At 37.4% G+C, this 72089-nt stretch overlaps 2 protein-coding genes across 3 annotated transcripts; one reads left to right on the top strand and one right to left on the bottom strand.

Annotated features, from left to right (window-relative positions):
- Nucleotides 1–28432: 28432 nt before the first annotated feature.
- Nucleotides 28433–40052, top strand: LOC102224393 (transmembrane 9 superfamily member 2-like). 2 transcript variants are annotated; one of them, XM_023328616.1, is made up of 18 exons: nt 28433–28739; nt 29130–29197; nt 29284–29377; nt 29508–29632; nt 29773–29902; nt 30527–30654; nt 31277–31391; nt 31501–31580; nt 31688–31793; nt 33679–33729; nt 34055–34187; nt 34679–34798; nt 35021–35078; nt 35212–35371; nt 35467–35618; nt 35720–35831; nt 35919–36090; nt 39271–40052. In XM_023328616.1, exons 1-18 carry the CDS (start codon nt 28614–28616, stop codon nt 39336–39338), a joined length of 1998 nt encoding a protein of 665 aa, XP_023184384.1. In that variant the 5' UTR covers nt 28433–28613; the 3' UTR covers nt 39339–40052. The 2 variants fall into 2 exon arrangements, with proteins under 2 accessions (XP_023184384.1, XP_023184385.1); XM_023328617.1 differs by lacking the exon at nt 33679–33729 and having other exon boundaries at nt 28434–28739.
- Nucleotides 40053–40342: 290 nt separating this feature from the next.
- Nucleotides 40343–45373, bottom strand: gpr101 (G protein-coupled receptor 101). The gene has a single exon (XM_023328618.1). It carries the CDS (start codon nt 44473–44475, stop codon nt 43132–43134), a length of 1344 nt encoding a protein of 447 aa, XP_023184386.1. The 5' UTR covers nt 44476–45373; the 3' UTR covers nt 40343–43131.
- Between the last annotated feature and the right edge of the window lie 26716 nt (nt 45374–72089).

Here is a 72089-nt window from a genome sequence, read left to right as displayed (position 1 = left end):
TGTAATCAAGTTCAGATTTCTTTAGCCGAAATCTCTTTGCTTCCTTGTCTTTCGTTAGGCGATGAAATACGTTCATGTTTGGTTCGGTTCAGTTCTACTCTAGTGGGCAGACTGTACCGCAGCTGCTGCGCTACAGATATTTCTCCGCTGATTTTCAGTAAAACTCTACAACGGAGAACCTGGAGGTTCTGGTTCGGATGAACAAAATAAACCCAGATATTTTATGTTTTATTATTTGAAATTATTGATAGGCCAAGCATAATGAAAAAAAACTGAGATCATGAAGTTATTTTATGTAATTCAAACAAAAATTATAATTTACATCATACCAAGCTAATATTATGTAGTTCTGCTGTTTTTCACTGTCGGCACAAGACGGCAGCTGAGAGTATCTGTATCCGAAGCAACTGATTCAGTGAAGTAGCTTAATATGCTAGTTCCGGTTATTTGTGGCAATTTCTGCAAGTCACAATAGCTCTAGGTTGAGGTAAAACAAAATTGCCTTATTTCAGCTGATCAGATTGATGTTAACAGAGATTTTGTAGCCTAACAGGTTTCACGAAAGCCAGTTAGCAAAGTGCTAACATGTGAACAAATTGTGGTTCCATCAAGCTAGCAGCTACGCTATCAGAGCCACAACAAAATATCCCACAGCAGTCAAACTTTTAAAATCGATCACATTTCTTAAAGAACACATTACATTTAACAACTGTAAGCAGTTCTAATAATATAGTAATGAAATTAAATAGTATATTTTATGGACATAACACAAACACTTCTTACCTTAACCAAGCAGTCGGAAGCAGAAAGCTCTTCTTCTTCTTTTTGTTTTTAATGGCGGTTGGCAAGCAACTTAATGGTGTGCATTACCGCCACCTACTGGTATGGAGTGTGGATCAGGGCGCAACTTAAAAAAAAAAAAACACTAAATCCTTTCTATCAGTTTAGTTTTCTTAAGAAATTTTATGAAATAACATAAATATTCATGGGGCGTGCTGTGGTGGCGCAGGGGGTTAGCACGCCCCACGTTTCAGTTAACCGCTCCCCAATCTAAAGTCTTACATATAATCCTGTTACCTTCAAAAATGTAATAACCGCTTTATTTATTTTGTGTTTAATTAATATCTTATTAAGTTTAAATGTCTCTATATCATATTTCCTAATTTATTGTACTTGCTTTATATTTTCCACAATTAATTATTACATGTTCTACTGTTTCCATATCCATACCACACTCACATCTACCTGTTGGATGTTTACCAATCAAATTTAAAGTTTTGTTTAATCCAGTATATCCAAGGCACAATCTTTTTTTTTCATACTTGCTCTTTTCGCTTTTCAGACTTACAATACTTCATTTGAGCCAGCTGGGGGAGACAATTCTCTGTTTTAGCCAGTAGGGTATTAGGGTTTTCAATGGATTTTCCCCATTGACTTATAATGGGGTTTTTTTCGTAGTTTTTTGCGAATTATGTCGCCATGTTCATCCCGAATCCCACCAAAAGTAATAGCTGGAATGGCGTGAATTTTCTGCAGGTTTTGATACCTCTTTTGTAGGTGTGCACGCAGCGGTATGAGCCGCATTAACGGTTACGGATGAAAAATAAAGAACTAGAAAAACAAAATTTCTGAAGAAATTTAGCCGGGGCCTGCCAAGGCGCGCCCGTCGGGCTTGGGCCCGGCGTCGTCACGCCACAAATCGGCGTCGACGCCAAAGAACGCCGCAACGTAACCAGTGGCACGCGGAGAACCACAAGAACGTTAAGCGAGGCGGACGTGCACCATTCAGTACGATTTAAAATGTTGTCAAGGCTTTTATTTTGGAAGTTTTGTTAAACTTCATTTCAAAGGGCCAAACTAATCCCATGCGTAATAGTCCTTGGGTTAAAATAGTTATATAATGCTCAAAACACAAGTAGCTGATGTAAAAATATTCAAGGCTTTTATTTTGAAATTTTCAGTATGCTCCATTTTAAAGTTCCGAACTAATCCCATGTGTAACAGTGCTTTGGATGAAAAAGTCACATAAAGCCACAAACAGCAATTACGTCATGTAAAAATATTCAAGGCTTTTATTTTAAAATTTTCAGTATGCTTCATTTCAAAGGGCCAAACTAATCCCATGTGTAACAGTGCTTTGGATGAAAAAGTCAAATAAAGCCAAAAAGAGCAATTACATGATGTAAAAATATTCAAGGCTTTTATTTTGAAATTTTCAGTATGTTTCATTTTAAAGTTCCGAACTAATCCCATGTGTAACAGTGCTTTGGATGAAAAAGTCATACAAAGCCAAAAACAGCAATTACATGATGTAAAAATATTCAAGGCTTTTATTTTGAAATTATTATTATGCTCCATTTTAAAGTTCCAAACTAATACCATGTGTAACAGTGCTTTGGATGAAAAAGTCAAATAAAGCCAAAAAGAGCAATTATGTCATGTAAAAATATTCAAGGCTTTTATTTTGAAATTTTTGTTAAGCCTCATTTTAAAGGGCCAAACTAATACCATGTGTAACAGTGCTTTGGATGAAAAAGTCAAATAAAGCCAAAAAAGAGCAATTACGTCATGTAAAAATATTCAGGGCTTTTATTGTGAAATTTTCAATATGCTTAATTTTAAAGTGTAAAACTAATCCCATGTGTAACAGTTACTGAGTTAAATCAGTTATATACAGCCCAAAGCAGCAAGTAGTTGTAAAGGCCAGTTCTCAGTCCTGATCTGTTTCAACTGAGGATAGATAGAACTACAGCGATGCGTATTCGTAGTCCAAATCAGCAGCCAATAGCCTCTTGAGTTCCGTTGCTATGGCAAATAATGGTCTCAGCAGGTGTGAGCTCTGAGCTGTGAGCTCTCAAACACACAAGTGTGTTTGAGCAAACACACTTTACTGAAAAAAAGCATTGGAAACAAATCCTTCTTGTTCGGGAACCGTAATACATATTCGAAAAGCGTTTTAAGCGTATGACAGTTCAATGTGTCTTCTGCGATAGTCCCGAGATTCATATCTGTACCTCACTCAGAGCATTTACAGTGATGAGAGAAAGAAATGTTGTGCCCAGATATGAACCGAGATGGGCTGTCACTCTAATTTGAAGAAAAATGAGAAACTTTGGGTCGCTTAGAGGCAAATTGTGGACAAACCGTAACTGGTATCGACGAGCCGTCTTCACTTTCGAAGAGATCACAGACGTATCTACAAAATGAAATTTGAATGGCATTTCTAGGTGAATTTGTGACGACACAGAAAATCCTCAAAAATAGGGTATTTCTAGGATTTTTCCCATTGACTTATAATGGGGTTTTTTTCGTAGTTTTTTGCGAATTATGTCGCCACGTTAAGCCCAAATCCCACCAAAAGTAATAGCTGGAATGGCGTGAATTTTCTGCACGTTTTGATACCTCATTTGTAGGTGTGCACCCAGCAGTATGAGCTGCATTAACGGTTACGGAAGAAAAATAAAGAAGAACTAGAAAAACAAAATTTCTGAAGAAATTTAGCCGGGGCCTGCCAAGGCGCGCCCGTCGGGCTTGGGCCCGGCGTCGTCACGCCACAAATCGGCGTCGACGCTAAAGAACGCCGCAACGTAATCAGTGGCACGCGGAGAACCACAAGAACGTTAAGCGAGGCGGACGTGCACCATTCAGTACGATTTAAAATGTTGTCAAGGCTTTTATTTTGGAAGTTTTGTTAAACTTCATTTCAAAGGGCCAAACTAATCCCATGCGTAATAGTCCTTGGGTTAAAATAGTTATATAATGCTCAAAACACAAGTAGCTGATGTAAAAATATTCAAGGCTTTTATTTTGAAATTTTCAGTATGCTCCATTTTAAAGTTCCGAACTAATCCCATGTGTAACAGTGCTTTGGATGAAAAAGTCATATACGGCCAAAAAAAAAGCAATTACGTCATGTAAAATATTCAAGGCTTTTATTTTGAAATTTTCAGTATGCTCCATTTTAAAGTTCTGAACTAATCCCATGTGTAACAGTGCTTTGGATGAAAAAGTCACATAAAGCCACAAACAGCAATTACGTCATGTAAAAATATTCAAGGCTTTTATTTTGAAATTTTGAGTATGCTTCATTTCAAAGGGCCAAACTAATCCCATGTGTAACAGTGCTTTGGATGAAAAAGTCAAATAAAGCCAAAAAGAGCAATTACATGATGTAAAAATATTCAAGGCTTTTATTTTGAAATTTTCAGTATGTTTCATTTTAAAGTTCCGAACTAATCCCATGTGTAACAGTGCTTTGGATGAAAAAGTCATACAAAGCCAAAAACAGCAATTACATGATGTAAAAATATTCAAGGCTTTTATTTTGAAATTATTATTATGCTTCATTTTAAAGTTCCAAACTAATACCATGTGTAACAGTGCTTTGGATGAAAAAGTCAAATAAAGCCAAAAAGAGCAATTACATGATGTAAAAATATTCAAGGCTTTTATTTTGAAATTTTCAGTATGCTTCATTTTAAAGTTCCAAACTAATCCCATGTGTAACAGTGCTTTGGATGAAAAAGTCAAATAAAGCCAAAAAGAGCAATTACCTGATGTAAAAATATTCAAGGCTTTTATTTTGAAATTATTATTATGCTCCATTTTAAAGTTCCAAACTAATCCCATGTGTAACAGTGCTTTGGATGAAAAAGTCATACAAAGCCAAAAACAGCAATTGCATGATGTAAAAATATTCAAGGCTTTTATTTTGAAATTATTATTATGCTTCATTTTAAAGTTCCAAACTAATACCATGTGTAACAGTGCTTTGGATGAAAAAGTCAAATAAAGCCAAAAACAGCAATTGCATGATGTAAAAATATTCAAGGCTTTTATTTTGAAATTATTATTATGCTCCATTTTAAAGTTCCGAACTAATCCCATGTGTAACAGTGCTTTGGATGAAAAAGTCAAATAAAGCCAAAAACAGCAATTACCTGATGTAAAAATATTCAAGGCTTTTATTTTGAAATTATTATTCTCCATTTTAAAGTTCCAAACTAATCCCATGTGTAACATTGCTTTGGATGAAAAAGTCATATACGGCCAAAAAAAGCAATTACCTGATGTAAAAATATTCAAGGCTTTTATTTTGAAATTATTATTATTCTCCATTTTAAAGTTCCAAAGTAATCCCATGTGTAACAGTGCTTTGGATGAAAACGTCAAATAAAGCCAAAAAAGAGCAATTACGTCATGTAAAAATATTCAGGGCTTTTATTGTGAAATTTTCAATATGCTTAATTTTAAAGTTCCAAACTAATCCCATGTGTAACAGTTACTGAGTTAAATCAGTTATATACAGCCCAAAGCAGCAAGTAGTTGTAAAGGCCAGTTCTCAGTCCTGATCTGTTTCAACTGAGGATAGATAGAACTACAGTGATGCGTTTTTGTAGTCCAAATCACCAGCCGATAGTCCCGAGATTCATATCTGTACCTCACTCAGAGCATTTACAGCGATGAGAGAAAGAAATGTTGTGCCCAGATATGAACCGAGATGGGCTGTCACTGTAATTTCAGCAAAAATGAGAAAGTTTGGGTCGCTTAGAGGCAAATTGTGGACAAACCGTAACTGGTATCGATGAGCCGTCTTCACTTTCGAAGAGATCACAGACGTATCTACAAAATGAAATTTGAATGGCATTTCTAGGTGAATTTGTGACGACACAGCAAATCCTCAAAAATAGGGTATTTCTAGGATTTTTCCCATTGAGTTATAATGGGGTTTTTTTCGTAGTTTTTTGCGAATTATGTCGCCACGTTAAGCCCAAATCCCACCAGAAGTAATAGCTCCAATGGCGTGAATTTTCTGCACGTTTTGATACCTCATTTGTAGGTGTGCACCCAGCGGTATGAGCCGCATTAACGGTTACGGAAGAAAAATAAAGTTCTATAATAATAATAATAATAATAATACTAGAAAATTTCGGAAGAAATTTAGCCGGGGCCTGCCAAGGCGCGCCCGTGGGGTTCGGGCCCGGCGTCGTCACGCCACAAATCGGCATCGACGCTAAAGAACGCCGCAACGTAATCAATGGCACGCGGAGAACCGCAAGAACGTTAAGCGAGGCGGACGTGCACCATTCAGTACGATTTAAAATTTTTGTCAAGGCTTTTATTTTGGAAGTTTTGTTAAACTTCATTTTAAAGTTCCGAACTAATCCCATGTGTAACAGTGCTTTGGATGAAAAAGTCATACAAAGCCAAAAACAGCAATTGCATGATGTAAAAACTATTCAAGGCTTTTATTTTGAAATTTTCAGTATGCTCCATTTTAAAGTTCTGAACGAATCCCATGTGTAACAGTGCTTTGGATAAAAAAGTCACATAAAGCCAAAAAGCGCAATTACCTGATGTAAAAATATGCAAGGCTTTTATTTTGAAATTATTATTATGCTCCATTTTAAAGTTCCGAACTAATCCCATGTGTAACAGTGCTTTGGATGAAAAAGTCACATAAAGCCAAAAAGCGCAATTACCTGATGTAAAAATATTCAAGGCTTTTATTTTGAAATTATTATTATGCTCCATTTTAAAGTTCCGAACAAATCCCATGTGTAACAGTGCTTTGGATGAAAAAGTCATATACGGCCAAAAAGAGCAATTACATGACATAAAAATATTCAAGGCTTTTATTTTGAAATTTTCAGTATGCTTCATTTCAGAGGGCCAAACTATTCCATTGTGTAACAGTGCTTTGGATAAAAAAGTCACATAAAGCCAAAAAGCGCAATTACCTGATGTAAAAATATTCAAGGCTTTTATTTTGAAATTATTATTATGCTCCATTTTAAAGTTCCGAACTAATCCCATGTGTAACATTGCTTTGGATGAAAAAGTCATATACGGCCAATAAGAGCAATTACGTCATGTAAAATATTCAAGGCTTTTATTTTGAAATTATTATTATGCTCCATTTTAAAGTTCCAAACTAATCCCATGTGTAACATTGCTTTGGATGAAAAAGTCATATACGGCCAAAAAGAGCAATTACGTCATGTAAAATATTCAAGGCTTTTATTTTGAAATTTTCAGTATGCTTAATTTTAAAGTTCCAAACTAATCCCATGTGTAACAGTTACTGAGTTCAATCAGTTATATACAGCCCATAGCAGCAGGTAGTTCTAAAGGCCAGTTCTCAGTCCTGATCTGTTTCAACTGAGGATAGATAGAACTACAGCGATGCGTATCTGTAGTCCAAATCAGCAGCCAATAGCCTCTTGAGTTCCGTTGCTATGGTAAATAATGGTCTCAGCAGGTGTGAGCTCTGAGCGCTGAGCTCTCAAACACACAATTGTGTGTTTGAGCAAACACATTTTACTGACAAAAAAGCATTGGAAACAAATCCTTCTTGTTCGGGAACCGTAATACATATTCGAAAAGCGTTTGCAGCGTATGACAGTTCAATGTGTCTTCTGCGATAGTCCCGAGATTCATATCTGTACCTCACTCAGAACATTTACAGCGATGAGAGAAAGAAATGTTGTGCCCAGATCTGAAATTCTATTCAAATACATGGGAGAGAGCCTCAGACAGCCTCAGAAAATCCTGTCGCATGACTTTGCTCTGAAGCACCGTGACAGAAAACCGTACGGTCTAGATAAATTTCGAAAACATTTTACCGGAGCAGACAGGCGTATCAATGTCAGGACCGATTTTGATACTAATCGTGCGATATTTGTGGGCGTGATGGCGATTTCAAAAATGATTTGGGTTGAAAAAGTTGTCTTCATCTCTCACTCTAAGCAGCCAGAAACGCACTCTAACTTGAGCAAAAATGAGAAACTTTGGGTCGCTTAGAGGCAAATTGTGGACAAACCGTAACTGGTATCGACGAGCCGTCTTCACTTTCGAAGAGATCACAGACGTATCTACAAAATGAAATTTGAATGGCATTTCTAGGTGAATTTGTGACGACACAGCAAATCCTCAAAAATAGGGTATTTCTAGGATTTTTCCCATTGAGTTATAATGGGGTTTTTTTCGCAGTTTTTTGCGAATTATGTCGCCACGTTAAGCCCAAATCCCACCAAAAATAATAGCTCCAATGGCGTGAATTTTCTGCACGTTTTGATACCTCATTTGTAGGTGTGCACCCAGCGGTACGAGCCGCATTAACGGTTACGGAAGAAAAATAAAGAATTATAATAATATTAAAGAGACGCTTGTTGGGTGTAGAGTAATAGGTTCCTGCCATTGCTTTGCATGGCAGGCCCCAACTAGAAAATTTCGGAAGAAATTTAGCCGGGGCCTGCCAAGGCGCGCCCGTGGGGTTTTGGGCCCGGCGTCGTCACGCCACAAATCGGCGTCGACGCTAAAGAACGCCGCGACGTGATCAGTGGCACGCGGAGAACCGCAAGAACGTTAAGCGAGGCGGACGTGCACAGTGCGGTACGATTTAAAATTTTCTCAAGGCTTTTATTTTGGAAGTTTTGTTAAACTTCATTTCAAAGGGCCAAACTAATCCCATGCGTAATAGTCCTTGGGTTAAAATAGTTATATAATGCTGAAAACAGCAATTACATGATGTAAAAATATTCAAGGCTTTTATTTTGAAATTATTATTATGCTCCATTTCAAAGTTCCAAACTAATCCCATGTGTAACAGTGCTTTGGATGAAAAAGTCATATACGGCCAAAAAGAGCAATTACATGATGTAAAAATATTCAAGGCTTTTATTTTGAAATTTTCAGTATGCTTCATTTCAGAGGGCCAAACTATTCCATTGTGTAACAGTGCTTTGGATAAAAATGTCACATAAAGCCAAAAACCGCAATTACATGATGTAAAAATATTCAAGGCTTTTATTTTGAAATTATTATTATGCTCCATTTTAAAGTTCCGAACGAATCCCATGTGTAACAGTGCTTTGGATGAAAAAGTCATACAAAGCCAAAAAGAGCAATGACCTGATGTAAAAATATTCAAGGCTTTTATTTTGAAATTATTATTATGCTTAATTTTAAAGTTCCGAACTAATCACATGTGTAACAGTGCTTTGGATGAAAAAGTCATACAAAGACAAAAACAGCAATTGCATGATGTAAAAATATTCAAGGCTTTTATTTTGAAATTATTATTATGCTCCATTTTAAAGTTCCGAACTAATACCACGTATAACATTGCTTTGGATGAAAAAGTCACATAAAGCCAAAAACAGCAATTACCTGATGTAACAACATTCAAGGCTTTTATTTTGAAATTATTATTATGCTCCATTTTAAAGATCCGAACTAATCCCATGTGTAACATTGCTTTGGATGAAAAAGTCATATACGGCCAAAAAGAGCAATTACTTCATATAAAATATTCAAGGCTTTTATTTTGAAATTTTCAGTATGCTTCATTTTAAAGTTCTGAACTAATACCACGTGTAAGAGTGCTTTGGATGAAAAAGTCAAATAAAGCCAAAAAGAGCAATTACGTCATGTAAAAATATTCAAGGCTTTTATTTTGAAATTTTTGTTAAGCTTCATTTTAAAGGGCCAAACTAATACCACGTGTAACAGTGCTTTGGATGAAAAAGTCACATAAAGCCAAAAACAGCAATTACCTGATGTAAAAATATTCAAGGCTTTTATTTTGAAATTATTATTATGCTCCATTTTAAAGTTCCGAACTAATCCCATGTGTAACATTGCTTTGGATGAAAAAGTCATATACGGCCAAAAAGAGCAATGACGTCATGTAAAATATTCAAAGCTTTTATTTTGAAATTATTATTAAGCTCCATTTTAAAGTTCCGAACTAATCCCATGTGTAACATTGCTTCGGATGAAAAAGTCATATACGGCCAAAAAGAGCAATTACGTCATGTAAAATATTCAAGGCTTTTATTTTGAAATTTTCAGTATGCTTAATTTTAAAGTTCCAAACTAATCCCATGTGTAACAGTTACTGAGTTAAATCAGTTATATACAGCCCAAAGCAGCAGGTAGTTCTAAAGGCCAGTTCTCAGTCCTGATCTGTTTCAACTGAGGATAGATAGAACTACAGCGATGCGTATTCGTAGTCCTAACCAGCAGCCAATAGCCTCTTGAGATCCGTTGCTATGGCAAATAATGGTCTCAGCAGGTGTGAGCTGTGAGCTCTGAGCTCTCAAACACACAAGTGTGTTTGAGCAAACACACTTTACTGAAAAAAAGCATTGGAAACAAATCCTTCTTGTTCGGGAACCGTAATACATATTCGAAAAGCGTTTTAAGCGTATGACAGTTCAATGTGTCTTCTGCGATAGTCCCGAGATTCATATCTGTACCTCACTCAGAGCATTTACAGTGATGAGAGAAAGAAATGTTGTGCCCATATCTGATCCGAGGTCGGCTGTCACTCTAATTTGAGCAAAAATGAGAAACTTTGGGTCGCTTAGAGGCAAATTGTGGACAAACCATAACTGGTATCGACGAGCCGTCTTCACTTTCGAAGAGATCATAGACGTATCTACAAAATGAAATTTGAATGGCATTTCTAGGTGAATTTGTGACGACACAGCAAATCCTCAAAAATAGGGTATTTCTAGGATTTTTCCCATTGAGTTATAATGGGTTTTTTTTCGTAGTTTTTTGCGAATTATGTCGCCACGTTAAGCCCAAATCCCACCAGAAGTAATAGCTCCAATGGCGTGAATTTTCTGCACGTTTTGATACCTCATTTGTAGGTGTGCACCCAGCGGTATGAGCCGCATTAACGGTTACGGAAGAAAAATAAAGTTCTATAATAATAATAATAATAACTAGAAAAACAAAATTTCTGAAGAAATTTAGCCGGGGCCTGCCAAGGCGCGCCCGTCGGGCTTGGGCCCGGCGTCGTCACGCCACAAATTGGCGTCGACGCTAAAGAACGCCGCAACGTAATCAGTGGCACGCGGAGAACCACAAGAACGTTAAGCGAGGCGGACGTGCACCATTCAGTACGATTTAAAATGTTGTCAAGGCTTTTATTTTGGAAGTTTTGTTAAACTTCATTTCAAAGGGCCAAACTAATCCCATGCGTAATAGTCCTTGGGTTAAAATAGTTATATAATGCTCAAAACACAAGTAGCTGATGTAAAAATATTCAAGGCTTTTATTTTGAAATTTTCAGTATGCTCCATTTTAAAGTTCCGAACTAATCCCATGTGTAACAGTGCTTTGGATGAAAAAGTCATATACGGCCAAAAAAAGCAATTACGTCATGTAAAATATTCAAGGCTTTTATTTTGAAATTTTCAGTATGCTTAATTTTAAAGTTCCAAACTAATCCCATGTGTAACAGTGCTTTGGATGAAAAAGTCACATAAAGCCAAAAACAGCAATTACCTGATGTAAAAATATTCAAGGCTTTTATTTTGAAATTATTATTATGCTCCATTTTAAAGTTCCGAACTAATCCCATGTGTAACATTGCTTTGGATGAAAAAGTCATATACGGCCAAAAAGAGCAATTACGTCATGTAAAATAGTCAAGGCTTTTATTTTGAAATTTTCAGTATGCTTAATTTTAAAGTTCCAAAATAATCCCATGTGTAACAGTTACTGAGTTAAATCAGTTATATACAGCCCATAGCAGCGGGTAGTTCTAAAGGCCAGTTCTCAGTCCTGATCTGTTTCAACTGAGGATAGATAGAACTACAGCGATGCGTATTTGTAGTCCAAATCAGCAGCCAACAGCCTCTTGAGTTCCGTTGCCATGGTAAATAATGGTCTCAGCAGGTGTGAGCTGTGAGTCATACATGCTCAAACACACAATTGTGTGTTTGAGCCAACACGGTTTACTGAAAAAAAGCATTGGAAACAAATCCTTCTTGTTCGGGAACTGTAATACATATTCGAAAAGCGTTTCGAGCGTATGAGAGGCCTATGTGTCTTCTGCGATAGTCCCGAGATTCATATCTGTACCTCAGTCAGAGCATTTACAGTGATGAGAGAAAGAAATGTTGTGCCCAGATCTGAAATTCTATTCAAATACATGGGAGAGAGCCTCAGACAGCCTCAGAAAATCCTGTCGCATGACTTTGCTCTGAAGCACCGTGACAGAAAACCGTACGGTCTAGATAAATTTCGAAAACATTTTACCGGAGCAGACAGGCGTATCAATGTCAGGACCGATTGTGATACTAATCGTGCGATATTTGTGGGCGTGATGGCGATTTCAAAAATGATTTGGGCTGAAAAAGTTGTCTTCATCTCTCACTCTAAGCAGCCAGAGACGCACTCTAACTTTAGGAAAAATGAGAAACTTTGGGTCGCTTAGAGGCAAATTGTGGACAAACCGTAACTGGTATCGACGAGCCGTCTTCACTTTCGAAGAGATCACAGACGTATCTACAAAATGAAATTTGAATGGCATTTCTAGGTGAATTTGTGACGACACAGAAAATCCTCAAAAATAGGGTATTTCTAGGATTTTTCCCATTGACTTATAATGGGGTTTTTTTCGTAGTTTTTTGCGAATTATGTCGCGACGTTAAGCCCAAATCCCACCAGAAGTAATAGCTGGAATGGCGTGAATTTTCTGCAGGTTTTGATACCTCATTTGTAGGTGTGCACCCAGCGGTATGAGCCGCATTAACGGTTACGGAAGAAAAATAAAGAATAAAGAAACACTTTCTCCGACAATAGCAATAGGTTCCTGCCATTGCTTTGCATGGCAGGCCCCAACTAGAAAATTCCTGAAGAAATTTAACCGGGGCCTGCCAAAGTGTGCCCGTCGGTTTGGACCCAGCGTTCTGATGCTAGAAATTAGCATCAATGCTAAAAAAAGCCGCAATCATATGAGGACAATGACAAGAATGTTGACTAACATGTACTTGCACCGTTCAGTATGATAAAGTAAGTTTAGCAGCTAAAATTAGCAAAAATGCTAATGTTAGCATCATTGCTGTCACTAGCATGTGGGACATCACTAGGATGTTCTCTATAATGGACTTACTCCATTCAGTATACTAAACATGGCTAATAAGTCAAATAAATAGCTAATAGCTTATTGAAGCTAAAATGCTAATGCTAATGAACTGCCTTGCTGCGCAAGGCAGTTCCCTAACCTGAGAGAAAAAGATAATGCAGAATAATATTATCGCACCGCCTGCGGCGGTGCACTAACCTCAGGGGCATGTTGAGGCTTTTATTTTGAAATTTTTGTTAAGCTTAATTTCAAAGGTCCAAACTAATCCCATGTGTAATAGTCATTGGGTTAAATCAGTTATATAATGCTCAAAACACAAGCAGTTGATGTAAAAATATTCAAGGCTTTTATTTTGAAATTTTCTTTATGCTTCATTTCAAAAGGCCAATCTAATCCCATGTGTATCAGTGCTTTGGATAAAAAAGTCACATAAAGCCAAAAAGAGCAATTACATGATGTAAAAATATTCAAGGCTTTTATTTTGAAATTTTCAGTTTGCTTCACTTTAATGTTCCAAACTAATCCCATGTGTAACGGTGACTGAGTTAAATCAGTTAAATACAGCCCATAGCAGCAAGTAGTTGTAAAGGCCAGTTCAGTCCTCCTCTGTTTCAACTGAGTCTTCCACTATAGTTAGAACTACAGTGATGCGTATTTGTAGTCCTAACCAGCAGCCAATAGCCTCCTGAGTTCCGTTGCTATGGTAAATAATTCTCTCTGCCAACTGTCAGCTGTGAGTGAGACATGCAGGGGGAGACAATTCTCTGTTTGAGCCAGCCAGTTTGAACTAAAAAAAGCATTGGAAACAACACCTTCCAGTTCGGGAACCGTAATACATATTCGAAAAGCGTTTGAAGCGTATGAGAGGGCTATTTGTCGTCTCCGATAGTCCCGCGATTCATATCTCTACGTCACTCACAGTATTAACAGCGATAAGAGAAAGAAATGGTGTGCCCAGATCTGAAATTTTTGAGAAATATATGAAAATACATGGGAGAGAGCCTGAGAGAGCGACAGAAAATCCTGTCGCATGACTTTGCTCTGAAGCACCGTGACAGAAAACCGTAAGCCCTAGAGAAATTTCGAAAACATTTTACCGGAGCAGGCATGCGTATCAATGTCAGGACCGAGTTTGATACCAATCGTGCGATATTTGTGGGCGTGATGGCGATTTCAAAATTATTTTGGGGTCAAAAATTCTCTTCATTTCTCACTCTAAAAAAGCGGCAGTTGGTGTCAGTTATGCTCTGCGTTTTGGCAGTTGGAAAATTGGCTCGTTTTTCGCTTTTTACGTCGCCATCGTAAGTCCAATTCCTTATAAAAATAATAGCTCCCTTCTCGGCATCGAGCCGCACGTTTTGATACCACTTTTGTGGGGGTGCACGCAGCGGTACGAGCCGCATTAACGGTGATGGAAGAAAAATAAATAAAGATATAAAGAGACATTCTATTGGGTGTAGAATAATAGGTGCCTGCCATGCAATGCATGGAGGCAGTACTGACTTGCTTCGCAAGTCAGTACTGCTCTCCTTATGCATTGCTATGGGCAGGCCCCAATAATATTAAAGAGACGCTTCTCTCCGACAATAGTAATAGGTTCCTGCCATTGCTTTGCATGGCAGGCCCCAACTAGAAAATTTCGGAAGAAATTTAGCCGGGGCCTGCCAAGGCGCGCCCGTCGGGCATGGGCCCGGCGTCGTCGCGCCACAAATCGGCGTCGACGCCAAAGGACGCCGCGACGTGATCAGTGGCACGCGGAGAACCGCAAGAACGTTAAGCGAGGCGGACGTGCACCGTTCGGTACGATTTAAAATGTTGTCAAGGCTTTTATTTTGGAAGTTTTGTTAACCTTCATTTCAAAGGGCCAAACTAATCCCATGCGTAATAGTCCTTGGGTTAAAATAGTTATATAATGCTCAAAACACAAGTAGCTGATGTAAAAATATTCAAGGCTTTTATTTTGAAATTTTCAGTATGCTTCATTTCAAAGGGCCAAACTAATACCACGTGTAACAGTGCTTTGGATGAAAAAGTCAAATAAAGCCAAAAAGAGCAATTACGTCATGTAAAATTATTCAAGGCTTTTATTTTGAAATTTTCAGAATGCTTCATTTCAAAGGGCCAAACTAATACCACGTGTAACAGTGCTTTGGATGAAAAAGTCAAATAAAGCCAAAAAGAGCAATTACCTGATGTAAAAATATTCAAGGCTTTTATTTTGAAATTATTATTATGCTCCATTTTAAAGTTCCAAACTAATCCCATGTGTAACAGTGCTTTGGATGAAAAAGTCATATAAAGCCAAAAACAGCAATTACCTGATGTAAAAATATTCAAGGCTTTTATTTTGAAATTTTCAGTATGCTTCATTTCAAAGTTCCAAAGTAATCCCATGTGTAACAGTGCTTTGGATGAAAACGTCAAATAAAGCCAAAAACAGCAATTACCTGATGTAAAAATATTCAAGGCTTTTATTTTGAAATTATTATTATGCTCCATTTTAAAGTTCCGAACTAATCCCATGTGTAACATTGCTTTGGATGAAAAAGTCATATACGGCCAAAAAGAGCAATTACTTCATGTAAAATATTCAAGGCTTTTATTTTGAAATTTTCAGTATGCTTCATTTTAAAGTTCTGAACTAATACCACGTGTAAGAGTGCTTTGGATGAAAAAGTCAAATAAAGCCAAAAAGAGCAATTACGTCATGTAAAAATATTCAAGGCTTTTATTTTGAAACTTTTGTTAAGCTTCATTTCAAAGGGCCAAACTAATACCACGTGTAACAGTGCTTTGGATGAAAAAGTCAAATAAAGCCAAAAAGAGCAATTACATGATGTAAAAATATTCAAGGCTTTAATTTTGAAATTTTTGTTAATATTCATTTCAAAGGGCCAAACTAATACCATGTGTAACAGTGCTTTGGATGAAAAAGTCAAATAAAGCCAAAAAGAGCAATTACGTCATGTAAAAATATTCAAGGCTTTTATTTTGAAATTTGCAGGATGCTTCATTTCAAAGGGCCAAACTAATCCCATGCGTAATAGTCCTTCGGTTAAAATAGTTATATAATGCTCAAAACACAAGTAGCTGATGTAAAAATATTCAAGGCTTTTATTTTGAAATTTTTGTTAAGCTTCATTTTAAAGGGCCAAACTAATACCATGTGTAACAGTGCTTTGGATGAAAAAGTCAAATAAAGCCAAAAAAGAGCAATTACGTCATGTAAAAATATTCAGGGCTTTTATTGTGAAATTTTCAATATGCTTAATTTTAAAGTGTAAAACTAATCCCATGTGTAACAGTTACTGAGTTAAATCAGTTATATACAGCCCAAAGCAGCAAGTAGTTGTAAAGGCCAGTTCTCAGTCCTGATCTGTTTCAACTGAGGATAGATAGAACTACAACGATGCGTATTCGTAGTCCTAACCAGCAGCCAATAGCCTCTTGAGTTCCGTTGCTATGGCAAATAATGGTCTCAGCAGGTGTGAGCTCTGAGCTGTGAGCTCTCAAACACACAAGTGTGTTTGAGCAAACACACTTTACTGAAAAAAAGCATTGGAAACAAATCCTTCTTGTTCGGGAACCGTAATACATATTCGAAAAGCGTTTTAAGCGTATGACAGTTCAATGTGTCTTCTGCGATAGTCCCGAGATTCATATCTGTACCTCACTCAGAGCATTTACAGTGATGAGAGAAAGAAATGTTGTGCCCAGATATGAACCGAGGTCGGCTGTCACTCTAATATGAGCAAAAATGAGAAACTTTGGGTCGCTTAGAGGCAAATTGTGGACAAACCATAACTGGTATCGACGAGCCGTCTTCACTTTCGAAGAGATCACAGACGTATCTACAAAATGAAATTTGAATGGCATTTCTAGGTGAATTTGTGACGACACAGCAAATCCTCAAAAATAGGGTATTTCTAGGATTTTTCCCATTGAGTTATAATGGGGTTTTTTTCGTAGTTTTTTGCGAATTATGTCGCCATGTTAATCCCGAATCCCACCAAAAGTAATAGCTGGAATGGCGTGAATTTTCTGCACGTTTTGATACCTCTTTTGTAGGTGTGCACGCAGCGGTATGAGCCGCATTAACGGTTACGGATGAAAAATAAAGAATAACTAGAAAATTTCGGAAGAAATTTAGCCGGGGCCTGCCAAGGCGCGCCCGTGGGGTTTTGGGCCCGGCGTCGTCACGCCACAAGTCGGCGTCGACGCTAAAGAACGCCGCGACGTGACCAGTGGCACGCGGAGAACCGCAAGAACGTTAAGCGAGGCGGACATGCACCATTCGGTACGATTTAAAATTTTCTCAAGGCTTTTATTTTGGAAGTTTTGTTAAACTTCATTTCAAAGGGCCAAACTAATCCCATGCGTAATAGTCCTTGGGTTAAAATAGTTATATAATGCTGAAAACAGCAATTACATGATGTAAAAATATTCAAGGTTTTTATTTTGAAATTATTATTATGCTTAATTTTAAAGTTACGAACTAATCACATGTGTAACAGTGCTTTGGATGAAAAAGTCATACAAAGACAAAAACAGCAATTGCATGATGTAAAAATATTCAAGGCTTTTATTTTGAAATTATTATTATGCTCCATTTTAAAGTTCCGAACTAATACCACGTGTAACATTGCTTTGGATGAAAAAGTCACATAAAGCCAAAAACAGCAATTACCTGATGTAACAACATTCAAGGCTTTTATTTTGAAATTATTATTATGCTCCATTTTAAAGTTCCGAACTAATCCCATGTGTAACATTGCTTTGGATGAAAAAGTCATATACGGCCAAAAAGAGCAATTACTTCATGTAAAATATTCAAGGCTTTTATTTTGAAATTTTCAGTATGCTTCATTTTAAAGTTCTGAACTAATACCACGTGTAAGAGTGCTGTGGATGAAAAAGTCAAATAAAGCCAAAAAGAGCAATTACGTCATGTAAAAATATTCAAGGCTTTTATTTTGAAATTTTTGTTAAGCTTCATTTTAAAGGGCCAAACTAATACCACGTGTAACAGTGCTTTGGATGAAAAAGTCACATAAAGCCAAAAACAGCAATTACCTGATGTAAAAATATTCAAGGCTTTTATTTTGAAATTATTATTATTCTCCATTTTAAAGTTCCAAAGTAATCCAATGTGTAACAGTGCTTTGGATGAAAACGTCAAATAAAGCCAAAAACAGCAATTACCTGATGTAAAACTATTCAAGGCTTTTATTTTGAAATTATTATTATTCTCCATTTTAAAGTTCCAAAGTAATCCCATGTGTAACAGTGCTTTGGATGAAAACGTCAAATAAAGCCAAAAACAGCAATTACCTGATGTAAAACTATTCAAGGCTTTTATTTTGAAATTATTATTATTCTCCATTTTAAAGTTCCAAAGTAATCCCATGTGTAACAGTGCTTTGGATGAAAACGTCAAATAAAGCCAAAAACAGCAATTACCTGATGTAAAAATATTCAAGGCTTTTATTTTGAAATTATTATTCTCCATTTTAAAGTTCCAAACTAATCCCATGTGTAACATTGCTTTGGATGAAAAAGTCATATACGGCCAAAAAAAGCAATTACCTGATGTAAAAATATTCAAGGCTTTTATTTTGAAATTATTATTATTCTCCATTTTAAAGTTCCAAAGTAATCCCATGTGTAACAGTGCTTTGGATGAAAACGTCAAATAAAGCCAAAAACAGCAATTACCTGATGTAAAAATATTCAAGGCTTTTATTTTGAAATTATTATTCTCCATTTTAAAGTTCCAAACTAATCCCATGTGTAACATTGCTTTGGATGAAAAAGTCATATACGGCCAAAAAAAGCAATTACCTGATGTAAAAATATTCAAGGCTTTTATTTTGAAATTATTATTATTCTCCATTTTAAAGTTCCAAAGTAATCCCATGTGTAACAGTGCTTTGGATGAAAACGTCAAATAAAGCCAAAAACAGCAATTACCTGATGTAAAACTATTCAAGGCTTTTATTTTGAAATTATTATTATGCTCCATTTTAAAGTTCCAAACTAATCCCATGTGTAACAGTTACTGAGTTAAATCAGTTATATACAGCCCATAGCAGCAGTAGTTCTAAAGGCCAGTTCTCAGTCCTGATCTGTTTCAACTGAGGATAGATAGAACTACAGCGATGCGTATTCGTAGTCCAAATCAGCAGCCAATAGCCTCTTGAGTTCCGTTGCTATGGCAAATAATGGTCTCAGCAGGTGTGAGCTCTGAGCTGTGAGCTCTCAAACACACAAGTGTGTTTGAGCAAACACACTTTACTGAAAAAAAGCATTGGAAACAAATCCTTCTTGTTCGGGAACCGTAATACATATTCGAAAAGCGTTTCGAGCGTATGACAGTTCAATGTGTCTTCTGCGATAGTCCCGAGATTCATATCTGTACCTCACTCAGAGCATTTACAGTGATGAGAGAAAGAAATGTTGTGCCCAGATATGAACCGAGATGGGCTGTCACTCTAATTTGAAGAAAAATGAGAAACTTTGGGTCGCTTAGAGGCAAATTGTGGACAAACCGTAACTGGTATCGACGAGCCGTCTTCACTTTCGAAGAGATCACAGACGTATCTACAAAATGAAATTTGAATGGCATTTCTAGGTGAATTTGTGACGACACAGCAAATCCTCAAAAATAGGGTATTTGTAGGGTTTTTCCCATTGAGTTATAATGGGGTTTTTTTCGCAGTTTTTTGCGAATTATGTCGCCACGTTAAGCCCAAATCCCACCAAAAATAATAGCTCCAATGGCGTGAATTTTCTGCACGTTTTGATACCTCATTTGTAGGTGTGCACCCAGCGGTATGAGCCGCATTAACGGTTACGGAAGAAAAATAAAGAATTATAATAAAGAGACGCTTCTCTCCGACAATAGTAATAGGTTCCTGCCATTGCTTTGCATGGCAGGCCCCAATAATATTAAAGAGACGCTTCTCTCCGACAATAGTAATAGGTTCCTGCCATTGCTTTGCATGGCAGGCCCCAATAATAATAACTAGAAAATTTCGGAAGAAATTTAGCCGGGGCCTGCCGAGGCACGCCCGTCGGGCATGGGCCCGGCGTCGTCGCGCCACAAATCGGCGTCGACGCCAAAGAACGCCGCGACGTGATCAGTGGCACGCGGAGAACCGCAAGAACGTTAAGCGAGGCGGACGTGCACCGTTCGGTACGATTTAAAATGTTGTTGAGGCTTTTATTTTGGAAGTTTTGTTAAACTTCATTTCAAAGGGCCAAACTAATCCCAAGCGTAATAGTCCTTGGGTTAAAATAGTTATATAATGCTCAAAACACAAGTAGCTGATGTAAAAATATTCAAGGCTTTTATTTTGAAATTTTCAGTATGCTTCATTTCAAAGGGCCAAAGTAATACCATGTGTAACAGTGCGTTGGATGAAAAAGTCAAATAAAGCCAAAAAGAGCAATTACGTCATGTAAAAATATTCAAGGCTTTTATTTTGAAATTATTATTATGCTCCATTTTAAAGTTCCAAACTAATACCATGTGTAACAGTGCTTTGGATGAAAAAGTCAAATAAAGCCAAAAAGAGCAATTACATGATGTAAAAATATTCAAGGCTTTTATTTTGAAATTTTCAGTATGCTTCATTTTAAAGTTCCAAACTAATCCTATGTGTAACAGTGCTTTGGATGAAAAAGTCAAATAAAGCCAAAAAGAGCAATTATGTCATGTAAAAATATTCAAGGCTTTTATTTTGAAATTTTTGTTAAGCTTCATTTTAAAGGGCCAAACTAATACCATGTGTAACAGTGCTTTGGATGAAAAAGTCATATACGGCCAAAAAAAGCAATTACCTGATGTAAAAATATTCAAGGCTTTTATTTTGAAATTATTATTATTCTCCATTTTAAAGTTCCAAAGTAATCCCATGTGTAACAGTGCTTTGGATGAAAACGTCAAATAAAGCCAAAAACAGCAATTACCTGATGTAAAAATATTCAAGGCTTTTATTTTGAAAATATTATTCTCCATTTTAAAGTTCCAAACTAATCCCATGTGTAACATTGCTTTGGATGAAAAAGTCATATACGGCCAAAAAAAGCAATTACCTGATGTGAAAATATTCAAGGCTTTTATTTTGAAATTATTATTCTCCATTTTAAAGTTCCAAAGTAATCCCATGTGTAACAGTGCTTTGGATGAAGACGTCAAATAAAGCCAAAAACAGCAATTACCTGATGTAAAAATATTCAAGGCTTTTATTTTGAAATTATTATTATGCTCCATTTTAAAGTTCCAAACTAATCCCATGTGTAACAGTTACTGAGTTAAATCAGTTATATACAGCCCATAGCAGCAGTAGTTCTAAAGGCCAGTTCTCAGTCCTGATCTGTTTCAACTGAGTATTCCACTATGGATAGAACTACAGTGATGCGTATTCGTAGTCCTAACCAGCAGCCAATAGCCTCTTGAGTTCCGTTGCTATGGCAAATAATGGTCTCAGCAGGTGTGAGCTCTGAGCTGTGAGCTCTCAAACACACAAGTGTGTTTGAGCAAACACACTTTACTGAAAAAAAGCATTGGAAACAAATCCTTCTTGTTCGGGAACCGTAATACATATTCGAAAAGCGTTTTAAGCGTATGACAGTTCAATGTGTCTTCTGCGATAGTCCCGAGATTCATATCTGTACCTCACTCAGAGCATTTACAGTGATGAGAGAAAGAAATGTTGTGCCCAGATATGAATCGAGATGGGCTGTCACTCTAATTTGAAGAAAAATGAGAAACTTTGGGTCGCTTAGAGGCAAATTGTGGACAAACCGTAACTGTTATCGACGAGCCGTCTTCACTTTCGAAGAGATCACAGACGTATCTACAAAATGAAATTTGAATGGCATTTCTACGTGAATTAGTGACGACACAGAAAATCCTCAAAAATAGGGTATTTCCAGGATTTTTCCCATTGACTTATAATGGGGTTTTTTTCGTAGTTTTTTGCGAATTATGTCGCCACGTTAAGCCCAAATCCCACCAAAAGTAATAGCAACAATGGCGTGAATTTTCTGCACGTTTTGATACCTCATTTGTAGGTGTGCACCCAGCGGTATGAGCCGCATTAACGGTTACGGAAGAAATATAAAGAACTATAATAATAAAGAGACGCTTGTTGGGTGTAGAGTAATAGGTTCCTGCCATTGCTTTGCATGGCAGGCCCCAATAATAATATTAAAGAGACGCTTCTCTCCGACAATAGTAATAGGTTCCTGCCATTGCTTTGCATGGCAGGCCCCAATAATAATACTAGAAAATTTCGGAAGAAATTTAGCCGGGGCCTGCCGAGGCGCGGCCGTGGGGCTTGGGCCCGGCGTCGTCACGCCACAAATCGGCGTCGACGACAAAGAACGCCGCGACGTAATCAGTGGCACGCGGAGAACCGCAAGAACGTTAAGCGAGGCGGACGTGCACCGTTCGGTACGATTTAAAATGTTGTCAAGGCTTTTATTTTGGAAGTTTTGTTAAACTTCATTTCAAAGGGCCAAACTAATCCCATGCGTAATAGTCCTTGGGTTAAAATAGTTATATAATGCTCAAAACACAAGTAGCTGATGTAAAAAAATGCAAGGCTTTTATTTTGAAATTTTCAGTATGCTTCATTTTTAAGTTCCGAACTAATACCACGTGTAAGAGTGCTTTGGATGAAAAAGTCAAAAAAAGCCAAAAAGAGCTATTACCTCATGTAAAAATATTCAAGGCTTTTATTTTGAAATTATTATTATGCTCCATTTTAAAGTTCCAAACTAATCCCATGTGTAACAGTGCTTTGGATGAAAAAGTCATATACGGCCAAAAAAAGCAATTACATGATGTAAAAATATTCAAGGCTTTTATTTTGAAATTTTCAGTATGCTTCATTTCAGAGGGCCAAACTAATACCACTTGTAACAGTGCTTTGGATGAAAAAGTCATATACGGCCAAAAAGAGCAATTACGTCATGTAAAATATTCAAGGCTTTTATTTTGAAATTTTCAGTATGCTTAATTTTAAAGTTCCAAACTAATCCCATGTGTAACAGTGCTTTGGATGGAAAAGTCAGATAAAGCCAAAAAGAGCAATTACATGATGTAAAAATATTCAGGGCTTTTATTTTGAAATTATTATTATGCTCCATTTTAAAGTTCCAAACTAATCCCATGTGTAACAGTGCTTTGGATGAAAAAGTCATATACGGCCAAAAAGAGCAATTACGTCATGTAAAAATATTGAGGGCTTTTATTTTGAAATTATTATTATGCTTAATTTTAAAGTTCCGAACTAATCCCATGTGTAACAGTGCTTTGGATGAAAAAGTCATACAAAGCCAAAAACAGCAATTGCATGATGTAAAAATATTCAAGGCTTTTATTTTGAAATTATTATTATGCTCCATTTTAAAGTTCCGAACTAATACCATGTGTAACAGTGCTTTGGATGAAAAAGTCATATACGGCCAAAAAGAGCAATTACATGATGTAAAAATATTCAAGGCTTTTATTTTGAAATTATTATTATGCTCCATTTTAAAGTTCCAAAGTAATCCCATGTGTAACAGTGCTTTGGATGGAAAAGTCAAATAAAGCCAAAAAGAGCAATTACGTCATGTAAAAATATTCAGGGCTTTTATTTTGAAATTTTCAATATGCTTAATTTTAAAGTTCCAAACTAATCCCATGTGTAACAGTTACTGAGTTAAATCAGTTATATACAGCCCATAGCAGCAGGTAGTTCTAAAGGCCAGTTCTCAGTCCTGATCTGTTTCAACTGAGGATAGATAGAACTACAGTGATGCGTATTCGTAGTCCTAACCAGCAGCCAATAGCCTCTTGAGTTCCGTTGCTATGGCAAATAATGGTCTCAGCAGGTGTGAGCTGTGAGCTCTGAGCTCTCAAACACACAAGTGTGTTTGAGCAAACACACTTTACTGAAAAAAAGCATTGGAAACAAATCCTTCTTGTTCGGGAACCGTAATACATATTCGAAAAGCGTTTTAAGCGTATGACAGTTCAATGTGTCTTCTGCGATAGTCCCGAGATTCATATCTGTACCTCACTCAGAGCATTTACAGTGATGAGAGAAAGAAATGTTGTGCCCAGATATGAACCGAGATGGGCTGTCACTGTAATTTGAAGAAAAATGAGAAACTTTGGGTCGCTTAGAGGCAAATTGTGGACAAACCGTAACTGGTATCGACGAGCCGTCTTCACTTTCGAAGAGATCACAGACGTATCTACAAAATGAAATTTGAATGGCATTTCTAGGTGAATTTGTGACGACACAGCAAATCCTCAAAAATAGGGTATTTCTAGGATTTTTCCCATTGAGTTATAATGGGGTTTTTTTCGTAGTTTTTTGCGAATTATGTCGCCACGTTAAGCCCAAATCCCACCAGAAGTAATAGCTCCAATGGCGTGAATTTTCTGCACGTTTTGATACCTCATTTGTAGGTGTGCACCCAGCGGTACGAGCCGCATTAACGGTTACGGAAGAAAAATAAAGTTCTATAATAATAATATTAAAGAGACGCTTCTCTCCGACAATAGTAATAGGTTCCTGCCATTGCTTTGCATGGCAGGCCCCAACTAGAAAATTTCGGAAGAAATTTAGCCGGGGCCTGCCAAGGCGCGGCCGTGGGGTTCGGACCCGGCGTCGTCACGCCACAAATCGGCGTCGACGCCAAAGAACGCCGCGACGTAATCAGTGGCACGCGGAGAACCGCAAGAACGTTAAGCGAGGCGGACGTGCACCGTTCGGTACAATTTAAAATGTTGTCGAGGCTTTTATTTTGGAAGTTTCAGTATGCTTCATTTCAAAGGGCCAAACTAATCCCATGCGTAATAGTCCTTGGGTTAAAATAGTTATATAAGGCTCAAAACACAAGTAGCTGATGTAAAAATATTCAAGGCTTTTATTTTGGAATTTTCAGTATGCTTCATTTCAAAAGGGCCAAACTAATACCACGTGTAACAGTGCTTTGGATGAAAAAGTCAAATAAAGCCAAAAAGAGCAATTACCTGATGTAAAAATATTCAAGGCTTTTATTTTGAAATTATTATTATGCTCCATTTCAAAGTTCCGAACTAATCCCATGTGTAACAGTGCTTTGGATGAAAAAGTCATATACGGCCAAAAAGAGCAATTACATGATGTAAAAATATTCAAGGCTTTTATTTTGAAATTTTCAGTATGCTTCATTTCAGAGGGCCAAACTATTCCATTGTGTAACAGTGCTTTGGATAAAAAAGTCACATAAAGCCAAAAACCGCAATTACATGATGTAAAAATATTCAAGGCTTTTATTTTGAAACTTTTGTTAAGCTTCATTTCAAAGGGCCAAACTAATACCACGTGTAACAGTGCTTTGGATGAAAAAGTCAAATAAAGCCAAAAAGAGCAATTACATGATGTAAAAATATTCAAGGCTTTTATTTAGAAATTTTTGTTAATATTCATTTCAAAGGGCCAAACTAATACCATGTGTAACAGTGCTTTGGATGAAAAAGTCAAATAAAGCCAAAAAGAGCAATTACGTCATGTAAAAATATTCAAGGCTTTTATTTTGAAATTTGCAGGATGCTTCATTTCAAAGGGCCAAACTAATCCCAAGCGTAATAGTCCTTCGGTTAAAATAGTTATATAATGCTCAAAACACATGTAGCTGATGTAAAAATATTCAAGGCTTTTATTTTGAAATTTTTGTTAAGCTTCATTTTAAAGGGCCAAAGTAATCCCATGTGTAACAGTGCTTTGGATGAAAAAGTCAAATAAAGCCAAAAAAGAGCAATTACGTCATGTAAAAATATTCAGGCTTTTATTTTGAAATTTGCAGGATGCTTCATTTCAAAGGGCCAAACTAATCCCATGCGTAATAGTCCTTCGGTTAAAATAGTTATATAATGCTCAAAACACAAGTAGCTGATGTAAAAATATTCAAGGCTTTTATTTTGAAATTTTTGTTAAGCTTCATTTTAAAGGGCCAAAGTAATCCCATGTGTAACAGTGCTTTGGATGAAAAAGTCAAATAAAGCCAAAAACAGCAATTACCTGATGTAAAAATATTCAAGGCTTTTATTTTGAAATTATTATTATGCTCCATTTTAAAGTTCCAAACTAATCCCATGTGTAACAGTTACTGAGTTAAATCAGTTATATACAGCCCATAGCAGCAGTAGTTCTAAAGGCCAGTTCTCAGTCCTGATCTGTTTCAACTGAGGATAGATAGAACTACAGCGATGCGTATTCGTAGTCCAAATCAGCAGCCAATAGCCTCTTGAGTTCCGTTGCTATGGCAAATAATGGTCTCAGCAGGTGTGAGCTCTGAGCTGTGAGCTCTCAAACACACAAGTGTGTTTGAGCAAACACACTTTACTGAAAAAAAGCATTGGAAACAAATCCTTCTTGTTCGGGAACCGTAATACATATTCGAAAAGCGTTTCGAGCGTATGACAGTTCAATGTGTCTTCTGCGATAGTCCCGAGATTCATATCTGTACCTCACTCAGAGCATTTACAGTGATGAGAGAAAGAAATGTTGTGCCCATATCTGATCCGAGGTCGGCTGTCACTGTAATTTCAGCAAAAATGAGAAAGTTTGGGTCGCTTAGAGGCAAATTGTGGACAAACCGTAACTGGTATCGACGAGCCGTCTTCACTTTCGAAGAGATCACAGACGTATCTACAAAATGAAATTTGAATGGCATTTCTAGGTGAATTTGTGACGACACAGCAAATCCTCAAAAATAGGGTATTTCTAGGATTTTTCCCATTGAGTTATAATGGGGTTTTTTTCGTAGTTTTTTGCGAATTATGTCGCCACGTTAACCCCAAATCCCACCAAAAATAATAGCTCCAATGGCGTGAATTTTCTGCACGTCTTGATACCTCATTTGTAGGTGTGCACCCAGCGGTATGAGCCGCATTAACGGTTACGGAAGAAAAATAAAGTTCTATAATAATAATATTAAAGAGACGCTTCTCTCCGACAATAGTAATAGGTTCCTGCCATTGCTTTGCATGGCAGGCCCCAATAATAATAAAGAAACTTTTCTTGGGAGAATAGCAATAGGTTCCTGCCATTGCTTTGCATGGCAGGCCCCAATTATAATAATAATAATAAAGAAACTTTTCTTGGGAGAATAGCAATAGGTTCCTGCCATTGCTTTGCATGGCAGGCCCCAATAAAACTTTCCCCTGAAAGGGACTGAACATTGCATTGAAAATAGGTGATGGGTAAATTTAGTTGGACTCTGGCTGGGAAGCTCAAAACTTAATTTAATTTCAGGTAAAGCCTTTCTTTTGTTGATTTAAATGTACTATTACACTGAAATTGTTTCTATAGTTGGGATGTGTCTTCATAATCTGCTTTTTGAGCAAAAATCTGAAGGTTCGGGGATAAAAACAAGTATTTCTAAATTAGGAACTTTCTACATTTTACCCACTTTCATTATTAGTTTTCAACAAATAAGAAAGACTTAATTATATGTCCAGTTTTTGAAATGTTGCTGTTATTTCATAGTTGGAACTGTGTTTCCGTGAAGGTGGAGAGCAACATTGGGGTTTCACAGAACAGTTCTGGTTTCGTTCCTGTTTATGCTGGACACCAAAGACAGGTCTGAGTTATGTCACATTCAGAAGTACTCTGCTAATACTTATATTGCAGCATATATCAGGAATGAAATGGAATGGAGTACAAGGACTTGGCGATCAAGGGCCTTCAGTAATTGGAGGATGGAAAACTGCCTCGTGCTGAACACCTACAAAAGCATCGATCTATCTGTCTGTCGGTCTGTGTTATGAATGACTCCTTAGAAATTAGGCTAAATGACAAAGTTCTCAAGATCAATATTTGCAATATCCCAGGATCAGATTGTGAGTACATTTTGTTTACATAAATTCTGAGTTACAGTTGATGGTACAGAACTAAAGCTCAACTAAATAATGTGAAAAAATGTATATCATTTGAAGTTATAGGCTGATTATTTAAGCAAATAAATTAGAGTTATTTTAGAAAAAACCATCACCACAGTCTATGCAAAGTTGTGAACTTCCGTTTCCTTCTACAAGCGCTACGTATCATTCCGGTTTTCTAGGCATCTTTTATTTACATTATTTCCCAAATTTACGAGTGATTTTTCCTCTTCATTTATTTAAAATGCCGTCTGTTCTCTTATACAAAAATTCAGATTTCTCTCACACATTTTCATAATTGTACTTTATCGTTTCCTTCTCTAACTTAGTTCAGCTATAAAAACGAGGAAAACAAGGGTGGTGATGGTGGCTGACAAGCAACATCCAGTTCCACGGTGTCAAAATGTGATGCCTGTCAAAATAAATCAAATAGTAAATATACCTGTTCATTTTAAGCGTCCATATAGTTCCATTATAATATAAGTAAAACATATTAAAAACGTTTTAATACAAATTGTATTATACGCAGTTTTGCATAATCTTAAAACACAGAAATCCAACGTTTGGAGCAGACCGAATCCTTCGTACCTTTACTTTGAAGGGGAAACCCCGTGACATCCGCGTAGCTTGACAGAGGTGGGACGTTGTCAGTCTGGATCGGTGTCCGTATCCCGAGTTAGTGAAACGGCTTTTAGCCAGCCGTAGATACCCGGTGAACAGTAGGCCCATATAAATTAGGGGATACACTGCCTTTAACAGCAAGATATCGCAGCGTTGGAGAGCTTAGCCCGCGTTAAAATGAAGATGCGACAGCCAGTTGGATTGGTCTATTTTCTAGTCGTATATTTCAGTTCATGCTCGGCGTTTTATCTTCCGGGTTTGGCTCCCGTGAGTTTTTGTGACAAAGAGACAGAAGAATGCCAGGTATGATTTCTTTCAGTGGAGTAGCAGTTCTTAATAAGTTATGTACATGTTAATCAGTAGAAATTTCAATATTTTTCCTTGTGTTTTTGACATCTTTTTTTCAACTGGCAGAAATAGCAGTAGCTAGCCGCTTGTCCTCTAGGCCCCGGCTAATGCCTGGAACAGGATACTGGCACATCGTGATGATGTTTAGGAACTTTGTATTGTTTCGTCTCACTAGTGATTGCTTAAAAGCCATTGTCTCGTGATTTTGCCTCTAATGCCATTTAAAAAAAGTTTCTGTGAGTGATAATTATTTTTCCATTTGGGACGCGATAATTTCAGGCTCATTAGTTTATGTTTTTTAAAAATGTTCTATAAAAGTTATATTTTAAAGTATCTTCTTTACAGACGCAGATTGAGGTGTTTGTTAATCGCTTGGATTCAGTGGAGTCTGTTCTGCCTTACGAATATGATATGTAAGTCATTTGATATTTTAGATTAAAAAAAGTCTTGATCAGTATCATAATTTTTCTGTGGATGATCATTTAAATATTTGATAAAGGTTTGACTTCTGCAAAGATGATCAGGAGAAGAGGCCATCGGAGAACCTGGGACAGGTGCTATTTGGTGAGCGAATTGAGTCTTCCCCTTACAAGGTGAGAGCCTGAATGATGGCAAATACGTTTTTGTTTCGTTCATTCTGTTTGCAAAGATGCACCGTTAATGCCACCAAATCTTAATCCATGTTGCTGCTAAAAAACAGTCTTTTTTGGTCTTTTTTTGCAGATCAAGTTTAAAGAAAATGCATGCCAGAAAGTTTGTACCAAGACTTACAAGGCAGGGAACAAAGATGATACATCAAAATTGGATTTTCTCAAGATGGGAATGCAGCTGAATTACCAGCATCACTGGTTAGTGGCAGATACACGTCATTAGAAGATTCATACTGATTCCATTTCTCCTTAAGAATTAATGCTAATTTAGAGAAAATGAATAAATGAACAAAGGAACGTATTTAAGCAAACCTTTATCATTTTAAATGTATTTTAAGGATTATCGACAACATGCCAGTGACATGGTGCTATGACGTTGAAGACGGTCAAAAGTATTGCAACCCTGGCTTCCCTATTGGCTGCTTTGTCACATCAGATGGTCGAGCAAAAGATGCCTGTGTAATTAATGTGAGTTGTGGTTTCTTGCTTTTTTAATTTCTGCATTATGGTTTTATTATAAGAATGTGTGAAATTAAAATAAATTAACAGCAGCTAATAGGTATTTTCTTTAAAGTAATTTTTTACCCAAGAAGGAATTTCAACAAAGTTGACATTGTGTATTTAAAGGAAATTGGCTTGAACAGCATTAGTGACTGTAAAACGGATTGCATTAAGCTGTGCTAGCAATCAATGTAACCAGTTTGGCTTTACCAACCAGTGATACCTGTTGGAGCAGTGTGACAGTGTACGTCAGCAGCAAACAATGCATTTTTATCTAACCGTCTTTAAATGCACTCTCATTTATTTTATGTTTTAGTTGGTAACTATTATATACAAATATTTTTTTTAATAAAGGAATGAACCTTCAGATCTGATTAATTTGCTTAAAAATACTTTAGGTTTTTTTGGTGGTTGAACTTATAATTTTTGCCTGTGCTTTCATGTTTTTTATCTTATTTTGGAGGACCAAGGAAAGATATTAATATCATGACTTTCACCTGTCACACAGAATAGCATGAGTTCAATATGTTCAAATGAAGTTAAAGCTGAAATGGACGTTGACTAATGAGACACATTTGTATCTTTTTTCAGTCTGAGTTCAACAAGAAAAACACATTTTATGTCTTCAACCATGTGGACATAAAGATTACTTACCACAGCGGAGAAAATGAAGGTTGGCGAGGCTCTCGCTTGGTTGCTGCCACTCTTGAACCAAGGAGGTGAGAGTCAAGTGGACATGGATGGACAATCAGCTACTATTTATTTATTTAATTTTTTAATGCAACTCATTTAGGCATGCATCACCTTTCAGCATGACTGTATAGAGAGGTTTTCAATAGTTTCACATTTAAAAACCCCAAAAGTTTTTATTCATACCCTTATTACTGACTAAAGAGCTACCAGAGAGTAACAAAGTGCTCCACTGTCTTTCCCTGTTGCTGGTCACTGCCAGTCAGCTGGTTGAAAGGCTAATATGGTTTTCCTTTGCTTACAATATAGACATATTTGACTGGAAGTATTTGTAGTGAGGAATAATGAACTTGGTTGACGTACTGACAATTTGGAAACTGTTAGTATATCAAAATGAAATTAACAATAAGTGGCAATAGTTGACATTATTAACTGTAAATGTCCATATGTTCTATCATTTTTGCTGCAGTTGAAATATGAGTTGTTTTTCTGTCCTAAAGTACACAAAACATGTTCAAACATAAAGTGGTTATCATGCACTGAGATGCTCTTACAGCACGTAGTTAAGGTTATGATCTTAATGACAGTTGGCTTTTGTTCTTAACAATTACATTTTAACATAAGTTGACTTTTTGTATTTTCTGCAAACAGCATCAAACAAGCAGATGAAAACAAACCAAACTGTGAATCAGGAAACCCAATGGAAGTGCCAGGGGAGGTTAAAGGGGATATAACCATCGTTTACACCTATTCTGTAACATTTGAGGTAAGCCTTTTATGTGTGACTATACTTTTTAGTAATGTGTTACCTGTTCATGGTCTGTAAGGAGAAAACTGTTACCTGATTATTGCATTTTTTAAAATTAATTTTGCAGGAAAATAATACCATCAAATGGGCCTCTAGGTGGGACTACATCCTGGTCTCGATGCCTCATACCAACATCCAGTGGTTTAGGTCCGAATGCGCTTTTAATGCTTTTTCGCTTTAAAAAACTGTCGCTACTATTCACAAGCTCATTATTTTTGGTATTTGCATTAAGGTGTGTCTTGTGTGTCCAACAGTATCATGAATTCCCTGGTAATTGTGCTTTTCCTGTCTGGCATGGTTGCCATGATCATGCTGAGAACCCTTCATAAGGACATCGCCAGATACAATCAGGTGGATCAGGTAAAGGCGCTGTTTGACTTTCCTGTTCTGATGTGTACAAAACTTTCCTGCTACAAATAAATTGCAGGACATCATCACTTACTCACACAAGACAAGCCCTTCCACCTCCTGTTGGTGTTATGAAACCAGGATATTAGAAGTAATCTCCATTTATTTTCAGATTCCACCTGTACCAAAAAATGTTTCAGCATTTTCATTTTTGGAAATTATTACAAACAGACTGTTACTACTGTCTGATAAAATTAATCAGACAGTTTAATTTTATCAGACATTAAATACATAATGTCTGATAAAATTTTATCAGACAATTTTGATAAAATTTACTGATGAAAGGATGAAACCATTCATCCTTTCAACAAGGATGAATGGTTTTCATCCTTGTTGAAAACCATTGATCAAGGATGGTTTTCTTACTAACTAGTTGGTAGTCTGATGTTTACATGCTTAGAACAGTGGGCCATGTGTCTTGAGCTATCTAGATGTATCTAAATGATTTAGAATAGCATCCAAAAGTTTTGTGAATTTATTTGAGTAATTTAACTGAAAAGGAAACTGATATTATATACAGTACAAAAATACAAAATCTTACTATGTAATTTTTTTTAGTTTTTGTGTAAATATCTTTGTGCACTTGAAATAAGACAAAACTAACTTACAAGTAACTTTTTTTTTTTACCCCTCCAGGGGTCTTTTTGTGGGCTCTAGTGTCCCTTATATCAGTGGTTCTCAAACTTTTTTCAGTGATGTACCCCCTTAAAAATATATTTTTAGTCAAGTACCCCCTGACACTGGCAAAACATTTTTGGAATAAAAAAGAGGTACAGTGCTGTAAATACCCTGTAAATACTGAATATAAAATTCAGTGCATAAACACACATTTATATTTTATTGAACTTTTTACAAAATAATTTTTCCCAAGACTTATTATGAGGAGCCTACTGATTTTTTAAAGATATTTTGAAAAGCTTCACGTCCCCCCTGCAGTACCTCCACGTACCCCCAGGGGTACGCGTACCCCCATTTGAGAACCACTGCCTTATATGATAGTAGGCTATCGGGAAATGGGGAAGGAGAGGGGGGAAGACATGCGGCAAATGTCGTCGGGTCCGGGAATCGAACCCACGACGGCCGCATCGAGGACTCAAGGCCTCCAAATGTGGGTCGCGCTAACCCCTACGCCACCACGGCACGCCCCTACAAGTAACTTTTAAGTCAATAATTCCTTAAAATTGGTGAAAAAGTACTAATTCCATCGGCAGATTATTTTACTTATAACACATTTTCCCATGTTACAAGTGAAATAATCTGCCAATGAAACTAGTAGTTTTTTGTTGATATCAAGGTATTAGTGACTTAAGTTCACAAAGCAAATCTTGCTTAAAAGTTATTTGTAAGTTAGTTTTTCTTGTTTCACGTGTACTAACATACTTGAACTAGAATGTAGACCAGAATACCTGGTAAGATTTTGTATTTTTGCAGTGCAGATTTCAATATGGACCAATTGGAAAATATCGGTACGAGTGTCACTTTTTGAATTAATGAAATAAAGTTTTCAATGGTATTCTCATTTATTGAATGTGTTTCTATTCCTGAATGCTTTTATTGCTGAGACTAATCAGATCGAAAACTCTTGTATGTGTGAAATAAGGCAGGACAGCTGGGTAGATCCATATCACTCTAGATAAGGATTTTCATGAGGAATTTAGAGGTTTAACTGAAGAAATTATTCTAACACATTGTAGACTGGAGTTTATTTTTAGTAACACCATTCATTGGTCTGCTTGTGCTTATTTGTGTGGCTTATGCTTTAAATCTGCAGTGTAAAATACCACCCAGCACGAGTACATTGCATCCAAAATTACAAATACTCTGTTACATTTCACAGGGAGACTTGATAAAGCTTACACCGGCCAAGGAAAAATCTTCTCTACCCTATGTAAGCTTAATGAAATTCTTTCTAAGGATTGAACTAAATCAGGTGCTTGGGTGTGTATGATTCTGGCAAACAGAGAACACATGGAATGTAAAATGTGGTGTGGATCTTTAAACTAGGAGTTAAATCTGTCAGAAAAAGGGAAAAATGTATTTTTCCTTGAAATTAGTTTGTTCACACCAAATTTTACACCTTTTTAAAATCTGTCTTCACATATATGTGTTTGTCTAGCAGGAATGAGTGTCTGGTGGTTGGCAACCTTTTTAACTTTAAACTTGTATAAATTTGAGTCTCTCCCTTGACCGTTGTGTTGACATTTGTCCCCCAGGAAGACGCACAGGAGGAGTCAGGATGGAAGCAAGTGCATGGGGATGTTTTCCGTCCTCCCAGGAAGGGGATGCTGCTGTCTGTGTTCCTTGGACAGGGCACCCAGATCTTCATCATGACCTTCATCACACTCTGTAAGGATTGGCAGTGTTTCAGATATGTAAAACAAAAAAATAAATAATTATTGACTGATGTTAAATACTTATATCATACGTTTTTCTACCATATCGTTCAACCCTATCTTGACAGCATAAAAACAAATGATTCTGTATGGTTGTGAATAAATTCAACCCATACAGGGTGTTTAAGGTTTCAAGTAACATTGGAGCATGATTCTCTGCTTTCCCCATGTTCAAAATAAAATAAGAAAGCTTCTTTATTTATCACCTAATTCTGATCACTTGACTTTTATCATAAATATTGTTTTGGTAGTTAAATGGAAACAGATATTCTAAATCTGTACTAAGCATAGAGCTTTCAACTTAAATTACAGTATATGGTAACATATACCATACACATTTTACATTCTTAAGTTAGCCAGGCATTCTATTAAAGTGTTTCGCCTTTCACATTCTACATACATTATGTTTGAAATGATGCATTCATGACTTTCTGTCCACTTTAGTCCTGGCCTGTCTTGGATTCCTGTCTCCTGCCAACAGAGGGGCTCTGATGACGTGCGCTGTGGTTCTCTGGGTCCTGCTGGGAACACCTGCTGGCTACGTGTCTGCACGTCTTTACAAAAGTAATTCTCCACTTTGTATGAAAGTTACAGTTTTACAAAGTAGATTTTAAAAATAAATGAATAAAAAGTTGTTTTGTAATTGTCACCCTCAGTTTAGATAATGTAGTAGGATATCTCAGAGCTAAACCAACTTGGATAATACTTCACTCATAAACTTTCATGCAAACTTCATTGTCATTGTTCCTGTCACAATAGTTAATTCTTGTCTCTTCTTCTTATCAGCTTTTGGAGGTGAAAAGTGGAAGACCAACGTGTTGCTGACAGCTCTCCTGTGCCCAGGGTACAATATTTAGCTTAGCAAATGCTCACATTTCATGCACTTCTGTGTTAGCAGGTCTGGAGGCTTGCATACTGATGTTATCCAACGTATAATTGACCTTTGTAGTGAGTCGTTGTTTTATTTTTTTCTTTAGGATTGTATTTGCAGACTTTTTCATGATGAACCTCATCCTTTGGGTGGAGGGATCCTCAGCTGCAATCCCCTTTGGTACTTTGGTGGCCATTTTGGCCATGTGGTTTGGAATCTCTGTTCCTCTCACCTTCATTGGTGCCTACTTTGGATTCAAGAAACCTGTGAGTTAGATCTTCCGAGTTGACAAAACATAGACAAATGCGTTTTTATCTTTGGCTTCTTGTAAGCTTTCATCTTTTTTTTCTGTTTGGCGCAGGCAATTGAGCAACCAGTGCGGACAAATCAAATCCCCCGTCAAATTCCTGAGCAGTCCTTCTTCACTAAGCCCATCCCTGGGATCGTCATGGGTGGCATCCTTCCTTTTGGTTGCATCTTCATCCAGCTGTTCTTCATCCTCAACAGCATTTGGTACAAATGTGAAATAATCTCCATTTCTGAGAAATCTGCAACTCCAATATTAGATACTTATACATGTTTACAGGGTGAATGAATTAAGATTTTTGATTTAGGTCTCATCAGATGTACTACATGTTTGGGTTCCTGTTCCTGGTTTTCATTATTCTCCTGATCACCTGCTCTGAGGCCACAATTCTGCTGTGCTACTTCCACCTGTGTGCTGAGGTACCTGAATGTTTAGGCTAGATTTCTTTCATTTTTTTTATTGTTTTAGCGGACCCTAACTCACCATCTTTTATCTGATTCATCCAGGACTACCATTGGTGGTGGCGTTCATTCTTGACCAGCGGCTTCACAGCAGTCTATCTCTTTATCTATGCTGTGCACTACTTCTTCTCAAAGCTGCAAATAATTGGCGCGGCAAGCACTATACTGTACTTTGGATACACTATGATTATGGTTCTCATCTTCTTCCTCTTTACAGGTAAGAATTTTACTTTTTAATGATAATTGTTTTGTTTTGTCCTTGTTTCTGTGTATTGCAGACATGACTTTGTTCTGTGTCTCATTAAATTCAATGAAAGTTTAAGATCAGTAAAAAGTGTGGGTTGTGCTGTCTTTTCAAAGGTAATGTGATACCAGTGGATAGTCAGATTACCAGTAGAAGGAACATTCAAGATCCTGTTCTAAGAATAGACATCAGGAAATTCCTCAACATTTATTTGCTCTCATTTTAATGGCCTTTTATACTTGCCACGATAAGATAAAGTATCTATAAAGTAATAAAATAAAAAAAGGAATGTATTTCAATACTTAAGTTGCCAAAATGAAACTAATAGTTGTTACACTCAAAAGTGTTTGATTCTGTTCATTCAGATGACAATGGCTTACATCTAATGAACATCCAACATTAAGTTCTGAGAAAATTAAAATATAATTTAAGACCAATTAATGTTTAATGTTTTTCTATGGACTGCACAATTATGGGGAAGACTGGTGACAGACAGTTGTCACTGACTACTTTCTCATCTGATATGTCACTAAAAGACTGTTGATAAAGATGCTGGCTTAATGTAAAGTTGAGTGGAAAGAATAATGTAGTAAAAAATCATACACAATTGGTATGATGGCAATCCTGAGATGATTCAATCCATCAAGTTTATTTGTATGTATTGTTAATCAAAAGCAGCTCTAAACAGGTGGGTTTTTAGCCTCGATTTAAAGGAACTCAGTGTTTTAGCTGTTTTGCAGTTTTCTGGAAGCTTGTTATAGATTTGTGGTTCATAGAAGCTGAATGCAGCATCTCCATGTTTGGTTCTGGGGTTGCAGAGCAGACCAGAACCAGAAAAACTGAGAGATCTGGTAGTTTGTCATTATGTGATTTACAAACTAATAGAAATATTGTAAAGTTTATTCTCTGAGCTGCAGGCAGCCAGAATAAGGATTTTTCCAACTGGGTTGATGGAACGTTATCTTCCTGGTTTTAGTGAGATTGGAAGCAGCAGTGTTCTGGGTCAGCTGCAGCTCTCTCTCTCTTTTATATATATATATATATATATATATATATATATATATATATATATATATTATATCAGACCTATGAAGAAACTATTGCAGTAATTAATGCAACTAATGATAAGCGCATGAATGAGTTTTTCTAGATCTTGCTATGACATTAGTCATTTATTCCTAGAAATGTTTTTCAGGTGATAGAAGGCTGACTTTGTAACTGCCTTTATGTGACTCTCAAGGTTCAGGTCTGAGTCCATCATTACACCCAGATTTTGGTCCGGTCTTTATCATGTCCAAAGTTCACAAAGCAATCTACCAGGACGTTTTAGAGCACTTCCTGCTTCCTTTTGCTGAAAAACTTTGACATTTAGATTTCATTTTCCTGCAGGACTGTTTCTTACAAGCCACATTAATAGTCTAGATTTTTCCAGTTGCAGATCTATGTGGCGCTGTTGAGCTTTCTTGCCGACTCAAATGAGATTCAGGTTGTCAGCAGAAAGAGGATAATATAAAGTAGGGAATAATGAGCACATACCCGCCTAGTCTGTGTGTTGCACAAGATCATTTGGCTCACCAAGATGTTGATGGTGACATATGTCCTGGTATTATTCTGTCATTAGGCAGATAAAAAATTTAGTCCATAGCAACGCTCGTCACGGCTGTTCTGGTTGACACTGTCTTGGGTCAGAGCTATAAGTAGCAAGCGGACAAGATGTCAAAAGATTATCGCTGCAAAGTAGTTCTGCAGTTCTGGAAAAAGATGATTAGTTTCCCTCCTTTCTGCTAGTTTTGATTTAAATACTCCTAATCCGTGTCATTTCTTCTTTTCACTTTTTATTCTGTTGTCTCTTTGCCATCTCATCCCAACTTTGATCACAACTTATTTCTGCTGGGGGCTTTATGTGTGGAACCCATTCAGCAGTCAGACGGGGTTTTACACCCAGATGAAGTGATTTGGGATTTTAACTAAAGGAAGGAACGTATGCATCCGAGCTCGCTGTGTTTTTGTCAAAATATATATACTATATATATATATATATATATTTTTTTATAATGTTCTCTTGATTCCATGTCAATCACCAAATCGATTGCAGTTGACTCATCTAGATTGATCAGGATCCAGGTTGCAGAAAAACCTCGATATTACATTGAAAGTACCCGGTACATGGCTAACTAGAACATTTATCCAAATACTCTTTACTGAGAATATTTGCAATCCAAACCCAATGTGACTTTTTTCGTATTGGCATTGATCATGAGTAATAGGACTTAAAAAGTTTTGACTTTGACTCTGGCAATATATTTATATGTTTTTTGCAAACTGTGACTCCAGAAAAGTTGCTTTTTGGACCTTCCACAATAAAGAGCCAACTATTTTTGAATAGCAATTTAATAATAATAATAATAATAATAACAACAATAATAAATTCGGGTTCTTTTTTTTCCCTTTTCTTTTTTATTGAATTTCCATAACAAAGTGACCAGTATCAGTAATATTTATATATCTATATATTCTCTTGTGGCATTCATGGCTCTAGATGAGGTTTCTTTAGCTGGACTGACGGTTGTAATGATTGCAGGTCTTTGGTCTAGATAATAACTTACAATTTGGGGGCAAATTATCTCCAGTTATATAGAGTACTCTCTCCACAAATAAAAGGACGAAAGTAAGCTACAATGTTGAAGTTTTAAATTAATTAATTTATCTTTAAAGATAATATGGAAAAAGCTTAAAGTGTGATATTCCCTGTGGATATTATATTACATTCAGAAGTAATGTGGTAACAAGTACAAACTATTTTAGTGTACTTTGTGTGCCCTTTGCTACCTTGTGTTGAATAAAATGTTAATCATATGACGTCATAAATTATAAAGTCTCTAAAAACGGATCGGTTCATAGGATAATATAAATTTCTCTATTGGAGTTATTAGATACTAGTAAGTGAAATTGGTGATTTTGTTAAAAATAATTATTTCTTGTTTATATTTTTTGTTAATTACATTTGTGTGCCTCATACAACTGAAATAGTAGTATAATTGAAGGTTTTAACACATTTTACCAGGGGTGCTAGTTTATGCTGATCTTGCCTTGTTAATCTGATGATTTATTTATTTTTTTAACAGATGTGCTTTTCTTGTCTCCCACCTTTAGGTACAATTGGCTTCTTCGCTTGCTTCTGGTTTGTAAATAAGATCTACAGTGTGGTGAAAGTGGACTAGAGGACTGAAGCATGGACTAACATCTTGCTGCCACAGCGCTGGGCTCCTCAGTGCTGCCTTTGTCATGAAGTGGTCTAAACGGACCGGAACTGAAACCATCACGTGATAGAAAAACTCACAGAGCAGAGCCCGTCCTTTTTTGTGCTTTAAACCTCTGTTGCTTTCTTTTCATTTTAAATATAAATATATATGTATATCATATTGTTTCACTGTTGACCCTTTATCTTCTGAATGGCGCCTTGAAAATCAGTGAGGGTTCCAGTGATTAAGTTGGCACCACGAACCATTTGTTTTAATTTCTAAACAAAGTGAAATATTTAGTGTTTTGGTTTTTCTATTCTTTCATGGCTAAATGCTCCTTTTTTCTGTTCTGTAATGATTTGGAAAACAAAATGTACATATGTTGTATAAAGAGGGAGAGTGAGAATGCTTCTTAAAAACTGTCACCATTATGAGAGCCTCTTGTGGGGTTTTTCATTTTCTGCATATTTTGATTTGTAGGTGTGAATTGGGCTTAAATTCTTTAAATATCAGGCAGTAAAGTAGTTTAAACATATAAAACACTGACACTGGTATGATGATGTCCATTTTCTTCAAATTAAGATTCTGTAGAGTAGAAGGATGATGCAGGTACTGAAGGCACGCCAGCGTTGGAGTGACTACAGTGTGTTACATATTAAGAATATTTCAGTGTGTTTGCTCACAGAAAAAAAATCCAATTTTAATTTTAATGCAGACCATGAAGTTACTTACTATGTAGTCCATTGAGATGCATCCCTTAATGATCTAAAGTGGTTTGTTAAGCTATTAATTGCATAAGCACCACTGCTGTGTGCTTCTGGCGGTGGGAAGTCTTCATCAGAGGTGGAAACTTTACAAATAAATGTAATTAATCTAAAGGGAAAATGGTTTTATTGTGTTTGAGTTACTATAAAATGTCACTTCTTTCTACTTATCTCTGGACTTTAGACTAGAAGCTCCCATTCAGTAGTGATCCCAAGCAACTTTTTCTATTATAAAACTATATGGAAAGCAGATTGAGATGTTTTATTTCCAACTGTTGATGCAGTAATTCAAATAAGTATATTGTAATATACTGGTGATAAATTAATTTGCATAATTTATCCATTAAATTAAAACTAAGTGTGACTTTAACTGAAGACAGAAAAATGCCTGATTTTAAATATTTCTTGGATGAACATCAATGTAAAATGACATTGGTTTTCTTATACATTACATACAGTTTATTATTAAACAACAAACAGCATTTATTATTCCAATCAAATTAATACAAATGCACAAAATATGTAGTTTCTTAAAGTCTAAACATTTTATCTTATTTGCTGCAATGCAAACTATTCTATTGAAAAATTCTGACAAGTTTGATTGTCAAATATGTTTTCTCTACTGACCTGGATAAATACAGGTTTATAACAAAGGCAGGTCTCGGAAAGAAAAAAAACCATACAAATCTATCACAATATAGTATGAAAAATAAAACACTAGGGGCAAAACAATTTTTTCTTTAACAAACAGTTATATAAATACCAAAACAAAGGCAAAACTTGCTGTTAAAATGAGCCCTAGTCAAGCTTACGGCTTTCCAAATATTCTTTTCTCTGACTTGTAGCACTGTTGGTTCAGTCAGACATTTACATACACTCAGCATGGCCATGAACTCATTCAGGGGTTTTTAAATAATATGCTTTACTATCTGTCCAGCGTGGAATAATTGTATAACTTCAACAAACAGATCAACACTCAGATTAACGGGAAAGTCAAAGGAAATATTCTAGATCCTCTGAACAACCAGAGATTTTAAGATTATCGATTCAAATAACTGTACCTAAATGCAATTTGTTAAGATACGCCACCTTTTGGAACCAAACATTCACTTTTATGTGAAAAGAAATTGGTTAAGATTTTAAGGAATCACCAATACAAAAGTCTGCCATGAAATGGAAATTTCTGGATCTCTGGAACCTCTGATCACAACTTTCTAATTTTTCTTAAAGAGGTATCTTACACCTTTACATGTGTTTAATGGAATGTAAGACATCTGTTACATAAGCTCTCCTGGCATGCTGGTTGTTTAAAACAACTGGTGCACTGTTATATTTTTATCACACGTTGCTCCCTGTGTTGTGTGGTGTTAAAGAAAATACTCTGTCTCTCTAAAGAAAGGCTGACATTAATAAAGCAGTAAATACTGAGTCCAAATTTGACAAACTGAAGAAGTAAAAATCTTCAGGTTTTGCCAGAATGAAGTAAAAACTGATGTGTGTGTATGTTTGTCCATATTATTAACTAAAGGGAATTATAACCCTTCTATGTTCTTTAGCTTACAGGCACAGTGAATCATTCTTTCTATTCTCCAAAAAGGCGGTTCAAGACTAAGAGGAGTTGCAGAAAATAAATATTTACAAGCTAAAAATTAAATTGATATGGGCACATCATTTTTCTTAGTCTGTGAGCAGCACCCTGAGTCGATATGATGGAAATAAAGCTGTGACCTCCAGCATGCTTCGCATAAAACGCACTAGAGGGGAGGTCTTGCTAAACTAACAATTAATTCAAGATAGCATTGGTTTGTGTCAGAAAAAAGATGATATTCCATTTTAGGGCAAGGTCTGGATTGATTAGTTAAAATTAAAAAATGTTTTAAAGGTCCATTTTGAAATTCAAACATCAGTAATTACAATATTGGATACTTCTTATAATGGTTTTACAGACAGAACATGATGACAACAGCACGTCTTGTACATACAATCTATGATGTAACTTTTATAACTGCATTTACATATTAAAAAAACCCCCAGCCAGTTTTGATACTCTTTGATACTGAATAAAACTTTTCCCCTTGTACAGTAAACTCCATTGGAGAAGCGTATAGGGATAGTTTGGGATTTCTGAGGTTAGGTTCTGATAATATCTTAACTGCAGTAGATAAGTCACTTTATTTAATATAAATCCAGATTAGTTGGCTTAAAGATAATGGCTGCCCGAAGAGGGACACCGAAGTGGTCTTCTACCATCTTAAAATAACTCTAGGCTCAAAATTTGAAAGCAGTTTTTTGGAGCACCATTTTATAAACCTTTAAGCCATTGTCATCTACGCTATTAACACATGAGCTTTTGATTAGTTACACAAGAAAGAGAGAAAATGAAGGGAGGAGGGAGTGCACCACCAGTTATTTTCTTGTACAGATAACATAAAATGTATAAGGTCTCCTATACATTTCATGTTATTTAATGGTGACAATGTCTCTTTAGAATTTGTACACATAAAATAGAAGAAAATACAGTATTTAGTTAGTTACCACAACAACAAACAGCAAATCCAGTTGAGTTTTCCGAATTACAACAAGAAAACACTTGGATGTGATGCCTTCACCCAAATCAGAGCTTCAACTTCTTATACAAATCAAACAGACTGTAAGCACCAGTTTCTGTGAAAATAACCATCCAATGCCAACATTAGAGCAATTTAAAGGTTCATAAAACTGTGTTTACATAAATGTTTTTGCTGTTTAAAGACAGTAGGAGTTTGCTGCAATCTAGAGAGTTACCTACTGCTATTAAAATATTATCTTCTTATTTTAAGGAAACCTAATTTCAAAAGGCCTGCACTTTCCATTTAAGACAAACCATCAAACGATTGTTAAGTGAATGGTAATGTATTCAGTACCACCGCTTACAAGCTCAGCAGGCTAGATCCACATTTATCGCCTCCCATCCACAGGAACTCCTCACTTAGGAATAAAGATTTCCTTTCTAATGACTGCAGTGCAGATCATGAGCTTTGCTGGCCATGAACAGGAAGCTCTCTCTCTGAGCTGAAACTGGTAGAGGTGGTCTCTCTGCGGCTGTCTCTTGACTTCCTCTCACAAGTAGGAGAGGAGGACGTTGTGCACTCTTCCCAAGTCTGCATGGGGAAAACTCGAGCAGGCAGACTGGGGAGGTGAGAGTGAGCGTTGGGGTGTCCCTCCGTCGCGGTGAAGCAGCCCTCCACTGTGGAGCTGTGTCGTGGACGACCCTGCTTGCAGAGCATCCCATAAAGCAAAGCCAGGAACTCTTTTCTCACGCTGCGATGCATGTAGCCATAAATGTACGGATGAAGGCAGCACTGCAAGAAGAAGAGCACAAGGGCAGTGGAGGACAACCACGGGGGCACATTGACTCTGGTGCTCATCGAAATGGTATTCAGAATGCTGTAGGGACCCATACTGAAGATATATGAAGCCATGATGACAAACACTACACGAGCTGCCTTGCAGTGGTAGTGGAACCGTCTGTGTTTAACTCGAACAGGGTGTCTTCGGGCTGTGTAGGGGCCCTCAGGTGAACTTGCCTGCTGGGGTAAAGAAAGCTGCTGCGGACTGGTGGGGCCCTGAAATTCCTGCTGGCACGGCTGGGAGTATGATTGCGTCTGAATGGGATGCACTAATGCATTCTGTCTCCTCGCAGCTCTAAACACCATCCAGTAGCATCCGAGCATGATTAGCACTGGAAGCCAAAAGGAAAAGGTGAACACCACAGCAGAATAGGACAAGCTGGAGGACCACACCACTGTGCAGACCTTGTAATGACGGTCAAAATCTATGGAGCCCCAGCCATAGAGAGGGGGTGTGCTCTGCAAGACGCTCAGCACCCAGGTGGCAATGATCAGGTTGGTGCCTAAGTGAGGGGTCATGCGGGTCGGATAAGATAGAGGGTGGATAATGGCCAGGTAGCGATCCACTGAGACAACAATGATGGTGTTGACTCCGGCGAATGCAAAAAGGTGCATGAGCACCACCAGAGCCTGGCACAGCCGAGCATCCAGTGGCCACACACCCGGCAAGGCAGCCGCAATGGCAAACGGCATGACTAAGACAGTCTGGAGGAGATCCGCCAGGAGGAGGTTGAGGACAAAGCGGTTGGCGACGTGAAGGAGCTGAGGCTTCCTTTGGAAAACCAGGAGAACGACCACGTTCCCAAACAAAGAGAGGCACACAATCACAGATATGAGCACCACCCTCAAGACACTGTCAGCCAAGGAGGACCAGACTGGGTCCTGACTGGACAGTGTGAAGCCATCCTCCAGGGGATCATCAGTGAAATTGGAGCCCAAACCAGGTGCCTGGGAGGATGACATCTTCCGGCTGGCACCCAGCAGAGTGTTGACGCAAAGTCAGGTCAGTCCCATACTGATCATCATCTAACACCAGCCCATCTGCTGCTGTGGTATTCCGTCTTCAATGGGTTTCAACACACATCTCACATTATTGTTTTTTAAACGTATTTCATCCAAAGTGACAACATCACCCGCAAGGCGTGAAAGCTGCCCACGCGAGTTATCCACGAGCAGATGAAGATAACCCACATTGATTCGCCGTTCATGGCGATCAGTGATTAATCCCTGAAGGCTTCACCCGACGAAAACAGGCCGCTTCTTCTTCATTTTCTTCTTCTTCGCCTCCTTCCTGCAGTCGACATCTGCAGAATGAAAAATGGAATTTGGCGACAGCAGATGCCGCCGTCCCAGCCTCCAGCGGACAGAAAATATCACCAGCCGCTAATCTGTTACTGATGCATAAGAAGCGTTGAGATGATCAGCGAGGCGATAATTTGCCTGATGATGCCGCCTCCTCTGCGCTGCGCTCGGTTTCCATCCCTGCCTCGGCTCCAGTCATCGGCGGCGTGTCTTCACCCAGCGGGGGTCTCTCATCCAGACGGGCAGATCTTCTCCGCCGCGGCTCTTTTCAAGGCGGATCGTTTATTATTTTTATCTGCTTCGATTCCTCCTTAGCAGTGTTAGACTGCTTATAGTCGGATCTTTTCTTCGAGGTGTCAGAATGAAGAAGAAGAAGAAGAAGAAAAAAACAGGACACCTGTACAGAAATCTCTCCCCCGCCGCCGCTGCTGGAGCTCGACACCAACCCCTTTCCTCCTCTTCTCCCCCCACTGTTGTCATGAATGTGAGCGCGTTTCAGCATCTGCAAGGCATGTTTTATACATCATATAGAAGCACAAAAGTTAATTGTGTTATCCTGAAGAATTCATGTCCATTTTTTTTAATAATGAAAAGGAATATTTTATAAAATAAAACATAGTACCAGTTATGGCTAAAAAACAAAAACAAAACAGGACTTCAATTTTCACGTCACAAAAACAACTGTGTTTTACTGAGATGCGTAATTGAGGTGCACAAGGAAGAAAACATACACACGTTTTTAAAAAAAAATGTGTATAATACAGTTACAAATCTGAAAAGTGTGGCATGCACTTGTAGTCAACCCCCCTTGGTCAACAAAATGGCTGCATGTACTTTCTGAACCACCAAGCTTGTTGCACTGATGCAGAAATTCATGCCAAAGGAGCCCCGACCAAGAGCTGTGGTACAGAACATGGCCAACTTGTCAGTAGGCTGACGATTTGTACATCTTCTATCATTTTCAACAATATTCTAATTAATTATGATGCACAAATGCTTGTAGAGAAAATTAGAGTTATAAATATAGAATTTCTAATTTTTAAATTGTGAATTATCAAGAAATGATCGATTGTTCTGTTGATCATGGGCTATTTCCGTTTATTTCAGCTTTTATTTATTTATTTTGCTCTTATGATCCATCATAAGATCCAGGAGACACAATTCAGAAGGCATTGAACTTTTATTGTGCATTATATATATTTTTCAGTAGCTAACAATTTAAAAAAAAATTCTGAGAAGCTGAGTTTTGGATTTTTATGAGCTGTGAGCTGCAATCATCAAAATTTGCTGAACCAATTAATTAAAATACTGAAGCTATTAAATAAATTAGTTTTACTTTTTGAATGAAATTACAACAAACAAACTTAACTGTTGTTCTAATTCTTTGAGCTACACCAGTGTTTGAAGTAGAAATGGAAAACCTTAAATCTTCCCTCTGAAGACTTTGTTAACCTTTATGCTCTTTAACTTGGCATCATAATAAAATGCAGCCTAATTTGTCAAGATTGATATGTACCTAAGACTGAGGTTTTAACCTCATAGACAGACTGAAAATAAAATAAAATCTCTGAGAAGTTGAGTGACTGGTGGTGTGTTGGATTACACATAACTTAGTTCAGACCCAAAAACCAAAACATTCATGCTTGTATTTGAATCTGGGTGCATATTTACGTGAGTCTCTATTTTTACTGAGGTAAACAAAAAAATTTGCTTCAACATTTCAGTCTTTGTTGGTTGAAAAAGAGAGGCTTCATTAAAATGCGCAGAAAACAAAAGCCGTTCCTCATTGTGCAATCCAATTAGTCTGTGGCTTACATGGCCTACTAATCAACACTAGTAATTAGCCATTTTATTTCAAGTCTGTGCTCTATCCTAGCTATCAAAAAGCCCTTTGATGTGACTCTCGAACACCCTGTGTTGTAGATTTAGATTGCAAATGAAATGCTGGTGACCATAAAGCGGTGGGGAGATGTTTCCCTGTTCCCATGTTGAATGGCCTGTAGTTCAAAGGGAGACCCAGAGGCCTTCTGTCTCGTGGGATTATTAGCCTCTATGAATGCTCACAGTGTCCCAAGAACTGATGCCACTGCCTCCAGGTCTGTCATTCATTTTCACCAACAGCCATGAGCTAACGAAGTTGAACAGACAGTTGAAAGGAGGGATCAGCACTGCAGCTTGGTTGGTAGGGCATTACATTTCCCTCCTCCCCCCCTTTTTTAAAATTCCAGATGTAACAACATGAGAATCTTCAATTAGTTTGTGTCTTTTTCTGAAAGGACAAAAGATTTATAAATCAAAGAATGTACTGGTTTGCTTCTGCTGAAAAAAATGAATTCAAGGTTAATTTTACAGAAATGTTAATTTAACATTTGATTAAATTATCTAAAATACAAATCTGTGACCAGCAGGGGGCAGAAAAAGCAACAAAACATTTAGCATGCAATGTTGACGTCACAAAGAGCCTACTGCTGACAAGATTGAGAGTTACCCTTGGCCATTTAATTTTTTTCTATTTTTATTTAATGCAACGATATATTAAATACTTGTCTTCCTTTTTGTGACATTCTTTTGCATTACAATCACAAACTTTGCTGTAGGAGTAAATTTTACACAACCTTTTGAAAAATTACAAATCTGAAAAGTGTGGCAAAGATCTGAGTTCAGCCTCCATTTCCTCAAAGAAGAATAGTAGTAAAGTGTATTTGAATGTGTAAGTATACTTTACTACTGACCTTCTTTTTGTTTTGTCTGCTTTTGTTTTAAATTTATTTTTGTTTGTATATAACTGTGTTTTTTATTTTAAAACCTTAGTAAAGCAAAAAGACTTGATTGAACTTTATGTTCAATAAAGTCAAACTAAAACTCAAATAAATCCCCTGCAACCAGCTACATTCAGAGATCACCATACTTGTAAATAGAACCTAACTGAACTTGATTTAATCTCAATATAAAAAAACTGCTCTCTGAAGACCTTAGAGGAATATTAAGGAACCTACAGCATCATGAAGACCAAGGAACACAGATGGGTCAGAGATAACTTTAGTAAAGATTATGCAAAGTTAGGTTGTGAAATGACATCCCACGTTTTGACCAACTCACAGAGCAATGTTCCATCATCTGAAAATTAAATAAGTAATTTACAACTGCAAAAATCTAGCAAGACTTGACTGTTTAAGTATTTTATTTTATTTTTTGCACTTCATTAATCTATTCTTTATGGCAAAAAAATAGCCAAATAAAAGAGAGAAAACAAGTCTCGTTTCAAATGTTGAATTTGACTTCTGCAACTGAAATCATTGAGGGTTGGTGTCCTGCAACGTTTACGTGTCTCTGCTTCAGCACATCTGAATCAAATGATAAGGTTGCTGGCAACATACTGGAAAACTTGACTGCATAAAATGGTTTAGCTGAGATTCCAAACCTCTGACCTAAAACGCAGCGTGCCTTGAGGACCAGGGATGGGGAACACTTGGATGAAATCATGGTTGTGTGGCAGAATGGTCCGTTCATCTTATTGACCTCAAGTTCTTCTGCAGAGAAGAAAAGGTAACACTGGTAAAGAAAAACCTGCAGAGACATACAGCTTTAATTGACATGAGAAGTTCTTCAATGTATTGATTAATGCGACTGAACAAATGTGCACATCGCTTGTTTTGTAAAAACAAAAAAGTCCTTTTATTTCAACTTCACAATTATGCAATGCTTTGTGTTAATCACATGAAATCCCATTAAACGTATTGAAATCTGTGATTTTAACTCAACAAAGGGTGAAAAAGTTGGAATCAGCTCAGGTTTCGTAACAAGGTCTGCATTTCACTTCTGCATGTGTGCAAACTACGATTACCTTTATATAATGTGCAGTTATAGTCAATGCACTCTTTCCCACAATATTAAGCCAATCTGTTAACAAGTCTTTTTCCAGTTTTGACCATTATATCAATAATATTCATTAAATATTTTCATAATGCACCATCAGAATGTTTCAGTCAATAGCCTATAGATTTAATTGTCTTATGTATCAATACAAATAAAATATTTGGTATTTGGCCTCTTTTATGGAGGACTAAAAGAGGCTTAGATGATCCATGTTTGGTTATACTTCAAAGTTGATCAGAATTCAATGCACTCGTGTAGCTTATTTGAGAAATTGAGTGATTTGAAAATAGAGTAGAGGTAAATACATGTCAAAATACTCCTAAAATATATCAGGAAATTGGTACCTTTGAGAGCAGAAACAGAGAAACAAATAATAAATACTGTGCTACTTTGGCATTGCACATAAACATTTAGAGTAAAGTGTGAGCATATGCAGTACTGGAGAATGGTAAAAAAAAAAAAAAGAAGACAAAATAGAAAACATATTTGAACAAAAAAATAATACAGCAATAGCTTGCATATGTGATGTTGAAAAAGAAAGAAAACATCACAATGTATTTATTCTGTAAAGAAGCTCTTTATTAAAGTGTGATGGGAAGGAGCTCAGTAAGGAATAAAATACAAATATGGGTCAGCAGTACAGAAATAATTCCCCACTGTAAAATTATCAAGAACATTCACATCTTTGAAATGCAAACAAGCTCAAGTCTGTAAAGAAAATGGGCTCAGCAACTCTTCTGATAGTAAAACAGGTTATTGCTGCTTTTGTAAAGGCAAGTTGAAACTCCACCATGCACAAACCACATATAATCAAAATCCTGAAACCTTGCCTAATCTAACTTTAAGCTTATTTAAGATGGACTCAGGCAAAGTGAAGGACTTTTCAGTCATCCAGTTCCTCCACATTGGTGCTGAAAGCGAGGGTGATGCAATGCAGTGGTAAACAACATCCTCAGCTGTGCTTACAAACATGCTGTAAACAAGCATTAACATCCAAGTGAAATTTTTGGAATGATTTAGTGATGAAACTCTGAAACTGACCATGGACATGCTTATGGACACACAAATGTAAATACACCACCATTCTGACCTAGACTGCTGAGAAAGTCTTCAGGTCACATTACATTGAATTAAATAATGTTGTATTTCACAGTCTGTGCTCTTGAGATGAAACATGTAATGATTATAAAGCTGTTATGATGCAAGTTCTTAGAAAAAACACATTTAGGGAATTTTAAAGGAATGCACGTCAAAAAGTACAAATTTTCTCTTGCTAATGTTCAAAACTCAGCTAACAGAACGCAACATTGTCTTTTCCCTCCGCTTAAAATTTTTCAAGGACTCTAGATATATATTTTTCTATTTTCTCTTTTTGAAAAGTAAACAAACGGTTAAAACAAATAGAAAACATAGATTTTCCCAAACAGCTATTTGGGAAAATCTACACTCTCTGACTTTTGTGTGCTGAGTTAAAGGTCAGAAGATAGAGAACTAGACATGAAGAACAATGATAAACTGACCATCGAGGACCAGGAAGTTGTGGCCAGTGCAGCCATTATCTGAACACTCCTATTCTTGTACAGTCTCTATCTATGGGCGCCATTGGCTGCTGGATCGCCAGCCCATCACAGGTCAACATAGAGGCACTTAGGACAGGTACCCACACATGCATACAGTTAAAGGTTATAGAGATCAAGTAACCAAAAATGAATGTTTTCATGCATTAATGGTAGTAATGTACAAATTACATGCAGAAAAACATCTAATTTGATCTACAGTATTTAGGATTATTGCATGTATTTGGGAAGGTTTGTATGGGCTCATGTCGATAAAGCAGACTTAAATTGGGGCTAAAAGTAAACAAAGATGGTATTACATGTGGTTTTGTCATGTTACTTCCTCAAGCTTCAAAGTGTTTTACTGAGACTGAATGTAACAGTACATCACAGCAATGTTTATAATTGTGAAATGGGGGAAATATGGTACACAGTTTCCAAATGTTTCTACAAAGGATAATCTGAAAAGTGTGATTTGTGTTTGGCTCATGGACTTTGACTTCTCTCCAAAAATATCATCTAATTGGTAAATAGAGTCTGCCTGTGTTCAAAGTCAGTACAAATACTGCTTGTCTTTGAAGATAAAGCTGTGGAGAAGTTTTAAACAGGGTTAGGTTTTCAAACAATGCGATGCTTCACAAATCTGGGCTTCACAGAATAGTGACATGAAGAAAGCTATTGTTAAAGTTATGTAATAAGACATAATATTTGCAGTTTGCCACAAGCCACAGGACGCATCAAACATGTGAAAGAAAGTGCTCTGGTCAGATGAGACCAAATCAAAGCTGTTTGACCAACTAGTATAATTGACCCACAAAATTCACTCCACATTATGCTATCTGGATGCTTTCATTTTGATGCATGGACAGGGAAACTTGTCAGAGTGGATGGGAAGATGGACGGTGCTAAATACAGATGGATCTGGAAAGAAAATGTGAGATTAGGGAGATGTTTTATCTTGGACAATAAACCTGAACATATCCCAGAATCGCAACAGGATGGGTCAGATCAGGAGTTCCCAAACTTTTTCGTCCCCCCAAACAATATTAACTTCTGACCGGAAGTTACAAAATATGCAAAGAAACGTCAACTTTTCAAATGTGTTTCCTCACTACTATTCACTATTCAATAATTATTACATTTGTTTAGTATAAATGTTGCCTCATACCTTCTGATTTTAGTTGACCATTAGTTCTGTAGAGGAAATTTTTTATCAAGTGAAATATTATGGCTGTATCAACCTGATGTTTATGTCATAATATAAAACCTGATCAAATTTTAAACCACAATCCTCTCTTTTTTATAGTAATTATTGAAAAGCAGATCAGATTTTGTAAAAATAAATAATTTAAAATATGTGATTAAAAAAATTCAGTGGATTTTTAAAAATTGTACTTTTGCATTTTTTCCCCCTCATCTTCCCTCCAATTTTTTGAGACTTCCCTAACGCCCCCTGGTGGCCCCCATTTATAAAAACACTGGTTCAGACCAGGGGTCCTCATATCCAGGCCTCCAGGGCCAGTATCCTGCCAGTTTTAAATGTGTCTCTGCTCCAACTCGGCTCTACCAAATGGCTGAATTACCTCCTCAATATGCAGTCAAGTTCTCCAGAGGCCTGCTAATAACCTCATTATTTGGCTCACCCCTGGTTTAGATCGTGGGTGTCCAGCTCCAGTCCTGCCAGCTTTAGATGTGTCTCTGCGCCAACGCAGCTGATTCAAATGGTTCAAAATTACTCCTCAGCATGTCAAAGTTCTGCAGAGGTTTTCTATTGAACCATCATTTGATTCAGGTATGTTGATCCAGGGAAAGAATTGAAACATTCAAGATGCTGGCGCTTGAAGACTGACTTTGGACATCACTGGTTTAGATCAAAACATGTTTATGTGTGAATGGAGGTTACACAGTAGCTGGGAGCTCCGGTTTCTTACAGCAAGAAGGTTCAAATCCTGGAGTCTTCCTGCAATACTTTGAGTTGGTCTCTGTAGTGGTAGTGTAGTCCAGTGTAGTGAAGCAATACCACATGCAGAAGATGCAGATAACTTTGTAAATATCTCTACATTTTACTTTTCACATGAAGATTTTCACTGACAAATTAAAACATTTATTCATTAAAATAAAATAAAAAAGTTAGGTACAACAGAAAAAAGCTGTTTGATTCAATTTTAGCTGCGTAATATCAATAAACTCTTTTTAAGCGTTCCAGTTCATTGATGTTGACTAAGTTGTCTATCTTTGATAGTTAGTTAGCTTGTTGTTGTTGTTGTTGTGGAGAACATACTAGAAGTTTATTTTCTAGATCCAGAAAACTGTTAACTCAAAAATAACATGAATTTCTTAAGGCAACTATTGCATGATTCTTTTATCTACCATCATTTACAGATCCTGTTTCTACAAAACTCAGATTACTTCATCATGCATAGTTTATTATTGAACAGGTATAAGCAAAAATCACAATTTATTTTTGCATTTTAAATTAAAAATGACTTTGGCCTGTGAGTACTTTTAATCTACAAAAACGTTTGGAAAAAGAATGGTACATGTTCACAAAAATTAAAAGCAGGGACAACCGATCTCATGTTTGATGCATTTTGTAACATCAAAACTTGTTTTCCTTCTTTATGTAGTGCAACATGTTTAGTGTGTGAATTCTTGTCTCTGGAATTTGGCATGTTCCCATCCCCAGCGGACAGCATCAAACTGAACCACATCCACACACATGAATGAGAAGCGCATGGTTGTGGTGGTCAGCTGCACAAGGCGAAAACCTCTGTAAACAAACAGATGACAAACAGATTGAGAGCAACCATCACAGCGCTGTTCTCTAAAGAAAACCTTTCATTTTATTGCACAATAGCAGTTGTCTCCAAAGCCCAAACAGTTTAGAAGTAATTACCAGTGTTTTCCCCAGAAGGTGATTACTTTGCCACACTTGGCAGCCATTGTCACCGTCCGTGCACCACACTCATCAGCCCCACAAAAGAGGGAGAAGTGCTCGATTGATGATGAGCCTTCTGTGGTTTTGGGGAGAATTTAAAAGTATTTGTATGCAGCTCTTTCAGGAGATTAACTTGCAATAAGGGCTACCTGCCACGGACACATTCCCTGTATTCATAGTGCTGGCACAAAGACGTTTTAAGAGGGGCACAGCTGCATGAAAGCAATTGGTGAATGGGGATAATAGTCACAAAAGACAACAAACCTCAAGTGTAAAGAAATAAAGTGTTTTTTAAGATCGGAGGTTTCCATTCAATGCCCAGACCATTCCTTCTTTTGACCATTGAGGATCCGGCCACTCCATCACCCAAAGCCTCAATCTAATTATTTTAGGACAAGACATGTTATGGTGCAAAGTGGCAATGAGAGAGTACTCTGGAGCAAAGAGCGTTTTAATTCAACCTCTCCATTTGACAGATTCCCCTTCAAATGGACGTCACACACCAGTTGACTGGCACAATCAGGAGGCTCCTAGCGAGTCCTGCCGGGGCCCCCTTTTTTGGCCGCGGTCAACAGCACGTAAATTGGGCACACTTGACGATATATAAGTAAATGTAGAAATAGATATAAGCAAATGACTTATTCACTGTGTGTGTTTTTGTAGAGGAACAGGGCTGTGCAAGAGACGTTGAGGTTTATTTTTTTTTTCTCTCCTTGCTCTGCAAATTGTGGAAATCTTCAAAGGCAGATTAGACCACAGCCACGGGGGCCCAGTCCTGATTCCATTCATTAAGCAGAGAGAGAGAGAGGCAGACTGCATGAGTCCTTGCTTGCCTAAATGTGAAAATTGCTCATGCCATTATTTCAGATGAGAAAGTGGGAACTGAATGGATTTGCTTTAATATAACAGACATGGGATACCACATACAGAGAGTCGGAGGGGGGGCCAGACTTCTTTGCTTTTTGCTCACACAGTGGAAAGGCCCTGACAGGTGTGCTTTTGTATGCGTATGTCTATGTAAGGGTGAGGCAGATTGTGTGAGTGTGTGTGATGTGGACATGAGCACACACCGACACAAGGTGCATGTGTGTGTGTGTGTGGGTTTGTGGGTGTGTTAAGCGTTTTCCACGTTGTGCCACCACTCCCTGGTACAGAGAGGGGCCTTCTCACTCTCCTTCCTGGTCTGGTCGTAGTGAAGGCCGGATTTAGAGCTGACCAGCACAAAAAGCTCAGTTAATGCTGATGATGTGATGGAGGAAGAGAGCGACCAAGCAGGAGAGAGAATGTGTGGAGGAAAAAATCCACTGCTGGCAGATGGAGAGGAGAGCACCTTAATTGAGTTCAACTGCAATTTGTTCTTGGATTCGCTCAAAATCTTGCAGGATCCAGCTTTCCCCTCGGCTTTATGGTAAGAATATTTAAATCAACGTCTTTTATTCTTAAAATCTGTGAATGCTAACAAGTCTGCAAGCTCAATTTGATCATCTCCTATTTATATCCTAATTTAAATATTTAAAGTGGATGTTTTACTTTACTACAGAGAACTCCAGGGTCAGTGAGTTGAGTGACATTAAAGGTCAGAGGTCATCTCAGCTGTTTCAATGATCAAAGACAAGTGAATGAAAGCTAAATCTAAACAGCTTCACTTATTTTGATAAAAACATGGTAAAATGTGATACTTGCACATTTGCTTCCTAAAATATGACATTTTTCTTTAACTTTTTATACTGAGTACCACCTAATTTAATACCAATAAATCTAAGTGCTGCCATATTGACAGGTCATACAACAGGATTTAAACTTTTTCCCCATTAGTTTATTTTATATAAAACAAAAAAAGAGAAATCCTTTATATGAAAACATTTATTTTTACTACATGTTGAGTTGAAGTCAGAAGTTAAAGCAATCATTCAAAGGTGGAAGAATAAATTCCCCTGAAGTTGGAATTCATAATGGGAAAGCCGGAGATTTCTCACCAACTACAACCTCAAAATCCAATATGGCTGCCACTGCACATTTCAAACATAGCAATAGCGGCAGTAATACTTTTTAAAGCATTTCTACTGCTCTCTTGCTTTTTTTCTAGAGTGGTACTTTACAGCCTAAGTGTATAAATATAATGATGTTAGAGAAATACTCTGATGTGGATTTTATTTCTGGTAACAGCTGAGCACATCAGTTAGCATATCCCTGTAGTTTTCCAATCTAAGTTGGGTTTGATGTCTTTTCCAGTTCTAGGTACTAGCAAATATTCTCCTTTGCATTCCTGTTGGGTGTAGTTTTTGTTTGAAGCACAGATTAATGTGGCAGAATTACTCATATATGTGCTTATTATCTCCACAACATTAATTAGCTTTGCTTTTGCCTTGTAAATGGCTGACACCAAGTTTCTTCTGAGAACCACTAAAGACAGGAGCTTTTGAAGACAGAAAAACAATGACACAACTACAAACTCAGTCTTGACAACTTCTCTGAATAATGCTCTCTGTGATTGGCTTATCAGCTAAGGTGCATGGTCATGTGCTCTGGAGGAGCAGCAGAAATCTGAATCAAACTGTCTGTTGAAAGGAATTTATTTAGACTTTTTATAAATATGGCAAGAAGACTTCCTTATTAAAAGAAAGTCATAAGCAGCCTTTTGTATTGTTTTCCTTGGTGTGAAAGAAGATAATGAGATTATATTAGACCTATTTAATTCATTTGTGTCTAACCTGTGTGACAAATATTAATTTAGTTAACTAGATAAACTAGAAACTTAACTAGAAAACAATTTTTTTGTTGGTAAAGTAACCAATAAAAAGTAACATAAAGTAACATAATTTGTATATGTTGAGTGAAAAAAAAATGCAAAATAAGTTGCATACTGTGTCAAACTAACACAAAAAAATATAGCAAGTTCAGTTAGGTTCTCTGTTGTCAACTTGAAGTGATTTGAAGTAGTTAGGTTAGTTCGTTATTTTATCTTAGACGCATGGAGTTAGATTATTTTGATCTTTTTTTGCTTTCAACTAACAAAATATAATTCCGTTGAGAAGAAAAAAAGATATAAGTCAGTGATTATTATTATTATTATTTTTTTTAGCATAGAAGACAATCCAAAACTGTAAAAGAAGGTGCTCTTGTCAAATAATAAACTTTTTGGACATCAGGAGCTGTGCATCACCCTGTGATGTCACACTCACATCTCTCTGGTGAAGCATGGTGGTAGCATCATAATGCTGTGGGACTGGTTTTCATCAGGAGGAGACAGAAGTTGGCCAATCTCGATAGAATATTTAAATATCACTAGTTAGTATTTAGGCTACAGAGCGCTGCAGTTTTATATTTGGCCACTAGATGTCAGGGCTCGACCAGTAACGGCGCTCCTCCGCCCATCTCCCCTCCACTGGCACCTGAGGGGTAAACTTGTGAGTGGCTTACACATGGTGTGACAGCTTCCCCAGGAAGCTCGGGTGACATTTGCCTCACTTAATGACACAAGCTAATTAATCATTAGCCGTCCCAGAGGTATTGCTGTTAGAGAGGCTTTGTCGTGCCTCGCCACAGTAGGGGGTCCCAGCCTCAACACGTTATGTATGCATAACTGCCTCATCCCACGCTGCAACATCTTAATTCTCACCCGTTTATCTAGTTTGACTGAGCTACTCATTCTTTTTCAGCCACTCAAACCTGTGCGAAGTGTGTTCACCTGCATTCATCCCAGCCTGTTGCATGACGCTCTGGACCTCTGTAAGTTGGGACTTGAGCTGTGATTGCCAAAAGTAGTGAGGAGGGCTGATCTTATTGATGCTTGATTGAACAGACAAGAAGATTGGGGTTTAGATTTGCTGCATCAGCGGCTCTAACCACATCACTTTGTGAAGGCCCAGTGGACACTTTCAGATATCAGATACACTTTGGATTTCTGAACGCTGCATTCTTTCAGCTTTAAACCACCAATCTTTACGCTCTCTGCTTGCTAAGCAATTCAAACTTTTTGAGAGTATTACAATCTTTTTGTTTTTGAGATTATGTTCTAAACTTGAGCTGATAAAACATTTGAGTATGTATGCTCCCACATAAATGTGTGATAAATCCTTAATGAATTCTGAAAAGAATCAAGTCTGCCCTCGGTACACGTTTGTGCCCCTTTACCATCATTACCGCTCCTCCTGCTGCGTTTCAGGCTGGTTTTGGACACACCAAACCTACTTGGCAAGTAGCAAGGAGCTCCAGGTGATGCATGCTGGTTCCCTTCACCCACTAGAGAGGACTGTGGGTTAGTGCATATGTGTATGAGGCCATTGAGGCCACGTGCTGATGAGGGCCTGGACAACGGGAGGCCTTTGAAAAATGTTAAAGGTTTCAGGATGAGACTCAGAGAACCCTTGGGATATCATGATCCCTGACACCTGCTCACTGACCCCTGTGCTTTGTTGTATGACCTGAGAACGGTGCATACATGTGGAGAGATAGGATGTCAGAACTAATCCAAAAGTTTCACACTTTTTTGGGCCAACACGCTAACTTATTTGCACAAACTTTGGTTCTTACACTTATGTTTTGCTTTCATCTCCTAATGGCAGCATTCAAAAATGTATACATTGACATTTAATTTTTTTAAATGTATAAATTAATTAATTTTTAAACAATCAACCTACTTGTGCAGTTTTGTGGAAATTCCAGTTCAATGTTGGAAGCTCTGGTACAGATGTGTAAAAATCCCTGAAATAAAGTCAGAAGTTGATTGGCAAAATTTTTAAAGTGAACGCAACATCTGGTTTCAATTTATATAAATAAATAAAAATATGTATTAAAATTGCTGTAACTCAAAACCTTTTTTCAGAATTGACTCTAGCCCTTCTTGAACTCAATAAATTTTGATTAGTAAACTGACTTTTTGTCTCACCTGGTGTATTTATAATGTGACACAGAGTCCAAATTCATATTGCCACATTTTAAAAGGGGGAAACAAGAAACCATGTCTTCCTAAAAGGTGTGTTGATCTTCCTAGATCCTAAGATAGCTAGAAAAAAGTTTCTTGCCCAGAAATAAATATGTCTACAATATAAGCACCAGTTCAACACTTCTCTATCAACAAAATATTGTCTGCTGCCAGTCTTAACCAGGAGTCTCTTGAAAAAGAGATTTCTAATCTCAATGACATTTTCCTGGGGAACTATAAGTTAATAATAAAAATAAAAAATTATGAGTATTGTTTAAAGCCTTTACTTTTTTGTAAAATAAATTTAGCTGAAGCAAGTCTTAAGATTTATTTTACTGTCGTAAGCTGATCAATGTATCAAGTAACATTTAAATGGTAATACATGACTTCCTGTTTACTCAAAGAACAAATATCATGTGAAGCAATTTTACTTAGGTTCTCTTCAAAATGGGAAAAACAAGCACACATGCTGTTAAAATAAGGCCAATATGTGTTGGTAGTCACTTTCCTAAACTTGCTCATATATAGTCAGAACAATAATTAAGAACTTTTAAATAAATGGAACTATCATGAAATGGTCGGATAAAAATCTTCTCAACATCTTGCTGTAAGAGAGATGCAGAAAAAGAGGAATCTTGGGTTAACAAACCTCAATAGCAACCGCTTATTTTCAGATGTTTGTACACATCCTAACCAATGGTGGCAGTATTTGGTGAGGCTTCATTTGGCTGGTTCCATATGGTGTTGCTTGTAGTTTGTTTCCAGTTGCTTTTGTGGATTTTTCTGATCAGAATTAAAATTCTCCTTCCTACAGGTTCAATCTGCACATTTAGTCATTTGTCCACATCATAGTAAAAGTTTCTCATTTCCCTCCTTTGGACTTGCTGCATTTGGTACAAAACAACTTTCTGCTGTTTTATAAAGTTTTCCCTTGCTTATGTCATGTCAGTCAACATTACCCATTCTTATGAATGCTTAATAGGTGTTCCCTATAAAACTAGTAGTTCTCATTTTATTGCTCATTACGTTTTTGTTTCATTACAAACAAAACGTTGTCATATTCTACCAATTTTATTTATTAATCTGCTATTCTTTTTTGATAATGTGTTCCAATTTGCATAATTTCTCTTAGGTGAACATTAGCTTACAAAGAGGATTTTGTTTATGCAAAGCTTTGCCCAAAAGGTGTTTCTTATGTTTGTTACAAATAGATTTGCACTTTGCTTTTGTAGAAAGCTGTGAACAAATTAGAGTTGCAAAAACTATATGCAGTAAATATGTAAAGCATTTGTATTCAGTGTCTTGTGCTAATCAATTAGGTTTTGCAGTTTGCACCAATTGCTTTGAGAGATAAAATAACTTTTGTGAAAATGTTAATAGTGATCTGAGAAAACTGTAAAATCACTGGAACTTCCTCAAGATCTATTTGGTGTCTGCTGTGATCAGCCATTGTGCTTCAGCAGAGCTAATGTATGCCATCAGTTTTTTGTAATGTGCCTAAAGAAAGTTTATTTCATATTTACGTAGGGTGAAACTGAGGTTACACAAACAAGGGTCCCCAAGTATAGCCATCCTGCAAAGATAAGAGCCACTGGGGTGCATTTACATGCCGGTGTTGTCCCCACACCATGTCACCTTGATGAGGCTCTCAGTGATTTTAACTTCCTTTGTCACACCTAAAATCTTTTTTGCAAGACATCTAAGCCTTGACCTTGCCAATACAGACACCATATTTTCCTGAGTCTTAGCAGGAGGGCTTTGGTCATAAAACATGAAGCGAGAACAAGAAGTTACTGTTCTACGGCTACAGAAGCCTCTGCTGAACCTTTAAGATGCAAAGACGGATCTGTTGCCTCACTTGCCTTCGTCGTCTGCAAAAAAAAAAAAAAAAAAAAAAAGCCGGGGCGTGCCCTTCCTAAGGGAGTCCCATTGACAGGCTTAAAGTGATGGCGCCACCCTTTCCTCCTTACCTTTCACTGTTCGCTGTCAGCAGCACGCACACACCCATGCACGTACTCACCTGCTCGCAGACACATAAACACACAACAAGGGGAAAAGAAGCTTGTGCAAATGTACCTGACAGTGGCAGCATTTGTGCCTGAGAAGATACTTAACAATGCATACTCGACAACCATCCAATCTCAGCAGGAGACCACAGGAAACAGATGAGAACTAGTCAGGTTGATTAGGAAAACTACTGCCTGCCTTCATGTACCATGTGCTGTGCAGAATCTACCCACCTCTGGGCTTATTAAGAGTTAATCAACATTGTTTTTTTTTTGTTGAAGGCAGAGACACAGACTTAAAAGAACCAACAGCAGAGTCTCTCAATCTTTTTATAACAAGTATCGCCCCAATAACTCCTAAAGTTTCAGATTGCAACCATTTTTAAATAACATCACATCACTCAACACCAACCTCAAAATCCAATATGGCTGCTGTGCAATTTATGATGGCTTGTATCGCATGACTTTCATGGACAATACTGAACAACCTCTGCTGGTGAAAATGTTCAAGAACTTTGTTATTGTTTCTTCGTTGTCAGTTTCAGCTTAAACTTTGTGTTTCTGGAGTTGCTTCTGTGTAAATCAAAGGTCATATTTGTACTTTAGCAAAAGCTTTTTTGTGTTTTTTTGGGCATATTAGATCTGCATCATAGACAATTCAAAGTGCTTTTACAAAGTAGTTAAATACAACATGCAACAAGAAAAAACATATCAAACTGATTAAAATTACACAAGCTAAATTTAAAATGTTTTAAAAATAAGTAAATAAATAAATAAATGAATAAAAATGACAAATTTTAAGACTAGGCAACAGCAAATATAAAGGATAATTATTTTTTTGACCTTGTTTTAAATAAACTCAGGGTAGGAGCACTTTCACAGTAAACACTAAGCTTATTACAGAAAGTTGCTTCATAAAAACTGAAAGCTGTTTCAGCATGTTTAGTTCTAACTCTTGGAATGATGAGCTCCTTTGTTGCTTTATTTGGATATATGCAAATTTATATTAGTAGGCGTTTCATCAAAATACCTCTAAATCCACTCCCACTGCTGTATAGTGGTACTTGTACCTCAGTTTCAGCAGTAACCCTAACTTTGTGCCTAAAATGGAGAGGGGTTGGCTTCATCATGCAGCATCAACCCTGGTTGGCATTTGTTCTTTCTTATTTATGGCACATAAAAGTGAAGCAAGCCTTTCTGTTCTCACCGTTTAGCAGTTGCAGCTTCCTTGTGGCAGCCCTTTCATCGTTTCAGGGGTGGGGCAGAGAATTTCATGTGATTCTCTATCTCCAGAAAACCCCACAATTACATCTGGCACAACTCTGCATGAAGTAACGCTTTATAAGCCTTTGTGCATCCCAGCTTTGAAGAGCCGCTGCCTTCTATAAGTTTGCGTTTTGTCCCCCTCCACCCCTCAGTTGTACAGCCTCTCCCCCCTTCCATCTCCCCCATCCCCCCAGCTTGAGACAGAGGACAGAATGTGATGTGTTGTCTCCCCTCACCACACAAAGCCTCACTGCATTGGACACACCTTGGACAGCACAAAGGATGAAAAGCACGACGAGGCTTGGACACGCAAGACCACGCTGCCAAGCCCGATAAAGACGCTTCAAAAGTCGAGCAAACACTGGCCTTCTTTCCCCGCTCCCCATTTTCCTCCCTCACCCAGGGCCTTGCATTAGGAGAGAAAAAATATGTTAAAAAAAGTAGGCAGACTGAGTAAAAAGATATTTTTGTCTTTTCCGCTTTTACCCACAGGAGACCTATGAATGTAATTTTATATTTTTAAGCACTGTTGTGTCTACAGCTGAGTGAACAGAGTAAATGTGCATGTAAACACCTAGATTAACATTTTGTATGTCTGCTTGTTTGAGCCGAGGATTAACCAAAAAACATCTCAGCTTTGAAGCAGCCCATAAATAAAGTCTAGCAGCTGCTTGTACTCACATCTACAGCGCAGTCAGACATTTAGCTTGGAAGATGCCACTCAGATTAGTTCACAGTGAGAAACGAATATAGTTTTGCAACAAAATAAAAAAGTAAACTTGTGAATTTATAACAACGCGATCATAAATTCCATTTTCTTCCTCATCATTTTACCTTGTCAGTGAACAAAAAGTGTCCACGTATCATAACACACGACTTTTCACCAGTAGCACCCTCCTCCTTCCTCCTGCTTCACTCTCCCCTGCGCTGCCACATCGAAACAGATGGCGTTTTATGCCGGGCACAATCAGGACTATTCAGCGTCAGGCTGGGTAGGCCCTCCCCACCTGTGTTCAGCCCAATCATAACCTAATGAACACATTGGGAGCAGTCTGTTCCAAATTACTCCCAGTTGGAGACAGGGCCGCAGGTAACCCCACCCCACCCCCATCACACTTTGCCCCTTTCTCCACACCTTCTCTTCTTTGCAACAGTTGCCTGGCCCACCCGCCTGAACCGGTATTGGCTCTGGCGCTCAGACCCCAGCTCTGACTCCTAATCAAATCAAGATTCATATCTGTGTGCTGTCAGCATACCGACACACAGCTCAGAGAGGTAATATATGCAGTTCAGGCGTATAAGTTACACGTGGGGAGATGTAGATTGACAGCTAAAGTGTTCATATGTTTGACTGGGATTGGTTTTATTTGATATATCTATAGGAGTTGTTTTTTCAAGGTAATATGTATAACTGAGCTTTCACTATTAATTGTCTTTCCACCTGTGCAAGAACACACATTACACAGTAATAAAGAAGCATTCTGCGCCACTAAAAATGACTTCACCATATCAGAGTTGGTAAAAGGTTTGCTGAATCTCATTATGGGCATGAATGTAACATGTTAATTTTGGCACTTTTACTGAGCTGTTTGTTTCCACGGGTGCATTTATTATATAACTAACAGATTCAAAAACAAGAATTTCCAAAGGGTGAAAACTCTACACATTGCTTCATGTTTTTACACACATCTTTACAATTATATGATTTCATGGCTCTTAGCAATTTGAATTCCAACCACAAAATCTTTGTGAAAAACTTTGGTTTTGCTATGCCAACACATTTAGTATTGGACTAAGATCAAGCTTTGGAGTGGCCACTCCAAAAGTTCAACTTTGTCGTCTGTAAACCAATTTGTGAGTAATTTGGCATTACGGCTGAGTTTACTTTCTATTTTATGCCCAAACTTTAGGTTTCTGGTTTATGTCATGAGATTTTGCCTTAATATTTCCACACTATATTATTTCATCTTGATGGCATCTATTTTATGAAGTGCACCACCCCCTCCTGCAGCAACACTCACAGGGTGGGATGAGTCATCAGTTAACCTAAAATGTAAGTTTTTAGATTGTAGAGAGAAGTACCTGGAAAGACTCCACACTAAACACAGAGGAAACATTTCCCCCAAAATTTAAGTCTATGTAGGATCTCAAAAAATTTAAGTCCTAGAAAGACTTCAAAATTGTTCGAAAGTTAAAAAAATATATTATGTTTCTCATTTTGTAGTGTATGTACATATCTGGTTTCAACTATATTTGAGTCTGCAAATATGTGTTGACTCTGTGTGTAACAATGCTTTCAAATGCAAGCATCTAATCCCTAATATCAAAAATCATCTAGCTTTGTATCATCAATCCACCCTGGAAAAAGACAGCTTGAAGAGTTTAATGAAACAGATCATTAAACATCCCAAATTAACATGGTGCACTGCAAAAAAAATAAATAAAAAAACGTTTCTAATTTACGGTAAGGCAGCTGTGGTAAAATATGGTAAAATTCTGGCAACCACAGCTGCTGGTATTTTACTGTAAATTGTAAGAATTTTTTTCACAGTGTGTGTAGTGATAAACTGCACTTATCACTACAAAAAAGGATTAAGGACACTGGAAAAAAAAGACTTCTGACTTTTTTTTCTCAGATTACGGTCAAAATTTTGAGATTTAAATCAGAAATGTTTTTTTCAGTGGCCCTAATCCTCATTTTAAATGCAGTACTGTAATTGTTATTCAGAAAATGCCAAAATTATAATTTTTTTTCACCCTTAAAATCAGAGTATACTTAAGTATGTGAGAGGCTAAAAAGCTTCCTCCTGTTGATATATGTTAGAACAAGCAAAAGGGCAGTTGTGGGTAGAAGCCATTTGACACCAGAAGTGTGCTGTAGTCAAGAGTCGCTGACATTCTGATACACCCTGCAACATCCCTGGGGACTAAAGAATCAAACCAGGGCGCCTGGCTCGTCATGTCCCATCAATCGCCATCGGATCCCAGGAACCACAGGCCAGCGAGCAGCTGCTGCTTGGGTGTCCATCACTGGTTTCGACAGGAGTTCTGCCCCACTGGCTGCCCTTCTTCACTGTCCCTCTGGCCAATCTGCACCTCAATTGGCCCTGCGCTGGTGGGTGATGCCTGCTCCTTCTGTTGCATGTCAAAGAGAGCCAGGAGCCACAGAGGAAGTGCAAATATCCTCTAATGGCCTTGATCCAGATGGATGCGTTGATGACAATAGGCCCCGTGCCTGAGGTTTGGGGTTTTTTTTGTCAGGGAGAAACACACAGGGGCCACCACAATAACACAGCAAAATTATGCATGCAGGACAAGCACTATTGACATGTTAAAGAGCACAGCCAGTTGCTATGATAATTGAGTTAGTCCATTCCAAGGCAGAGAGCTCTTTATGTCTTTAAAGGAATTTTGGGCACATAAGGAAGGCTTCAAGCCAACCGATACATAAGATGCAGGGTCACCATCTCTCCACTCATTTGAATAACACAGGGATGAATTTTGGCTGATTGATGGAAGTGCCTGTGGAGGCGTGCTTTGTGATTTTATTGACACTTTAAGGATTTGACAGATTCAAAGTCTGCTTTATTTGGAGCATTTTCTAATTTCTTGACCATGTCAAACAGGAATGTAGGCTTGGACCCATGCTCTCAGGTATGAAATTACATTGTGTAACATCACACGTGCCATGAGGGAAGATTGACCTGCTTTAAGCAAACAAAAACACCAATGGCATCCCCTCTGTTTAAATTGCTTTTAACTGGGATGTTTGGTTACGTCAAGGGGTGTCTGATCTCCCCTCCACCTTCATCGGGTCACACTGAGAGTGGCCACTTTGTGTACAGCTGGGGCATGTTTGGTCAGTAAAGTAAAACCAGGAAGCCTTTGAAATTTAACCAAAGCCTCTTTAAGCAAAAGGTTGGAAGTTCATTCCTATTTGGGAGTCTCCGAAGCTTTCTTTTCGGACATACTGAGCTGGGTCAGAGACATCAGAAGGCAGTTTATTCCTGCATCTATGGAGCTGCAAGATGAACTAAGAGTCAAAGTGTCTGAAGTGCAGGATTTTCTTCCTCGCAGAAGTAGCCGTACCCTTTGAACTTCTTGTCGATTTGCAACCACACACTTCAATGTATTTAATGGGACAGACTAACACAGAGTAGCAAACAACTGTGAAGTAGAAGCTAACATGATCCTCTGATATTTATCCCCCTCTATTCTGATTTTCTTAGATAAAATCCCCACCTTTGGAAGTCACATAACTAGTAAATTTGCCTCAGTATAAATAGTGACAGAACATCACACAACTGTCACTATTGTAAAGTTCAAGGGACACACCAACTAGATTGTGAAGTCCAATGCAGGGTTAGCTTCTAAAACATTATTCCAAGGTTTGAACATTTCATATAGCAACCCATTTGAGAATTAAAAAATAACTGGTACAATTACAAAACCTGGCTGCCAACCTAAACTGTAAGGGAGGATAAGGAGAGCACGAATTAGCGAAGCAGACAAGAGGCCGATGGGAACTCTGAGGGAGCTGCATAAACTCACTGCTTAGGTTGGTCTGTCAAGAGGACAACTACAACTCAAGCAGTCCACATCCGCTAGAATAAAGTTCTTACTGGAAACCATAAGATGTTTGCCACAAGTCATGTAAGCAAGCAGTTGTCTTGGTGGATTTCTAGTAAGTTAGTACAATCACAACTCAAACAATGATATGCAAGGCAAAGTATTAATGATACTATCTAACATAAACAGCATAAGTAACACTGGCCATTTTCAATTTTGTTTTTAATTTAATCTTTTAGTTTGAAGGAGGGCTGTCGACATTAATACGTTAGCGCTTGAGATTTTCTCAAAAGTTTAAACCATTAATTTTACATATTCCACATTAATTTCATTACCTATTTTGACCTAAAAGATGTGGAGGGTTATCTAATCCACAGCAGCGCATTGCACGGCCTTGTACTGCGACAATGCAGAGTCGCAAAATCCAGCAAGGAGAGTCAAAGTGGTTTGCTCAGCGGAAAATTTTGAATTAATAAACACCCTGATGTAAGTCTGGATGAAACCTAGGTAGTTTTTAGTTATTATTTGTAAGGTTTGAAATGAAACTACTTCCTTGAATTCTTCCTGAAAAAGGAAACCTGAAGAAACTTCACATGTTTGGTTTGAGACAATAAAACATTTTCTGAACATTTTCACATTTCAAGCTTACAAAGTTAAACATGGCGATTAATTGTGATTAATCACAGCTCTACAGTGTGATTAATCTGAATGAATTTTTTAATCGATTGACAGCATTAGTTTGAAGATGGTCTCATTCCATTGACTGGGAATGCCAACTCAAGAAGCTACTAATGTATGTTTAGCTATGTGTACTGTGTAATGTATGTGTGTGTAATTAGCCATGTGTGGTAAAAAGATGAAAGGTGTTCTGATCAGATGAGGCAGAGGTGGTGGTTTACATTCAGTCCTTGCTACATGAACCAAAAGCAATACTTAAAAACATATATTTACAGAAACCATTTATTCTGGCTGAGTCTGAGCTATTTTGAGGAATGGACATCAATTTCTGGCTTTGCAAAGCTGGTAGAAATACCAGCTTTGCAGTCAAAGATGGTTCCATAAAGTACTGAGTCAACCCAGAAAAGATTTTATTTATGCAAAAAAGAATTTAAACCCATTTTATTTTTTGCCTTCCACTTCATAGTTGTGTAGTACTTTGTGTGATCTACCAGAGAAATGTCTGAGAAAATATACTGACATTTGTATCTCCAAAGGATGTAAATACTTAAAGATAATAGCAAACATGTTTTAAAGAAGGAGCTTGTACATGAAAAATGAGTCTTTATTGGTCATTAGTTGGTTTATTTAAAGCAGGCGTCAACGCTTGAGCCATGTGTGTGTGCTGCCACATTAATTTCTGCATGTTTTAACTAATTGGTGACAAGCTGCTGTGACAGGCAGGCACTGAGTGAAAAGATTTCAAAATGCGACTCTTGCACTTTCAAGGCAGGTCCTCTGTTTTAACAAGATGCTAGTTAATGGTTGTGCTTTTATGGTGGTGGCTGCATGTATAATTAAACTGCTGTAGTATTTGTTATAAAAAATCCCCAGGGGTGCAGGAAATGTTGCAGGAGCCAATTTTACTTTGAGCTGTGGAAAATTAAAACCGTCAAACCTCATACTGTTGTTTTGACATCATTCCAATGTTTATGGATTTTCCTGTGTGTGGTTGAGGTTTTGCTGTTAAGCGCCTCACCTTGTGTTTGTTGGGGGAACAAAGGTTGCAATGTTTGCACAATGTTGATTGTCCCTTCTGGGAGGTCTAGCCTCCGGTGCTACTTGTTGGGAAACATGTTGCCTGTCTTCCATTAATGGATGTCTAGCCGTTACCTAAATTGCTTTTAAAACATAAAGCTCTATTAATGATATGCTGCTAATATATGGCGCAGACATTCATGTATACCCTGCACTGGCTGTGGCCTCATTTTGAGAATGAATGGTGCTTCCAGACTAATAATCCAGGCTAGTATTCACTGGCCCTTGAAATCGCCACATCTCAACAGTTTAACGTTAATAAAAGAAGTAAAGAAGCATCACTCAGAGAGTCTGGCTGATTTCTGATCACGGTTTTCAAAGGCCATGTCTATTTGAGAGAGCAGTCAGTGTTTCACAGATCTGCAGTGTTTTACTAATTCCAAACAAAACAAAATTATTAGTGTTGACTTTTTAAGCTTTTCCTAACATCCACTATAAAATTTTAACAACTAGCAAACTTAATCTGGATAGCATTACTAAACGCGTATTACTTGTAGAGTTAGTAGTCCCTTACTTTAACTGTGATATTTCCAAATCACTCCTGAAGTGTCCTCATTCTCCATGTTCCATACTATGCAACCATGTTTAGCACTAATCAGTGCCAAACAGTGGAAGTGTTTAGCTTCCTGTTTTGTTTTTAGAAGCTCAGTTAATGTATGACCCAAGTATTCATTTTTACCCAGTGCTAGATGGTGCATCATTGTAACAACAAAGGGCCTGTACTTGGGCCTGAACTAAATAAACCAAATAATGTAGTTAAATTACAGTGGGCACTCTAGCATATTATATTGTAAAGATTTTAATTTTAGCGTAATTACTTGTATTTTCTTTCTTTTTACATTCTAAAGTTTCTGACCAGAACATTTATATTTATGCATTTCTGGTCCTCCTATAAATCTGGCGCACAAGCGACATCCACAAACAACATTGATGGATGACAAAGCTGCTCCTCTTTGTCCACTGGGGGGTCATTTCTGTTTCAGAAAACGATTTGCTGGGATGCTGGAAAACACTACTGTTGTGTTCAAGTTATGCAAAAAGGAACCGAAGCTACTCAAACTTAAAATAGCATCTCAATGTAAGACATGTGCAGACACCCCAATGCTAATGTCAGTGTTAACTATCCACATCTCCAAAGAAGAATTTTTTTCAGGTTTTTTTGTGACACTTGAAAGCTTTAAAGGGTGTAATAGCCCTTTGCACCAATCTGGTGATCGAATAACCAAAATAACAGATTAAAAACAATGTTGTTGTTGTTGATCTTATATGTTTAATTTCAGTAATCTGGTAGCAAAGAGGGTTTTGGAATTGTAAAGGTTGCTTATTTTATTGATATTTTTAGATTAAAATGTGATCAATTGCAATTAATTATTTATAAACCCTAATCACTTAAACATTTTAAACAAATCCAGCCACTAAGTTAAATATTTATGCAAAAAGCAGAATTATGTGTTGGCATTACTTTCTGTGTATTAACTGTACAGCTGTTTATTTTAGCTCTAAGATCTCTAAAAAGACTCCAGCATGTTTCACTATAGGTATGCTATAGTAGGTGCAGTAAAAAGAATATAACAGAGTAACAAATTTGCACCAATACAATTTTCCTTTAAATTTTGAAATCTCGCTCCTTGAAGGATCCCCCAACAATCCTCTGTATAATATTGCCTTTGAGGAAGTTTTTGTGTTTTCTTTGTATTTATTTTTAAACACCACTGTAAATATAAAACTGCCTCACTTTGTTCTTCTTTAGTCAGTAACAACTTCCACAGCAGAGAGTGTTGGTGTCAGCCTGATAGCACATGTAAAAAAAGCTATAATTTCTTTTTGTTTCTGACCATCCAATTACCATTCAGGGTCAGTCAAGTGCAAAAACCTCCTCCAACTCCACCATCAGAATATTTCTCTGAGCATTTCCAACACATAAACACTGATATTTAAGTATAATTAGTAGAATTTTCTTTTTGGAAGGAGAGACTGAACAGACTTTTTACTCTGAGGAATCATTGCGACAGAAATAGAAATTAAGCAGTTCTTTTTTCATTTTTGAGACAAGCAAAGCAGTATTAAGAATTAATCACTGACAAGGATTACTGAAGTTTAAGGTGACAGGTTGTTGGCATATTGTAATGTGCTCCAGACATTGCTTAGATAAGTCTGATGTAAGATTTACCTGCATGGCCCCGGTGGTATCTATGGAGATGAGTCTTATAGTCTTGATCTCAGCTCCACAACGCCAGTTTCCTGCCATGCTTATGACTCTGTATCTATGCTAATACAGGGATCAGTCGGGGTGAAAAGCTCATCTGGCTTGTGCTTTTTGGTTTATCTTATCACTCTCCTCACCCTGCTTCTCTCTGCACTGCATCACCGCATGCCTGCTATGCACATTAAAGAAAGACAGCCTCTTTACTCATTTTTTAGATTTTCAACTCTCTTTCTGTTTCTTTGCTTAAAATGCATCTGTTCCTGTGCTACTTAACTTATTATTTGGTGCTAACCAATATTTCTCAGTCACTGTGGCATTAAACCTTTGAAGATAAGTTTATTTCCATTTAAAAAGGTTTAGTTTGCTCCCTGCTGCAGTAATCGGTGAGCCATTGAATGCATCAGTCAAACAAACAAACACAAAAAAAGACATCCTTCAAAGTTTCCTTCCACGTGGAAGGTTTTTGGTCAAGAACAGGTCAGTTCAGACAGTAAATCCTGTCTGACTTAACTGACACCCCCCTTCCTCCCCTTCCTCCCTCTTAGCCTCTTTGTCTCCATCGCGCCCACCCTCACTGGCACGATTATTTCTTATCATGTATTTATTTGTTTAATCCTCCCCTCCCCCCACAACACTTGGCGGCCCTCTGCCTGTGCACGAGCTGCCTGTCTGGCATCCTCCACCTCCCCCTACTTCTCCAAATCCACACCCAGTGCCGTCCCCATCCAGCTCAGGCCCCAGCCACAATGGGCGGATGTTTCTTCCAGAGTCCCTTAGCTTCACATGGTGGGGGACAAGAGACCCCCTCCTTCCTATTTCATCTTCCCATCCCTCCCACTTGCATGTGGCCACCACTAGCCGTCCTACGTGCACACTATAAATAATGGATGCATTAGCATGCATGAATATTGTTTTAGAAAGGGGGCGGGAAAGCCTTAATTCATTATTAATCCACTTCAAGGCAAAGTGGAACGTGGCTGCTGGGATCCTACTAAAGCTTGTCTGTGCTGTTTCCCAAATAAATGATGACAAAGTTCACAAACCAAGCTTTTTCTCTCACATCTCTTCCACATGGCCCTTCGGTTACGACACTACCACTTCACAGCTGGACAATAAGGAAACGTTTTCCCCTTACAAGTTAGGGGTACAGTTTTTCCTCTTAACCAATAATCTGAAAAAGTGTAATTATGATTCAGCTCTTGAGTTTAAACAGAACAAGGTTTTGACATAACGGTTTCAAAGAATGAAGGTGCAAAAAACTCCCTCACCCCCAAATTTAAAAAAACGGGTTGGGGAGCATTAAATCACACATGTGGGTGGAAGGCAGGGAATTATATTATTTTTACTCTGTTTGGTATTTAGGATATTTCATCTAATAATAGCTTACTGGTTGGAGAGCATGTGTTTTAAAGAGATAAGTTACCATTCACTGTATTAACCAGACATGGGGGCTTGAGTGTAAGTGTTGCAGCCACATGTGTTTATGAGTAAGACAGAAAATGTGTATTTTCAGTGTCGGTGTGAGTCACGGCAAACACCCCTTTACACCACACCCCTCTCTCCCACCACTAGGTTGCACTGCCTGCTTCCATCCTGTCTGATGCCGATCCAGCCAATAGCATACAGATGACAAACCCACATGAGAACGACAGCCTATTAAAAAACTACAACATACACAGGGATGTTGTGCATTGGCTTGGTGAACCCTTACAACTCCACACAAACTGGATTCATGCACTCTGTACAGTGATCCAATATGAAAAATCCTCTTCTCACTGGAATATAAGTATAACAAATACATATAGCAAAGCCAAACAGAAACAACAACATTTTTGTTGTTTCTGTTAGTTTCCAAAGATCAAGATAGCATAAAAAGTAACTTGAAAGGGAGATTTTATTGCAGATCCTGAAGCATTATCCACTCTCCTTCTCCCATTCTCATCCCTGGCCACTTTATTTAGACAGCAGTTAAAATGTTTCTTTGAGAAATGAGACTCTTATTAGGAGCTGAGACACCATTAATTTTATAAGATTTGTTTTGTGTTTTAGGACTCATTGACAGATATTTAAAGGTGGCAAAATAAAAAACCAAAGAATGGCACAAGCATGTAAAAATAGATTACAAAATAAGTTAAACAAATAAATAAATAGATAAATACAGAAATAAATGAACAAACAA

The sequence above is a fragment of the Xiphophorus maculatus genome, chromosome 23, assembly GCF_002775205.1.
Source record: "Xiphophorus maculatus strain JP 163 A chromosome 23, X_maculatus-5.0-male, whole genome shotgun sequence".
Classification (NCBI taxonomy): domain Eukaryota; kingdom Metazoa; phylum Chordata; class Actinopteri; order Cyprinodontiformes; family Poeciliidae; genus Xiphophorus; species Xiphophorus maculatus.
This window is presented reverse-complemented; position numbering and strand designations above follow the sequence as displayed.

Excerpts from the sequence above, each read along its gene's own strand:
- LOC102224393 (XM_023328616.1), top strand. The coding sequence starts at position 28,614 with ATGAAGATGCGACAGCCAGTTGGATTGGTCTATTTTCTAGTCGTATAT. Across the intron at positions 31,581-31,687 it reads ACCAACATCCAGTGGTTTAG|TATCATGAATTCCCTGGTAA; the intron begins GTCCGAATGCGC and ends TGTGTCCAACAG. Across the intron at positions 36,091-39,270 it reads CATCTTCTTCCTCTTTACAG|GTACAATTGGCTTCTTCGCT; the intron begins GTAAGAATTTTA and ends TCCCACCTTTAG.
- gpr101 (XM_023328618.1), bottom strand. The coding sequence starts at position 44,475 with ATGTCATCCTCCCAGGCACCTGGTTTGGGCTCCAATTTCACTGATGAT.